At 35.4% G+C, this 64,160-nt stretch overlaps 3 protein-coding genes, 3 long non-coding RNA genes and 7 other non-coding genes across 15 annotated transcripts in view; 12 read left to right on the plus strand and 1 right to left on the minus strand.

Annotated features, from left to right (window-relative positions):
- Positions 1-14,145: 14,145 nt before the first annotated feature.
- LOC113697945 (uncharacterized) lies at positions 14,146-14,775 on the plus strand. The gene is made up of 2 exons (XR_003450056.2): positions 14,146-14,260; positions 14,355-14,775. It is a non-coding gene; the product is annotated as an uncharacterized lncRNA (long non-coding RNA).
- Positions 14,776-18,118: 3,343 nt separating this feature from the next.
- Positions 18,119-23,973, minus strand: LOC113698030 (ubiquitin carboxyl-terminal hydrolase 27-like). Of its 2 annotated transcripts, XM_027217697.2 has the most exons (10): positions 23,544-23,973; positions 22,941-23,067; positions 22,166-22,266; positions 21,847-22,080; positions 21,443-21,511; positions 21,215-21,343; positions 20,849-20,986; positions 20,516-20,578; positions 19,845-20,204; positions 18,119-18,847 (listed from the first exon to the last, which is right to left on the minus strand). In XM_027217697.2, the coding sequence occupies exons 1-10, from the start codon at positions 23,838-23,840 to the stop codon at positions 18,581-18,583; spliced, it is 1,785 nt and encodes a 594-aa protein (XP_027073498.1). In that variant the 5' UTR covers positions 23,841-23,973; the 3' UTR covers positions 18,119-18,580. The 2 variants fall into 2 exon arrangements, with proteins under 2 accessions (XP_027073498.1, XP_071914211.1); XM_072058110.1 differs by lacking the exons at positions 21,215-21,343; positions 21,443-21,511.
- Positions 23,974-25,518: 1,545 nt separating this feature from the next.
- LOC140010738 (uncharacterized) lies at positions 25,519-29,585 on the plus strand. The gene is made up of 2 exons (XR_011817854.1): positions 25,519-27,754; positions 29,123-29,585. It is a non-coding gene; the product is annotated as an uncharacterized lncRNA (long non-coding RNA).
- LOC113700285 (small nucleolar RNA snoR99) lies at positions 26,331-26,432 on the plus strand. Its single transcript, XR_003450627.1, has one exon. It is a non-coding gene; the product is annotated as a small nucleolar RNA snoR99 (small nucleolar RNA).
- Positions 26,483-26,612, plus strand: LOC113700235 (small nucleolar RNA SNORD14). Its single transcript, XR_003450579.1, has one exon. It is a non-coding gene; the product is annotated as a small nucleolar RNA SNORD14 (small nucleolar RNA).
- On the plus strand, positions 26,758-26,881 carry LOC113700269 (small nucleolar RNA SNORD14). The gene has a single exon (XR_003450612.1). It is a non-coding gene; the product is annotated as a small nucleolar RNA SNORD14 (small nucleolar RNA).
- Positions 27,256-27,356, plus strand: LOC113700229 (small nucleolar RNA snoR99). The gene has a single exon (XR_003450574.1). It is a non-coding gene; the product is annotated as a small nucleolar RNA snoR99 (small nucleolar RNA).
- LOC113700281 (small nucleolar RNA SNORD14) lies at positions 27,512-27,635 on the plus strand. The gene has a single exon (XR_003450623.1). It is a non-coding gene; the product is annotated as a small nucleolar RNA SNORD14 (small nucleolar RNA).
- Positions 28,065-28,169, plus strand: LOC113700286 (small nucleolar RNA snoR99). Its single transcript, XR_003450628.1, has one exon. It is a non-coding gene; the product is annotated as a small nucleolar RNA snoR99 (small nucleolar RNA).
- Positions 28,600-28,691, plus strand: LOC113700238 (small nucleolar RNA SNORD96 family). The gene has a single exon (XR_003450582.1). It is a non-coding gene; the product is annotated as a small nucleolar RNA SNORD96 family (small nucleolar RNA).
- Positions 29,586-31,242: 1,657 nt separating the features above from the next.
- Positions 31,243-36,750, plus strand: LOC113698163 (protein S-acyltransferase 8-like). 2 transcript variants are annotated; one of them, XM_027217871.2, is made up of 5 exons: positions 31,244-31,518; positions 33,442-33,627; positions 34,382-34,681; positions 35,054-35,284; positions 36,095-36,750. In XM_027217871.2, the coding sequence occupies exons 1-5, from the start codon at positions 31,480-31,482 to the stop codon at positions 36,518-36,520; spliced, it is 1,182 nt and encodes a 393-aa protein (XP_027073672.1). In that variant the 5' UTR covers positions 31,244-31,479; the 3' UTR covers positions 36,521-36,750. The 2 variants fall into 2 exon arrangements, with proteins under 2 accessions (XP_027073673.1, XP_027073672.1); XM_027217872.2 differs by lacking the exon at positions 33,442-33,627 and having other exon boundaries at positions 31,243-31,518.
- A 2,125-nt stretch (positions 36,751-38,875) lies between these two features.
- LOC140010179 (uncharacterized) lies at positions 38,876-42,781 on the plus strand. Its single transcript, XR_011817442.1, has 3 exons — positions 38,876-40,601; positions 41,481-41,816; positions 42,066-42,781. It is a non-coding gene; the product is annotated as an uncharacterized lncRNA (long non-coding RNA).
- Positions 42,782-62,885: 20,104 nt separating this feature from the next.
- LOC113699085 (26S proteasome non-ATPase regulatory subunit 12 homolog A) overlaps positions 62,886-64,160 on the plus strand; it is an 8,766-nt gene continuing 7,491 nt past the window's right edge. Inside the window, exons 1-2 of the mRNA XM_027219175.2 lie at positions 62,886-63,045; positions 63,166-63,375. Coding sequence (XP_027074976.2) covers positions 63,043-63,045; positions 63,166-63,375 — 213 coding nt within the window. The 5' untranslated portion in view covers positions 62,886-63,042. The remainder of the gene's footprint in view (positions 63,046-63,165; positions 63,376-64,160) is intronic.

Below are 64,160 nucleotides of genomic sequence, written 5' to 3' on the forward strand. Positions count from 1 at the left end.
TTATTTTAAATCCTCTTATGTGCTCCTATGTGCTTTTTATGTGTGATTGCGTGTTTTGAGTACTTTTTTGTTATATTTACTCATTTTTATTCATTTTAAGTTTTGATTTATTATATTTAATTTTTTATGATTATTTGGAGGACATTTAAATGTCAAATTGTAATAGATAGATGTTCAAGACATGTATCTAGTTAGGCTATGTAATAGATAGGTTTTAATTTTGTCAAAAATGTAATTAGTAGATAAGTGTAATAGTTAGGTTATTATTTTTTAAATTTCTCCCTTAAATTGTAGTTAGGACCCCAAAGATAATAGTTAGATCTTTGTAAGCATTTTTTTGCTTGTGTGCATATATGTTTATTCGCTTTCTTTAGGGCCTTTGCATTTAAATATTATACTTATGTGTTATGGGGTCTATGTGTTTTATGTGTTTAATTACTTTATCTATGTTTTAGATAATTTATTTATTTCTAATAAATGCATGACATCACCACACTAGTCCAAGACTAGTTGTGGTCTTTCTCCCCAATTTTTCACTAGTCCAATGCTAGTGAGGACTTATAGAAATGGGCTAGTCCAATATTAAACCCTTTAAATTGTTTTCGCGCTAGATTCATATTTTTTGTATGAGATTCATCGCATTTCATACATGTTTTTTTATTTTTAAAATCTTTTCTCATCTTGCATGATATTTTCTCTATATATTATCTTTTTTATCCGTATATACGCAAAACATGACATTTAGACTTGCGTTCCATTTAGGAAATTAGAAGTATGCTAGTCCATTTGCTTGAGTACGTTAGGAGAGTCACCATTCGAATATGAAAAACGAACGGGTGTGGCTTTTTAACATTAGCACGCTCCTATCCCCTCTATAAAAAGAAAAATTGAGTCATGAATTTTAGTTTTCTATACCTGCTATGTTGCATCCCTCTCTTAGGTCATGTATATTTATCTAATATTATAATTTTTCTTTCCTTCAAATGTCATCTTTTACATATTCGTGACCTCCTCAAAAAATCATTTTTGGGATTCATAATTAATGTCATTGATCCCAATTAAACTTTAAAGAGACATTTCGACCATCCCGATATCACCTAGGTATAGATTCGCATCCATATAAAAACATCCTAATGTGATAAGTTTATAGGTTAGCTTAGGAAAATTTTTGACTAAATCTTGTAACTAGTTTTGGTTAGATTGAAAGGGTACCTTAGATTTGAATTTATTAAACCTTTATCTTTTCTTTCTTCAATCGTGACTTCAGAACCTTTTTTTTTTGTTTTCAAAGACTTGGAGTCGTCTAAAAGGGATTTTATTATTGTTATTTTTATTTATTTGTTTAAAATATATTTTGGGTGACTTGGTACATCTAAACTCAAACCAAGTGGTGACTCCTATTTTTTCCTAAAAATCTTTTTTAAAATATTATTTTGGGCCAAAACCGTCACATATTTTAAATCCCATTTTAGGCATTTTTTCTTTATTTATTATCTAAAATAAAAAACTAATTTCAAATAAAAATTAGTCAAAAAATTTATTTTTTCTAACATCTAAATTTTATTTTTTAAAAAATAGGGCGTGACAGTATGTGATCATTTTTTAAGAGCAAAACTGTCATATAAAAATTTACATAATCCGATCTATAGTCCCTCACATTTTACAAAATAAATTGTTTCGTTTTTCACATTTCACAAAATAAATTTTTTTCATCCCTCACATTTTGTGACAAAATGGATTGTTTTGTCTCTCACATTTCATAAAATGAATTTTTTCATCCCTCACATTTTACAAAATGGATTTTTTCATCCTTCATTGACCATGTATACGAATAGTTCTTTTTAAACCCATATATATATATATATATATATCTATTTGATTTCATTTGAACAATACAAATAGCATGTATTATATCTCTATTTGATTTTACCTAAATAGACTAATTGTAGTTGTACACATACTATTCAATAGATATGTACATGGGTTTAAAACCAATAATTTTGTTTTAAACCCATGTACATATCTATTTGATTATTCAATATTTGTGGCATTTTCTATTTTGGTAATAATTTATTTATTGAGTTGTATAATAAGATCATCTAACTAATAGGTCCTAACTCGAATTCTATAGTCATGCTAATAAATTGCAGTTTAAATCTGAAATTTCTACTTGCCATCTTTAAGACCAATAGTTGAATTACTTGCATTGTGATTGTCTTAAATTTTGAAAGTGCCAATCACTTACTTCTTTTTATCATACTTTTTCTTTATTTATTTTTTTGTCCAAATTTAATTCGATACAAACACTCAATAATGTTTAGAATTAAATGTCTTCTTTATTTTCAATTTTCGAGTAAAAGAAAATGAACATGAGTGAAAAACTAACAATTTTTTAAAATTCATGTATATATCTATTTGATTTCACCTAAATAGTATGTTAAGGCGAAATTAAATAAAGATATATTACATACTATTCATATTGTTCTGGTGAAATAAAATAGATATATAAATGGGTTTGAAAAAGAAACTATTCGTACATATGATCAATGAGGAATGAAAATTTTCATTTTGTAAAATGTGAGGGATGAAAAAATTCATTTTATGAAATGTGAGGAATGAAAAAGTTCATTTTGTGAAATATGACACACGAAAAAATTTATTTTGTAAAATGTGAGAAATTATGGATCAGATTATATAAAATTTAATTTGACAATTTTGCCCTTAAAAAATGATCACGTGTAAGGCATGTGGTGGATTTCGACTAAAAATTAGTCGAAAATCTAGGTAGGGACTAAATTTGACCAATGTGAATTTGTAAAGGATGTAAAATAACACTTTTAAAAATGAGGGACGAAAAAAGTTATTTCGTAAAATGTGAAGGATGTTTTAAATGATTTTCCCTAGAATAAAATCTCAATTTAATTGAATTTGACTTCTTGAAAATCATATTTAGTGAAAAATTTTGATTTTAACTAAATGGGAAATCCTAAACGTCATGTTCAATAAAAACCTTAAATTTTATCTACATGTGATATTTTGAAAGCCACATTTAAGAAAAAAAATCTTTTACGTTAATTTGATTTGACTCTTTAAACAGCTATTTAGTTCATAAACTTATATTTAACTAAGTCGAATACTTGAAAGTCGTTTTGAGTACAAAAAACTTAATTTTAAGTGAATGATATTTCTTTAAAGTCACATTCAGTATAAAACTTTTCTGCTTAACTTAATTTGATTCTTTAAAGTCCTATTTAGTATAAAATCTACAATTTAATTGAATTTGATTTCTTGAATGTTACATTAGTAAAGGTCTTATTTTAATTGAGTGTAATTTCTTAAAAGTCACATTCAAAATAAACTTTTATTTTAATATAATTTATATTTGAAGTCACATTGAATAAAAAAATCTGATATTCAACTAAATTTAATTACTATAGCATCGCATTAAGAAAAAAAATCTTAATTCTAAAGGGGCATGATTGCCTAAAAATGACATTCAATACAAGCTCTTAATTTTAACTAAGTATGATATTTTGAAAGTCACACTTTGTAGAAATTTTTAACTTCATATGTATTAGGTATTTTATGGGTGTTTTTTAAAAACTTCAATATAATGATATACGTGTAAAACTTTTATTGTAAATGATTTATTTGGATTTGGTGTTTTTGAATGGAGTACTTTTAGAACTTAAATTTTTTTGAATATTTTTTTTTATAAATTTGTTAAAAATAACTCACCACCCTCTCTTCCTCCCTCCTTCATTGCTTCCACCCTCTTCCGTCGCCGCCGCCACCCTCTCTTCTCTCCTTTCTCTTCCTTCCCCTCCCTTCTTCATCTTTCTTCCCTCCTCTCCCTTTTCTTCCTCTACCCCTATTGACCCTCCTCTCCTTGTTCTTCCCAAAAGAAGGGGGTGGGAGGAGAGTAGAGGGAGGGGAAGGGAAGAGGGAGAAGAGATGAGGAGGGGGGGAGTGGGAGATGTTGGAGGCAGCGATGATGATAGAGGGAGGAGGAGAGAGATGGTTGGTGGTGGTGGCGAGAAGAAAATACTGTATGATTTGATTTTTTTTTTGGGCAAGTTGTATTTGAGTTTTTTTAAAATTGTTTTTGGAGTTTGTTATTTTAAATCCCACAAACAAAAGTAATTTGTGAAAAAACAGCAAATTGAAACAGAGCCTTTGTTTTTGGATAAACATTGCGTATGACGATAAAGATGTCAAGCTCAGAACAAATATTTCTGCCAAATATTAATTGTATAAACTCAGAACAAAAACAAAAATAAAAAGCTGATAGCTAACAAAGATTGACTAGGCAATGAGGTGCACAGAAATCTTCTCTAAACGGGACAAGATCAAGAAAGAGACAGCGAGAGGGGGAGAGAAGAAGAAGGTAGGGGTTTCCTCTTATAGGTTTGCTCAGCCGGCCATTGGCCACCCTTGTCAACAGCGAAGTGTTGCCGATGACCAACAGAATCACGTGAGATTGCACTGTTGAAGGCCATTTTCCATGTCCCGTTTCCACTTTCCACAACCACTTGGATGTGTTAACCGAGAAAGATTACCAAGAATCCAAGGGATCAAACAAAATATGTAAACACAGATTTGAACCCAAAAATTCACTCACAAAACCAACCATTATTTTGATTATGACCAACTCTTTGATGATTGATCCTTCTTGATCTGCAACAAGATCAAATAAATAGTTTGAAAACGTATCACAAAACCCATGTACATGAGCATGGCAAACCATGCAGTGCATGTGATCAGCTGTGGACTTTGATGCTACTGCTTCCTGCCATGTTAGGTTGAGACAACGTAGAAATCAGATGAGCTTTTCCAACACCTCAACTCCTCAAGTCAAGTCATTCCAAGAGGGTTGCTAGTATTATATTCTGTCGGCTTTGACATAGTACATACTTTTGTATTTTGTAGGGCCTTCAATATTGCTCAACTCTTTCTTCTTCTTTTGCGAATTACAACATTGAAAACTTTCCTAGACTTTTGTACATAGAAACGAACTGTTAATTAGCTGAATGACACTAGCAAATATATGATAGATAATTTTTTTAAAATGTACATAAATTAATTTTTAATAAAAAAATTTTAGGGGGGCCATTAGTTAGAGCTTCAGAGGACCGTGAAATCTCAGATTCCAATTTCAAACAATTCCCTTTTCCCTTAATTGTTTAGAGTCTCCCTTGAACAAAAAATATTAATTTTTTTTTTGTAAATTGCAATTATTTTACAATAGCAGAATCAGATAACGTAATCATAATAATCAATATAACTAAATAATATTACAAAATAACACACATTAGTAGAATATGAACATTACAATATTGTTAGAAGAATTGAACTTGCAAATTTGCATCAATTTGGAGAAAAATTTTGATGAATGATGCTACATCAACCAATTAAATTTAGTAGCATTTATTTTTTTTTCCCCTTGGGGGGTTCCAAATTTTACTTGTATTTGTTTATTTGCTAAAATAAATCACTATCTCTCTCTCCCTCTCTTTCTTTTTTTATTTACCTTCCCTCTCATCCCCTAATCCTTCCCACCTCCAACTATGAGACTCAGACGATGAATTTGGTAGCAAGAATCTGACCATTGGACGAACATCGGTGGTTCAATAACTCAGTATCAATTTACATAAAACAAAATGACAAAATTCCATGGAATATGCACCACTGAATTTCCTTTATGAAATTTAGGTCTGCACTCTCTTTCAAGGGGCTATATTTGGAACGCGTGTTAGGTAAGCTAGAGTGGACCTCTCACCTATGCTAGAATTGCATTAAGGGAGGCTTTCACAATAGTACAGTTTGGAGGCTAGTATATTCATTTGTCTAAGTAACAGTTCAATGATTTGTTGATGATTGAAGATGGTCTGCTCACAACTCAAAAGTGATAAGCCAGAGATAGACTCCTGTTAGATTACTTTTGTCTGCATATACACTCTTTCTTGACTCTCTATTATTTATAACAATTCAGAAGAGTAATGACAGGCAATGTTAATAATAGCATTATTAACTTTTCTCAATAAATTTCATTTTGTGACCTCAACTTTATATGTTTTCTTGATTCATAACCTGAACTTTGTTTTGAATGTCTCATCAGTTTGCAGGTTGCAATAATTCCAAAGGGTAATTCTAGAGGTGGCAATTTTAGTGTTTTGTTATAAATTTCATGCATTGGAAAATCCAGCCTAGGACTTCGCATTGTAAAGTCGAACGCCAAAGTCGAAACCTTAGCCACTTTAGTATCTAAAAAATTAGGAAGCCCAATTATTTAGTAGTAAGGGCCCTATTGAAGGAGATGGTAAGTTCAGTCGTTTCTAAATGATCTCAAATTTTTTGCTATAAATAACGTGTACAATTTGAAACAAAGATTTTATATTCAATTACTGTTTATATGAGTCCGTACATGTCAATTATGTAAAAATTACGTGACGTAATATAGGGGTGCAAACGAGTCGAGTCGAGTCGAGTTTTGGTCTAATCGAACCGAGCCTCCAGTTAATTTTGTGAAGCTCGAACTCAAGCTCGAGCTTGACGAGCTCAAAATGTCGAGCTCAAGCTCAAGCTTAAAAAATAAAAAATAAAAAAATAAATTTATTTTTAAAAAATAAAAAATAAATATTTATTTTTAAAAATAAATAAAATAATAATTTTTTAACAAATAATAAAATATTAGGGATATATATGTAATTTTACTATTAAAATAAAAAATAAAAAATAAAAAAATATATAATTGAGCTCGTGAGCCAACGAGCTTAATATTTTTGAATTCGAGCTCGAGTTCCAATTCGACTTAATTAGCTCGAGCTCGATATTGACCGAGTTTGAGTTAAACTCGTATTCGATCCGCTCGCGAGCGACTCGATTTGTGAACACCCCTAACGTAACATGAGTTTTACATTCAAATATTTTGTGAAGTCGGTCAAAGTTTGATTACCAATTTATGAACATTTGTTCACTAATAACGGTGGTCTATGCTCCAACTTCTAGATCTAATGGGAGGTTGAAATTCGTATTAAAGATTTGCAAATTTTGCAGGTAAGTTTTCTTGAATTTCATCTAACTCAACGGTGGATTTAGCATTAGGATTTCTTGATTTTCATAGTCAAATGATTTTCTTACGACACAAAAGTTAAGAATTTGAACTTGCCACCTTAATAGTTAAATGATTGGAAATTCAAGGCTTGTATATTGGTACCACCAAGTTCAAACCATGGAGCTAAACACAGCCTGGATCACTTGAATTTGGTGCCAACCAAAGTGGCCAACTAGTCATCAATACCATAAGCCTATGCAGTATGGTTCTCAACGAGTTTGAAGAGGGGAAAGGCCGAAAGGGGCAAGATCGGTTAGTACAATCATTTTTCAATACTATCTGGTGAACAAGTTGTAATCCATTAATATTACTACTTGTACAATTTTGTAGCAAAGAGAGAATTATTATGTGTAGAGTCTACGTGAATGGTAATTGAATAATATATTACTGTTATAAAGTTGTACAAGTAATCAATATTTGAAAAGAATTGACTCGGACACCTCTGTGTCGACAAAAAAAAAAAAATCAATATTTGAAAACAGTTGTATACGAACCTACCCCTTTCCCGTGGAAGAGGGCAACGTAGAACAAAAAATTAATGTGTTGGAAAATAGAAAACTAGCACAAAAAATCTTGGATGTGAACAAACTTGACTAGCTAGAAAAGCATTTTGTGTTGGTTTTTGAGGAACAATGTTTGCTATAGACTTGGTTGTGTCAATTGGCTGGTGGCTTTGGGTTTCAGGATCTGTCCAAATGAATAGGGATAAACGGATCAAAAGTGTGTGGTGCATTGCTACTAATTGCATGTTGTTGGACTAATATATATAAAGTTCTGGAATTAGGATGTAATCTGATGCTAAAATAATATAAGTACTAACCAAACAAAGGATTACAAGGGGTTACTAATTGAGTGCTGTATGGTTCAACTAATCCCAGCAATCCAAATGAGTGCCAGAGATTTTGGATTAGGGATCAAGTCTTACAACTCAAGGTTCTAAAATAAAACTATGACTCCAAGAAGATTACTTAAAAAACATTAGATATCCTATTTGTTATCCTTGGATGAGTCATGTCTGCTTGGAATGTGGTGAACCCTCCATTGTACTGCAAAAAGAAATTATGTTTTTGAAAACTTTTAAACACATTTGTTTTAATAACTTATTATCTCACAGACACATCCATGAAAAAAAAAGTGCCACAGCAAAAACTTAAAAAACACTCCCAAAACACCAAACCCTAAACACAAAAATTTCTTGCAAAAACAAATACTATTGGAAAAAAAAAATGACTAAAACGTTTTTCTTGTTGATTTTTCATGGATAGAAAAGATAGCCTTCTTTGTACGGAATTCATGGACTTAGTCATATATTTTGTTAACTTTTTGTCTTCTATATTGCTAACTGCTCATATTTTTTGGTGAATTTTTGTTTTCTATAATGCTATCTCTGGAGGCAGCAAATATGTTGCTTATTTATATCAATGATGGAAAGTGGTGGGCTGCAGCAAACCTTGTGAGCTTGTCGTCCAGGAAACACAGCACTCTATTTGCAGTAGACATAGGAGCAGTGTTGTTATAGAATTGAGTAACCAATAATTGGGTGACAATGCTTCAGTTGTTTTAAATTTAATTTATTGCCATAAGTACAATCTAAGCTTTTGTATCTAAGGAATATTGAAAGATTACACAGATTTGCTTTCATCAAGATTGCTTAAAATATTAATGATAACAAGAATAGACTTTTCATTTGGTCAGACAATACAATATTAATTGAAAACTCAGCTCTAGAAAATAAGTATATGATGTAACAATTTTTGACCAAAATATACCTCAACATAACCAACCCCATGCAGTGTGAAAGTGTTAAACAACAGCATGGTATGCAAATCACATATGAAAACTAGTGTGAGAGTTCTTTAAAAGTGATTCATGGCATGCTGAAACTCATACTTTATAACTCCACGTTTTAGTTTGATTTGGTCATGTTGGCGTCCACATACAACCGCTAGCTAATACCTTGGCTCCTGCAAAACTTTGCTCCTTTGGGAAAAGAAAGCTTATACAAATTCACCAAAGACCAGCATTATTCATACATTACATAAAGCTAAGGGTGCGTTTGATAAAACTGAATTCTGAAAACTGAAATTTGAAATTTGAATTCATTAAATTGTTGAATTATTAAATACTAAATCTGACACATTTGAGTGTACATCACATTAAGTGATAAGTGAATAGATCATCACTTGTTTTTGAGAGCAAGTTTTGTCTAAGAAATTTAGTGTCATTTAATGAATTCGAATGTTCAATTTTTTGTTATTAAATGCGTTGAACATGTTAAGATCTTAATTCATTAAGTTTAAGTGCTAAATTGAATTATCAAATAGGACCTAACTCTCACTATGTGGTGTTAATATGGTGTTAACATTTAGCGGGCTCCTTAAATATGCCTATTAAAAAAAAAGTCTATTGTATACATACTAAAAAGAGTGGAATGGTCCCATGCTATTAATAAAAATAATAATTAATCCTATTATAAAACTGATCTGCATAATTGTAAATAAATCACAAATTGACTCTATTAAAATTTTCCCCAATGGCCACATTATACGCAACTCCAAAATATTCAAACTTTTCCAAAACCTCATGCCCTTTAATATCCTTACACATTTTCATTGTTTTGTCTCTAAATCTACTAGACAAGAGAATAGTTCTTCCAAATAATTTTTTTTTTATTAATTTCAAACACATTGAATGTGCCTTAAATTCTCGTTATATATTAATTTTGAAGTATTTACTTAATTAGTTTTCATAATGATTTCCCAAAGATCTCAGTTTACTCATCCATCAGAAAAGATACAGATATCTATGGTTTCTCTCTGTCCATTAATTTGCTAGACTATATAATTTTCATGTTCTTCATGTTGGTCTTAGAGGAAAATCAAAACAGTACTCCTAGTTTGGTTAATGATGTATCCTTGGCAACTAATTAATCATTTTTTTTTTGTTAATGACACTGATTACATTTCAGTTTTCCGCCAACGACAAATGAAGATGTCTCCCTCCAATCAAAACCCGACATGGACAAACGAGTGACTGCTTATATAGTTTGAATTATTTTGCCAAACATGATAATTTTGATTATGACAATTCCAACTTCTACCAAGTTTATCTTAATTTCCAATTAGATACGTGTCAATTTGATTGCGTAAATGTTTGCACTTTTTCATACCAAAGCACAAGATTGAGATTTATAATCCCTAAGCATATCACAAAAGCAATCAAGTTTCATGTCTTTTCTTGATTTCCATTGAACCGAAATTGCTACAATAAGATTTTCATGTTCTTTTTCCTCTTTTTAAAGGCCAATATATTGAACCATTTTATAAATGCTTACACGAACAATAATCAACTCTTATATAATAATTTCCAATTAATATGGACTAATTTATATCTACTCTGAAATTGACTTGATTCTGGAACGTGACCTGTTAATGTTGATGGACCTTGGCCTTTGCCAGTGTAAGATTCTTCTTTCATGTTTACCCCCTGCTGTTGCTGCTGCTGCTGCTTTCCGTACTTGTACGGCCACAGGGGCTAACAAGACACCCTTTTGAATTAACAATTGACATCACTTAAATAATCCATCATGGCCTTGCAATATTATAAGCTCTACACTTGCATAATAAAAAGTTTTTTTTTTGACTTGTTAACTAGTCTTAATATATTTTTCACTTTTCAACAAATGGAGACAAATCTAATATCTCCATTTACAAGAAAAATAATAATAATAATAATACAGAATTAAAAGCTTTATCAACTTGTTTATGAGCTTTTGGAAAAATAGAAATGAATATTTTATAGTTCAACTCAACACCTAGTTCTCACATGTGAGTTGGAATGAACCAGCTCATTCAAAAAGTTAGTAAAAAAAAAAGAAGTCAAAGCCAATGCACAAAATCATTAAAAAGGCCAAACCTACTAAGCCAATCTCACAACAAGAATATGAACAAGTAGACACTTTGATATATAGCAACTACGGGTGTATTCGAGCTCGACTCGGCTATAATATAATTATACTCGAGCTCGAGCTCGAGTTCGATCGAGTTGGAGAATCACAGCTCGAGCTCGAGCTCGATCGAGTCCTTAAAAAGCTCGAGCTCGACTCGATAAGGGTACTCACCGGTAATTTCTCATAATTTATTTACCTATATTAGTAATTTTATATATAATTTTTTTAATTTTTTATGTGATAATCGATAGAGCTCGTCGAGCTCTCGAGTATCAAATTTCTGAGCTTGAACACGACTCGATAGCTCTAACGAGTAGCTTGAGATCGAGCTCGAGCTCGATAGAGCGAGTTCGAGCTCGAGCTTATGATCGAGTACATATCGAGCTCGAGTCGAGTAGCTTGAATCAGCTCCACCCCTAATAGCAACTGTAAACACTACACTTATAGGCATATAAAAGGTTAAAATTATCAATGTAATTTTGGTCCGGTTTGGATTGCAATTTTTTGAAGTGTTTGTAGAAAATGTACCGTAGCAATTTGATATATGTTAGATAAAAAAGTGATTAAAAAATGTATTCATAAAAAATGTAAAAAAAAAAAATTTTTTTGGTGAAAAATAGCTTTCCAAACAAGGCAGTAGTGAAGATTCGTTCACATATTGAACGAGAACATGAACAAATCAAAGCAAGGTGCTAAATATGCTAGGACAATAACCTCAGCATGTATGAAACGTTTCTAAGTCATGTGTGAATATATGAAAATCCAAGGTTGTAAAATTAATTACACCCTATGTGCTTGTAAAGAATATGTCTTCAAGATCTTCGAATGCTATCTATGTCTCTTTCTAAGGGTCTACTAGGAGGAAACAGCATGTTTGGTTAATGTGCATTTCTTGAAGACAAAGGGGCACCCACAAGGTGGTTGAAGGGTGTTACATGCCATGTGAATTTCGTAGCAAGACGCTGTCAATCGCCTTATCCCAAATACGACCTTAGGCCCGGGGAGTGCTGTCCATCGTCTTCGTCTGTCTCTGCAGCTTATTACTATCATGATCTCCTTTTTGTGATTTGACAAAAATCGATCTAATCAAAGATAAATCATACGTTTTTTTCATTTAAATCAATATTTTTTTTATATTTTAATTGTCAAACTAGGAAATTGATGGAATTGCACATGATCTGTACAATAAATTGATTAAATTGTGGATCGTGTCTAATAGTGTTTTTTTTATTTAGCGGTGGATGGATGAGATTTAAGAAGCAGGGCGATGGAACGAGGATTAGAGTGACTAATAGTGATTTTACTAAGTAGCGGAAGTAGTATTGAATCATTTGCATGCTTTTTTTCTCTTTTTTTTTGGGTTAAATGGTTGCTTATTGCCATAGACTTGAGTTGATAATGTTTACGGCAAACATCTGTTTATATGTGCTGGCTATATTGTACCTAAACTTGTAGCAATTTATTGTATAAGGAGGCTCTTATTTCTGCTTCAAAATCCATCTGTCTTTTGTATTCTTTTTCTTTCGGGCAAAACCATCGTGGCCCTTTTTCTCAACTGAGTTCATTGAATTAAAACATCAAAACACAAATGACCTGATGATGTTGCATACTGATTCTTTGCACTCAGCAACATTTCCAAAACAAGGGGAAATGAAAATGTAAGAATCTAACAATTTGATATGCTGCTCCCTGAAAAGCACAAAACATGCACGTGAGGAGGTACATATACACAAGAACAAAGCTCCTACTTAGTACCTGGCAGCTTAAACTTTTAAATTTGATGTTTGGGTAAAAAACAAAAAAGCCCCCTGTGATAAATCTAATATACAGCCCTCCATAGTTTCAAAATATACAACACGAGCCCTCATACTTTGAACTAAATTATAAAGATGACGGAATCCGTTAAACTTAACAGAAATAGACGAAATGACCAAAATGCCCTGATATAATTAAGCAAAAGACAGCTCAAAAAAATCATTTATTTTATTTTCTAAATAGGGAGAATTGAGGGTTGAGGGGTAGAATAGGTATAATTGATAAAAATTAGGTATAAATTTTTTTTTTAGATGCCAATAAGTCATTTCCGTTAAGTTTAACGGATTCTGTCACCTTTATAATTTAGTTCAAAACATGAGGTGTCGTATTGTATATTTTGAAACTATAGGAGACTTTTCTGTGTATTAGACTTATCACAGGAGTTTTTTTTGTTTTTTTACCCTTGATGTTTTAATATGATAAACAAGGAACCTTTAAGAAAAGAGACAAATTATATGTATGTATGTGTGTGTATGTGTCTATATATATATATATATATATATATATATATATATATCAAGGAAGAGGTTTTTTTTTTTTTTACTTACAATATGATCCCTTCCATTTTGCAATTCTGGACACGTACTAATCATTTTCTTCATTAGTCTAAAGTAATTAAAAAGAAAGAGAAATACAGAAGCTTATAGTTCTAAATTAGCACTAGTACCCTTGAAAGGAAACAAGTCAACTTCATCACAAAGTAATCAGCCAAGTATTGTGATTTATAGCCATCACTGACTAGACTAGATCCAGACAAAAAGCTTTCCTTCACCCAGGCTTCCGAAAATTTTACTACCTAAAGTTTTTATGTACATTTGGAATCATATTATTACAGGCTTTCTTCTTCTAATCCGAACATGGTGATTCCTAACATGTTTCTCAAACCCTCTTTGAATCAAATATACATCTTTAATTCTAGGCAAGTCTTGTTCTCCCCGCCCCACCGCCCCAAAAAAAAAAAAAAAAAAATTTAAAGAACAATCATTTTTGAGATGCTCATGTAGTCCCTTTTTGGAAAATAAGTCATTTACATATATCATGCAAGGAAATTTCTTGCAAATTAAAGCTACCCCTAATATTGATGGTGACTTCTGTGACCCATGAGGGTCCTCATGTTGTAGAATGTGTACAAAGAATAAGAACCTACTAATTAATACTGCAACAGGCCTTAATGTAACTCTGCACATCAGTTCAAGTTGAAGTTGTCTGTCTACATTCTTCTATATATAGTCTATGCAGTTGCAGAACAGGATACATAAATTAAAGGGATCTATTCAACTTTAAAGTGCTTGAAGAATATCAAACTATGGCTGTTGCCCCAAAGAAGCATACTCTTCTCATGGCTTCTTTCTTGCTTTGCTTCCTCCTAGTCACTGCTCAAGGTATAAATCCCATGTGCCCTTGTTATCTTCCTCTATTTGAAGGCAAAAATAGTGTATTTGTAATAAAACAAAGAACTTGATTTTGCTCTTGCAGCAAGAAGCACGCCAAGGGAAAGTAGAGGAGTTGAGAAGGCAGATGACAAAATGCTATCAACAACAAAAGAGGTGCCAACCAGTGAAGAACTGGAAATGATGGATTACAGTCCAGCTAGAAAGAAAACTCCAATTCATAACTAGCAAGAGTTGTGTGATGGAATCCATCAGATGAGTGCAGGCATATTATATGCTACTTAGTATGCAAGCTTATGCTTATAGATTCTGGCAGGTTAGAGGAAAGTCACAAAATTAGTTAGAAGAAAAGTAGAAGAGAAGAGATATATTTTGCATTAGGGTTTACAGATATGGTAACCTATGAAACTTTTCTTTGTGAAGAAGCTGACTGTATATGGCCTTACATCATTGTACATGAATTATGAGTGCTGTAAAAGGGAGATTTCTGAAGTTTTTGGACACAACATGTTTTTTATTTTAGATTTGTCATATTATCGAGTTCTTTTTTTTTTCCTTATTTCTGGTCCACTTGAGTGGTGGTTCTTGATCTCCTTCTTCTTGAACCTCAAAGAAAGTAGTGAATTTTATAATCAAGCAGTATATATCAGACGGATGTATTAGGTGATTATATATGTTAATTTTGTCATATCACTATATCCCTTAACACAAGAATTCTTGTGTCCCTTGCTTCATCAAATTAAATTGAGGACAATGAATTGCCAGCTTCCTGGAAAGAATTCAGTTAGTTTATCTTTCATTCATATTTTGCAGATTTAATCAAGGTTCCAGATGGGGAAAGAGACTTTTTTTCTGATTAGGCATTGTAAAACAACTTGATTTTTTGGAAGATTATACATATGGTCGTCTAGGAAATATGCCAATTTATGGAAGATTTGAAATTGGTGACAAGATAGCCAGAATTAAAATAAAGCTTTTTCTTTCATTTTTATCCTTAACTAGTACTGTGATTAAAGAATTCATCATTCGGGGATAAATTTGGATTGCTTAATTTTCTTTTACGACATTTATAGTGAAGGTACTTTTACCAACTCTTCTACAAGTTCTAGAGATGGCATTAATGCTGAAATTAATCAACTCTTATATTTGTAGAGAAAACCTATGTAGACAAATTTTTTAACTTGCTCCTAACTTTCTGCAGTTCATCAGGATGAATGTCATTAAGTATTTCTCTATGTCAAGCAATTCTAAGAGGTGGCATATTAATTAAACAGTGTAATTATGGTTACACAAGCAAGTTGAATTAGCACCTCAAAGAAAGTTTGGAACTCATTATACACCTTAATTATAATTGGCACAATCTTTCCTGCACTAGAATACAATAGACTTTCCGTCAAATTGTAATTAAGATATATTTCAAGTGTTAGAATTTTGAAAAGATAAGATTAATTAGGAAAAGTGTATAAATATAAGAGAAAATAATAATTGTTACTATGTGTATATACATGGCAGGTTAAATGAAATTTATGTGTGTTAACGAGGCATAGGCACCCGTCAGAAAAACTCTATTATAAATTGCAACACCTTTATTTATTTATTTTTTGGTACCCTAAATCTAGAAAGTGGCACAATTATATTATATAGCCAAAAATACTTTGTTTCCATAATTGCAGCAAATGGTTGATAGTTGGCACTTTAATATATAAACTGCTCTAGTTTTATATGTTTTAGGTATTAATTACCAAATAAAGGATATGATATTCAAACCAACATTTTACTGCCTATATATATATATATATATAGACACACACACACATGTATATATAGAAACACACACACACACATCCCTCCACTAGTTTCAGTGATAATTGGAATTTGGACATACCAAAGAACTAGCTACCATCTTAGCTTCTGTCACAGTTTGGTGGCTCCCAAACTTATATTAATTTTTATAGCCAATTTGACCCAATTTGAACTGGCTAGACAACTAAAAAGTTGTTGTGGCTGCTTATGAATCTAACTAATTATTGATTTGCACCAAATTTTTGAGGTCAAATTGGTAAGACAGAAAATTGAACTATAGACTGTATTAAATTAAAGAATAACCAAGTGCATATAATTATTAATCAGTTGCAGCATCTTTGTCTTAATTGTGAAGGACTATATGAGTAACCCGACCAAAGTCGACAGATAATGACCTTGATACTCAAATTGTCACAAATTGATGGTTGGAGTTTGATCCAAACAAGCACCATAATTGAATTGAGTAAACAATGAAAGAAGATTTGAAATGTTGAATTTTCTTGACTTAGACAAAAGGCTCAATTCTCACATCCAAATTTCAACCTTAAGAAGTGATATTTTCCTTGTCCTTCTCACCCAACATATAAACGTAAAAACATGTGGTAGTTTGGACTTTGGAGGTTTTTAATGATTGATCTTGTTAATGTTTCTCAACCTTTCTTGACAATAATTACATGTCAACAAATGTTTCTTGGCAATGCAATATCGTTGACATCATTGACTTCTTCTTTTTTTCCCTTGATTGGAAGAGTGGGAATGAATCGAAACAGTATGCTCCATATCTTAGATGTGTTACTACTGTTTAACACAAATTGATTCCAACAATGACAGGTGAGAGCACAGGACAACTTTCATCATCATGGCATAGTCCTTTAGATGATTTTATCTTAATTTTGAATGACCATTTTTTTTTTTTAAATAAGAGGTTTTGGATCCAAAATATTCTTATTTTATGCAACTCGAAAAGTAGAATTTCAAAATTTAATAAAGTCAAGAGTTATGAATATAGGCAAATTCTCAAGTAGCAAAAAGTTTAGATTGTTAGCATTGAAAAATCAATTAGAGTTAGAGAATAAGTGGTCGAATTAATGATAAATTGCTTATATAGTGAGTGTTTTTTTTTTTTTTTTTTATAAAATAAAAGTCAATATTATTAATAAACTAGTTGGAAATCGTCCAGCATGATTTATTTGATAAAGCAATCTGCACTAATGTCAGATAATACATAAAGTATGTCACAGACATATTTAATCTGAAAAATCATTAGATTTAATAGAATTACAAAATATAAAAGACTACACTGTGAATTATCAGATTTGACCCATTGCAGGAGCTACTCCATAGATATTTATGCATGTCTATTCCCTTAGATCTATATATAAGATTTGAAAAAACTTCTTAGATCTGAGAAAAAAATAACAATAATTAAACAAAGCTCCCATTGAAATAGCTTAGAAGAGAAGAGAACACTAGAGGCAAAACTCTCACTAGTATAACTTAGAAAAGCTTTATGTAGAATTCTAGACATAACTCTAAGGATTCTTGATTAGGTGAAAAAATCTACTATCTCTTTTGGCTTAAAACTTTGCTTGAACCTCAGATGAACCTCCATCTTTTTCTTCTTTATTAATTTGAACATCAATCAGTCACTTCACAAACTGAATGAGGAGTATAATTCTTAAAGAAAGCAATTAAATCATAGCTAAGAAAGCAATTAAATCATAGCTCATTCCTCCTGTTCGTGGGAAAGTTAGCGTTTCACGCCCTAATAGGATAATTTAAGGCCACCCATTTAGCATCTAATATTTAAGGGCCAACTTAATATAATATTACTAGTTTATTAAGCCTAATTCTCAATCACCATATTCAAAATAATGAATTGAAATTAACAAGAAGACAGTAACAGTGCGTACACCATCACAGTTGAATATATGATACATATACAAAATTTAGTTTAAATTATGTATCATACATTTAATAGTGAAAGTGTATCCACCATCATCATTATATAGATAGATGATTACTTCAAAATATACAACGGAAAAGTGAGAGAATCGTGTATAAGCCACCCAGGCTCTTTTCTCATATGCCAAACATAGCTTTTTGTTTTTCTTTTCTGGACAAAGACAGCTTTTATTGCTGCCATGTTTATAGTACAAATTGAAACAATAACCCTATGATGAAACAAAACAAAATATACCCTCTATATTTGTATCTAGGTGGTAAAGATAAATTTCAAGGAAAAATGGTGTCGAAGAATCAACTCAAGAGTCCTCTCCTGTACAAAGTACTATGCTAAGTGAGATTAACATAAGAAATGCCATATCTTGCTTCTGTAAGAGCTGTCAAATGATCCCTTGTCAGCAATCATCTGTGTACTTGTTCAGGTCTTTAAAAGATTTTATGACAGAATGGCTTTATTGAAGGAGTTGATGATCGAGGTAACTCTGATCATAATAAATGGTAGCCAGAAACAACAGCAGCACCATTTCTTGAAGTAGTCAGTTTTCAGTGGATTTTCTCATAGAACAACAAACTAGCCTCTGCTTCCAGAACATCCTTCTCTGAGACACCATGCACTTCAGAATCCGAGATGCAAAACCATCGTGCATGAGTCGGTTCTAAGAGCGCAATTGGATCTTCATCACAAGTCTCAGCTTTGACTCTTCTGTAAACAGTGTAATGACCGCTTCCAACTTTTCCGAAGTGCTGGACGACTGAAACTAGCCTGTAGGTATGATCTTTGGAAGATGTAGAAGTGGAAGGTCCATCTACCTGCACCAAGAAGAAAATAAAAAAACTGCATGATGCACCTAGCTGCTTAGAAATGAAGATGTATATTTGATTCAGAAAGAAATGCCCATGTAAATGACTTTAAACACCAAAGATGGGAAAAACGATGCAGCGCTGAATTCAGAGGTAAGGTTAAACTCACAACAGCTGTGACCACCATAAAATAAATCATGGGTTGAGGAGATGTGATCAGTAATTGTGGGGGAGAATGAAAGCCAGATGACTATGACCTACTTAGCATAATCCAGAAAAATTTGACTACTTGAATCTCAGTTCAAACAACAACTGGATACATAAAGGCTGTTCTCCAATTTCAAAGTAGCATTTAGATAGAAGTGCAATCAGCCTGTGCCAAGGAAAAATATCAGCTTCTCTAAACTTCACTGTTTTGTCTCATGAAAGCTATGGACATTATGCTTTTCATATCTTTAACGCATGTACCACCAGGCAGTTGTCTTTCCTGTGTCTTCCACAAAAAAATTTGCTTGGTTATTGGCACAAGTGCTATTTGTAACACAACAAACATTCCATGCGGAAGAATTCCAAAGTTTAAACATAATAAACATCACAGGGGAAGAATTCCAGAGTTTAAACATAATAAACTTCGCATGGGGAAGAATTCCAGAGTTTATAACAAGGAGAACCATAACAATACCAAGTAACTAAAGAATTCCATATGAATGCAGTATATATTCTTGTGGACTCATTCAGATAAGTCAGCACATTAAACAGAATACAAGATAAAAAAAAATTATAGACCTTGAGCAGAAAATAAAATTTCTCAATCGTTAAATGAATGAAACAACTTGCAATTACAAAGTATGACTGAAAACAAGGACAAATATTTTGCGTTTTCTGTAGTTGCTTTTCAAATGTAATGGATCTTCAGGCAGAACTCGGTGCAAGTAACTGAAAATATTTTGATGTGGCAAATCACCGGTTAGATATAACAAGGTGTGCAAAGTACTAGACTTGTTACCTCTAAGCTAATCTTGTCATTAGAATGAATAGGCCTAAAGTGCATCATGAAGTCCACAGAGCTTCCATTCCCAGGCATTTTTGGCCAAGTTTTGAGAGCATGAACATTTTTTGGCGGGTCATAGACAGTTTGTTCATGATCTGGATTCTCTGCTTCCAAAGGAAATTTATTTGCTGTCTCCCCATTGCAATTTATCAGACCTGTAGTATGTTCCATACTTGGTTGCATTGGACAAGGGAAGGGTGGCTGACATTTGGACAGTACTTGCCCTCTTTGCAAATTTTCTTCCAAGCTCTTTATTACTAATCCCCTCTTCATAAGAGGTGAGAGGTCCAAAATCAATGGAAAAGAGATGTGACCCTAGAATTACCATAACGCAGATACAATAGCCATTAGTAGACTACCCAGAGATATGCATTAGTTGTTTCTGCAAAACCAATAAAACCTAGTCTACAACAAAATTTCACAAAAAAAAAGAGATCATGATTAAGATCTGGTGCAAGGAAATAGCTCTAAAAAATCATGGTACACATAAGCAGGGGAAAATCATGAAATCTATTTTTCTATGTGCAAAATATGATGGATGGAGTTAGACACTTCAAAACCAAGACAATAAATTTCCTTGGCAAAGAATTCCAGAGAACTTGTGTAAAATTAACCAAAAAGAATACCTGAATTTTTACTAGTTCTCCAAAAAGATTCACTGAAGCACGTTGCAGGTGAACACACAGAATCTGCACATGAAAGACCATACTGGTAAGGATGCAGAGAAGTGAAACTTTTTTAGTAGATTTAGTTAAAGAGAAACTGACAATTACAAGAGAATCAAAAGCCAATGTCATGGATATATTGTGCTTAAATTTGAAAATACCAATGTACATAATGCACAATGTATTATTCCTGACTATTACCTAATTTAGCAGCTTTGATATTCATATGCCTTCCATACTTTTGTTTAGCACATAGTGTAGTTTGAAAGACCATGAAGACGGTAGTGGCGATACCTGTGGGCTACGTGCCATACTCAGCTGCTTGAAACTTCTTGAGTAGCTGTTCGACCAGGGTAATGGTCTAAGAGAACAGAGACTTTTACAGTCACAGGAATCATCCTCACTACAGAGCTTCAGCTTTTCAATATCTGTCTGAGAAGAAAGCTTGCCTAAGTTACATAGTTAAAAATCTCCATAAAATGCATGATTTAAGAGTGAAAGGGTTAACAAGAAAATCAGTATCTGTTCATGTGAAAAAGCTAAGTACTGAAAATACTTTTACGTAGACATGACTTCCATAGTGACAGTGTTACAAGCAGCATCTACATTAGCACTTGCAGACTTGATTCACTTTCTTTAATAACTTACAATGCAAAATACCTTATTTTCACGTGTCAAGGATAGGTACTTAATAGCAGCATTATGCCAGCAGTGACTGCAGAAGTAATTATCAAGTCGTTCAGAAACAAAGAACTGGCTCAGGCAACTCCCCAAGGAGCATCCGGTCATCTGGAAGTTTGTGGGGAAAAAAAAATGGCCAGCATGATGACACCAAATAGAGAATCCAGAAGAATTTGCAGCAAAACACTTTGTATTTTACAAACTTACAATTGTACCACCACTACTGAGCACCGGCGAGAGGTGTAAGCTATGAAATAATTGGAAATCCAGAGAGATCTACAGAGCACGCAAAATGTTTATGCTATAAGCAAAATCAGGTTTATTGCAGAGCATGTAGGAAAGGAAGCTGATAAGAAATTAAAGGAACTACAAGTTTGGTTCAAATAAGTGAAAAGAAGAAACTCATATTCATCTTTAAACAATGAATAGACAGGAGAAAATAAATATGATGCAGTTCTTGCTTTTCAGCTCCTCATATGTTCCAAATAAATCCAATTCCAATTGTAAGACAAACACATGCACTTAAGCTTGGACAGCTGCTTGAAAGCAGTGACCATTAAAGATTAGTAGCAGTATCAAAATGAGAAATAGTGTCACAAGTACCATTCAACCTGAAACGAACAACTCTGACAGGTCAAGATGCTGCCAAGGATCCCATCAAAAGGTCCAAGGAAACTACGCCGCCATCTTTGCTGTTCAGATTCCCTTAGCCTCTTTCTTGGAGCAAGAATTCTGGAATTATTGAGTACAGTTGCGTCAGCCAAGGAGCTGGTCCAGTGAACATAAGATTCTGACAATTCTTCCCTCAAAGAAGCGAGAAGATGAAAGAATGCTTCCTCTGCATCCTACACATAGAACAGCTTGACCATTTAGCAGATAAAAAGTAACCCTAGCACAACCTATTCCAGTACTGATTATTCAATAGCCCACCTGCTGGCTAGTTAAGCTGAAACTTGGCATGTAAGTCTCCATCGCAACCATCACCTTTCGCGGGCTTCGTACAGATCTCACATATTGAACCATACATAGTTCTGCAGGATACAATTAAACACATAAACTTGCCATGAAAAACTGAAAAAAACAACCACTATTAATGAGACCCACAAGGTAAGCTGAAAGCTGCTTATAATTTAACACATCCAAGTTGGAGAAATACTCTCTCTACTAATTTATTCACTTCTTGGTGCTGATGTTGCTATATCGTAAACCAGTGCAGATTTGAGGATTACAGAATAAAGTTACATCAGATTACCTCAGGTACAAAACAATGAAGGACTTAAACATCAAGTTGCCACAAAATGCAAATTCCCTAACGGATAGACATGACTCTTCCCAATGTGACAAAACAGCCATTTGAATGCAATTTCTGGCATGAATAAAGAGGCATATCCTTAGCTAGTTAGACTAGAAAATTGCCACAATTTTCTAGCCTGCCCAATAACAAATCGTATTCATATTTGCAGCAACACGGATCATAAAGCGCTCGTTAACAACCATTTATTATTATTAAAATAACTTTCAGAGCATTCCTTCAATGAAAACTATACAAAGCAATTAAGCAAGACCAACTGAGTTCATATCCAATTATTAATTGCCATAATTAGTCATTGTCCAAAGGCATAAATGGGCAGGCATGCTCATTCATTTAGCATGGAATTACCCAAATTCAAAGCAATTTCCATTTATACACAAGTTCTACACAAACCTTCCAGCAGGGATGCCACAGCAGCAGTAAGAGGCAATGCTTTAGCACTCTCTTCTACTGATGGAAACTTATATTTCTCAAAGACGATGTCGAGGAATCTTTGAAAACTCGAACAACTAGCCAAAGCCTACGAATAAAGGTAGGCATAAGACGAAATACTCAAAAAGAAACAAAAAAAATGTGTACTAAAGCCCCCAATATATATTCCAACTTAATACCAACAACATGCAATCTTTAATAACTTAGCAGATGAAAAACCAACGTTAAATTTGAAACAAGAAGGAACCAACTCAAAATTCCAAAAGCATTCAATAAGCTCAAAAACAAACAACCCAATGAAGTGTGTATTAATTATAAAAAGACAATTATAAATTTGATCTATGTGAAGAATAGATTAAAGAAATCTTAATCAAAGACTTTGAAATCCGAATATAACCCAATTTATGTAAGAACTAGATGACCATGCTAGGCCAAAGCTAAAAAAGTTCCCAACTTTACTATAAGTCGGCATAAAATTAGCTCAGAAACAAACATCCATTGAGGTAAAGCCACAAAAAATAAAATAGAATAAAAACAAGAGCCAAGTCATGAATATGAATATACCTGCAAAACAACATTCAAGAAACAATTGTTTCCAAGGTTTTGCAATCCGGGCACAACCCAATGTTTGTCAGAACTAACAAGTCCATCAGATGATGACCATGGTAGACCAAAGTTGATAAAGCTTCCAACTTTACCATCTTTGATAGCCAAGATCAAGCCAGTAGCACCCAAAAGGCTTGCAGCCACTGATATGTGAAGCCCGGTTGGTGAACTCCAGTTCACTTGGGGCAAAAATTTGGCTCCAAATTTCAATTTTTCTACAAGGGACTGAATATCTATTCTTCCTTGAATTTTCATGGCTCATAGACAAAAATTACCTATCCCAATTGTCAAGTACTTCTGTATCTCTTCGTCGGTACTATGGGGAATCTATCGCGCCTTCGTTGGCACTCGTTCTTTCCATTATTTACCGATTGCCCCAAAAATATGGGAATTGGCAATTTGACTGCTTTTTTCACCTTTTGCAATTTGACTGCTATGGTGCTGTATTATATGGTTCATGCTAATTTGAAGCTCTAAATTATACACTTGTTTTTTCCAGTTCTAATAAAGTTCTTTATAATTTTGCTTTTTGTATGAGAGTGTGTAATTTCAAATTTTTTATGCTAATTTTTTCAATATGTCCACTAATAATTGCCACCTTCACACTTGATCTTATGTTACTCTACTAAATTATCAGTTACGAACTTAACATCAAGTTAATAGGAACAATAATCTTACAATAAATTTTTAGGTTTGTAGCAATTGTTCCTTGCAATAATAACTTATAATTGTCAAAAAGAAAGGAAAAAAAAAACTATATCATTCATTAGAAATGTATATGTTTTTTTTTTAACGTTGTAAATAGGGTTTGGCAATTGTATCCTGGTTGAATTGTATAAATTGATGCTTAATTAAAATGCTTGGTTTGTGATATATAATGTGTGATGTTATTTTTATATTTCATAAAGAATTCTCACTTATGAGGATATGTGCATATAGTTTTGTGATTCAAATGGTATGCATTATAAAAGAGATGCAAATTAATATATGTTCATGTTGTTTTCTTACAATTGAGATTATCTATTCATATTAGAGAAACATAACTGTTTGTTTGTGGTGTAATCTGGATTTTACATTTATAACCTAATGAAACTGCATAATTGACTATTTTTGTTAGTTAGGTTAATTATTTATATATATTTTACATTTTGTAACCCCAATGAAAATGCATGACAAATTTTGTATGGGTTAGGTTCAATTTTTTTTTTTAACAACCTTAAGGTCATCAACATAGTTTCAAGTATTAAATTTTCAAAAATATAAACACTGCAATTTTTTCTTTAAAAAATATTAGATATATATATTGTTAGTAATATGAGAAAATTTAAATTAAGTATAAGTAAAATGTTCAATTACATGGAGTAATATATTACAAAGATCAGGGTTAGTTATGACAATTAATAACGTTAAATAAATTAAAGGGCGTATTCACAAGGAGAAGGTATAATTTTACAAAACTCTATTTTTTGGAAAATTGGCATGAATTAGTTAGATTTGCAAATTGTCTTATAGTTTTCCTATTCTAATAACAAAAGACACCCATAAAATTCAGTTAAATGAATTTTCTTCCCTCAATGTCCTAAAATACCTATTTGTTATTTGAAAAACTATATCATCTACTCTCTTTCTCTCTCTTTTTCTACCCCCTGTAAGTCTTCTCCTTTAGCAATGCCTCAATAAGCCAATGGCCTAAATCTAAAATTTTTTGTAATTAATAATATTAACAATCACCATATAATAATATTGATTCAAATTTCTTTTTTTTGTGTTCTTGATTTATTTTGCAGTACCAGTGGAGGTAAGTGTAATTATCGAAATATATAGGTACCTGTACTGACAATAATTATCAAAGTACCCTAGGAAATATTTTGGTCCTCATGAAATAATTTGGGCCCTTGGGAGGAGGGCTACAACAAGAAGTTTAAAACCCAACCACATCAACAGAATTCACTTTGGGCCCAATCAGAGACCCTGAAGAGTCTAGATTGTTCGGGAACTGTAATCCATATCTCAGCCGTCCATTTTCCGTAAAACCCTAAACCCATCCCGGAACCAATATAAACCCTAGACTCCTTTTCTTCTATATAACTCTCCCAAAACCCTGTTGTTGCCTTCATTGGTAGTTCTCCCCAAGTCCGCCGCAGAATTACTTCCGATTCATTTCTGAGCTCGTTCTTTTCTGATGATTTCTGGTTCTGGATTGAATTCTACTCCGGTAGCTTGATCATTTTGTTCGTTGGTTTTTTAGTTTTTCCGTTGAAAGGTTGAAAATTTTGATGGTGTTTTTGCTAATTTTACTCCGCGGAATCAGCATCTCCAATTCACTTGCGAGATTTTTTTTTTTGGTCTCATTAGTGGTTGGATCTGGGTCTAATTCTACTCTGGTAGCTTGAGTTTTTTAGTTTCTGATGCTTTGTGATTGAAAAGTTGAAAACTTTGATTGTATTCTGCTATTCCGATTTCATTGTTTTTTATTAGATTTTTTGCACGAATTTCTCGTTATTTATAAAATTTCTAGGTGTCTAAGATGACACAAAAAGGCTCGAGAGCTTTCGCCTACGCCAGGCTTGAAAGCTTATGCTGCCTTTTTATTCTAATTTCTATCTGAGGCACCCCCTCCATACCTCCATTATTACTACTTTTTTTCAAAAAACTTTAACGTGTAAGGATAAATGCTACAGGCATGTATGTTTATAAATTTAGGAGGGACTATTAACGTTGGCCCTTTAGCATTGGATTGAATTATTGCTTCAGGGATTTAGAAGTTCCTGATATGCAATTTCATCCATCCAATCACTTTGTCAGCAATACCATATGTTTTGCTGGTCATTCAAGGATGGAATACCAAAACTATTGGTTCTGTTTTTGTTTTGGATATGTTTTGCTAAATTGGAAATTAGCAGTGATGACAAAATCTAAGGCTTGTTTCTCAAAACATTCGCAGTGGCCGCCTAAGAGCTTTCGCCTTCGCCTTCGCCGGGCTTGAGAGCTTGTGCTGCTTCTATCCTTCCTTGGATGTCTGAGCGTTTACTCTTTCTTCGTTCTTTCTTTTCTAATTCTTGGCTTTTTTTTTTCTTTTCTGTTCCTTGGTTTAAGTTTTGAAGTCTGTTCTTGTTTCTGGTTTAGGATAGGATCAATGATTTGAGTTTCAGTTGTATGAGTTATAACATTTGGTTTATGATGACAAATCCAAAGGCTTGTTTCTCAAAACATTCGCAGTGGCCGCCTAAGAGCTTTCGTCTTCGCCAGGCTTGAGAGCTTATGCTGCTTTTATCCTTCCTTGGATGTCTGAAACATTTATTTATTATCATTCAGTGTGTTTTTTGTGCTGTGGTATGTTCAAGATGTACACCTTCTGTTGGAGAAGGTTAGAAGATTACTTTGGGCTTGTCAGTTGCCAATTAGGCTTTAAGGTCTTTATTTGGACCATGTTGCAGTTTTAAATTTGTAGTGATGCTTGTTTCAACCATTGTTGAGCTAACACCGAGAATTGTGTTGTAGAATTATGTCCCTCTGTTAGCAACGACAGTGAATTTTAATTGATTATGAAGTTGCATTTAGGACATGGGTGTGAGTTTGCAGTAGCTATCAACTACTAAATTGGTTACATTCTTGTAGGGGCTTTGGATTTTGGGACTTTTGATGTCTGCCCCTTTTGCATCAATTTGGGTTGCTTTTGGGATGAACAAGTCCATTATATACAATTATTCATCCTATACTTAATCTGCACTTCTTTTGATGTTTCACTGATTATGCAGTGATGGAACAATTTTTTTAGCTCTTGGAATGTGACTGTGTTTCTCGCATGATATGTTTGGTCACCATCTTTGTGTTATGTTTCATTAGTTGTTTCTTGATGCCTCGTCCCAATTTTTATTTTTTCATCTAGTTAGCATACTTTTGTATTGTTGCAGTTATTAATTTTTGGTTCATGATGACAAATGCAAAGGCTTGTTTCTCAAAACATTCGCAGTGGCCGCCTAAGAGCTTTCGCCTTTGCCGGGCTTGAGAGCTTATGCTGCTTCTATCCTTCCTTGGATGTCTGAAGCCATCTCCTACTATTGCTTTGAATTGATCTTGTTTAATTTTGTGTGTTCTTTTATTTGATTTATTCTTTTTGCCCTGCAGTTACTTGATAGATGGAACATTGCATGGTTTTATCTGATTAGGTAATTTATCTGTTGTGTTTTTGCTTGCCTGTCTTCTCTTCCTTAAATATTGATGTACAAGTCCTTGAGAGATTTTTTTGCTTCACGCGAGCAAGTTGGTTGAAGAGAGGCCCACTTACAGTGTGTCAGTGGATAGGATAGATAATTTTTACTTTGTACTTTCATTAATTTTGGTCCTCTGAATTAGTGTTTCAAGATAGGATGAATTAGTTGCCTATGAAATTGCAACCTTTGCGTGTTTAGGACTATGAAACATGGAAGAACTGTTATCTGGGACTTCCAACGTCTGCCCCTTTGGCATGTATCTGGGTTGCTTTTGGGATGAACAAGTCCCTTACATCCAATCATCATTCATCCTATACTTAATCTGCATTGCTGGTATATGTTTTGCTGATTATACGGGGATGAAACAAAATTTTCCTTCTTGGTGTTGTACTTTTTTGTTGCTTGGTACTATTCTTTTTTCTAATTGTTGTTAGGGATTTAATGCTGTTGAGAACTTTGAAAACTTATAAACGAGAAATGGGAAAAGCGAGTTCTGTTTGCTTCCTGATGTTTATTTGATAGTGGCTCTTTAATGACGATTCTTTGTATTGGGGCGAGCTGCTGTTGTGCTTGTAAAACCCACGAGTTTTTCAATAATCGTCAGACATAAAGCACTTGTTTTTGTGGTTGAGGCTTCTAATGAAGAATCCCACTGTGATGAGTTGCGATCTCATATCCTATCGCCTTGTGCAGCAGAGTCTCTGCTATGACCTCTTGGGATTGGCCATGAGAAATACATTCAACACACACACACACACCGACACATTTATTACAGGTTTATCAAAGTTCAAACAGAAAATATGCCTATGATGAGATCTATACCAAAAATACCATCTTTCGGGACTGAATGGCTTGTTCATAGCCTTGCTGTCATTCTGCAATTCTGAGGCATTCTATCTTATTGATAGCCCACTTAAGTATTTTAATTCACGTATTTGATTAGATTATCCCATTATCTCAACGGCCTGACCATTTTTGCTTTGAAAACTTTGTTGCAAAAGTTTGTTGGTTAGTAAAGAATTTAAGATCAAATATTTTTCTATACCTATAGTGATTCCACTACAGCTAATTCAGTGCTTATGGACGGTCCGGTGCTGTTTAGTTTTTGCACAACAGCACTTAACATAATCATAAGCTAAATTTAGTTTGGCCACCTTTTCTTTCAGGCCTCTTTCTCAATTTAACCTAGAAGAGGCTATCCTGTAGTGGCTGATATCTCATATGTAAATTATGAAAATGTACATGGATTAATACTGTTCATTCAATGTGCTGAATATGGGTTCTGCTTTCAGTTTGTGATAATTCTATGATTTCGAATTGCAGGTCTTTGATTTTGCTGTGAAGGATATTTTAGTTTATTGTTTTGCCCCCATTCACCTGATGATTTGACAGGTTCAAGTAAATCATCTGGAGAACCGACCCACACAAAAGCTACAAGCGTGTATTACATCAATTTAGATATAGTACTATTGGTGTCATTATAGCAAGCGATCAAGGCCCAATAGATCTTAGAAAATATTTCTGCCAAATATATATTCTATCATCCAAGAAATTGAATGATTCCTTATTTCTTCTGACTTTGAAATGAAAGTATCGATAGATACTGTCAAGGGGCGAGTGGATGTCCTTCAGGCTGTTCCTACCAGTTAGAAGGTTTAAGGTTTAATGGATGCATAATGTGTCAGGATTGTATCTGTAAATCGCAGTATCGAATCAACTTTGATGTACTGTGTTGATTTAATTTTGAGTTTGACAGAGTAATAGTGGTACCAAATTTGCCCGGATCTTTCTATGCATTGTGCTGTATTTTGTTTTCTTCTCCTGGTCGTATTGATCACATTAAGAGCATTTCCATTATAGATCAATTATTTTTTTCGTAGTCAATTAGAGGATTCGACAAAGATGTAGTACACATAATGGAAGGGACCCTGAGTACTGGTTATACTGTTTCATTTTCCGATGGTTATATATTCGTCCAGAGATTTGTTCTATTGAAGCTCAATATGCTCGCAAGAAGCTTGAGGTGGCTAATTGAGCTGTTTCAGGGACTTGTGAATGTCTTGCCCTTGAGCGTGAAATCAAATTGCTCGAGGGAATAAAAGGAGTCCCTTACATGAAGATCCAACCCTTTGCTTGGTCAGCAATCCTTCTTGACATTATGCTTTGTTGACCACTCAGGGATGGAACAATTCCTGGTTCTTCTGTCCTTTTTCCCTCTCCTGTATTGGATATGTATGCTTTAAAACTTTTATGTTCACTTGTGATGGGTTAGTTTTCATAATCGTCAACAATGGAAGCCCATTAATATATAATTTGTTTTTGGAGAAATCTCGCTTTGGCCAATTAATAATAGCTTTCAATTTTTGCTGGATAATTTGAGCAATTACATCATGGCAACTTATTTCTTTTTTCATCCAAATTTGCATGTCATAACAGAAATTGGATACCATATGCAAAAAAAATAATGATTCAAAAAAGTCCAAAAAGTGTACCATAGAGAATTTATGCGAAGGGAAGAAGTGGCTACTTGCAAGAAACAAGAGAGTTTTTTGGAAATCATATGGATAATTATGACAGAATTAGCTATGAAAGCATATGAAAGAATTAGCTAGATATGGATAATTTTGGAAACGTCAAGTGAATGCTACGTAATTGATTAATGGTACTGTATAAATTTTTTTTTGAGAACCTGTAGCAATATCAAAAAAGTCTTTATTGTCAATTTCAACAAAATGAAGAGGAAGCTGTAATTTATTTAATACCGAGTACAAAAAGAAAATGGTTTAAAAAAACACTTTTCAATGTCAGTAATGTGTTGAATTTTTCATCTCAACTCATTTTTGGCTATTTAATTTACCACTTGGAAAAAAAATGTGGTAATAACCAATTTTAGATCAATTAGGCATCTGAATTCTCATTTCATGTGTAGAATTTGTGTTAAATCCCAATAAACTATAGAAAGAGCAATTCTTTCTGAATAAATCATGTCTTCTTTGGATCATAAAATTTCCCCACATTAGAGAGAGAGAGAGAGTAAGATCTTTTAGCCCTATCATTTTTTTTACATCAAATGTGAGATTCACAAAATTTTATTCTATCATTACACGTTTTGAGTGAATTACATCGTATGCAGTTGAGTTACATCTTGTACAATATACATAAAATTGATTCGAACGATTTCTCCTTCCTGTCTCAAATCCTAATTCTATCAATATGAACTCATTCAATCCTATATATGAGAATTCAATAGAAAAAAAAAACAGTTTAGATGATTAGTAAGAAAAATGAATAAAGTTTTAAAGGTTAAAAAAAAATCCTTACTTTTGAATTTTCAGAGCGTATCATTGCTACGGCGAACAACCTTCAAATTGAAGAAATGATGTTCTTCTTTTGACCCCATAAATGTGAAAGAAAAAAAATAATAAATAAAGCAAAAGCAAAAGTGAGCAAAGAAAAGAAAAGCCACTCGATGACACAAATACGGAGCATGCAAGAGCAAGACCAATAGCCATCATGAAATCCACAGCACTTGAACCCACATTCCGCCATCCTGACGCGAATTTTCATGCAAGAATAAGGTCAGCAAAACCAAAAAGCCAAAACAACCGAATTCCCATATCCTAAATAAAGCTAAGCATTCTCCTTCTGGAGTAAACAGTTGTCAAACAAATTCATTCCTCATGGCCCAGCCAGTGTACAAGGTTTGGAAAGGAAGAAACGTAAGTAATATAAAATTTTTGTTTTTTTTTTAATTTTGATGTTTTTAATATAATGTGATTGTCATTTGCTTATATGCGTTGTGATTAAATCACCAAAATATGATCTGGGGTTGTGCTATTTTTGAGGTTTTGATTTTTTGGTCGATTTTTTGGTCGATTTATTGGTGAATTTTTGTTTGTTTCTAAGTAGCTTTTAGTTTTTGTAATTTGGAGTTAAGAGTGAACGTCTGTTTTTGTTTTTTGCGTGAAGTCCATTCTTTTATGCTAGTACAGTTTGCTGCTCAAAGAGATGAATGATCTAGCTAATGTTATCTGAATTTTGCTTTAAATTAGGATTAGGCTTCATATGGTTAAATGAAAGATAAGATTTATTTGCAGCAGGTTGAAAAGCTGGGAGAGGCTTTTCTTCAGTTGAGTTACTACGTGAATGAAATTAAGTTAGGGATTAGTTCTCATTGTAGTGTACCTTTAAGGATCAAAAGGTGATATGTCACTCAAATAGGGATCAAAATCAGAGATCTCGAAGATAGGGAGTACATAATCAATTTATGGTATCGGAAATTTTCATCGTTTGTCTGTTCATTGGGTTTCAATAGGAGAGGGGTAACTTATGGATGAAGGGGTCTATTCTAGAATTTGATTGAGAAGATCATTTGTTTATGAAGCAGAAAGGTTAAGGTTTTTGTTATACAAAGTAGGTGCTTTTTCCTCAACCACTTAACAAGAGGGCAAGGGCATACTAGCTAAGAAGCTAGAGGAAAAGACTGATTCACAGAAAGGGCTCTCTGATGCAAAGGATGGAATGCTTCTTGTTTCGGGAACTGGAAAATCTGAATTGCATATCTTGATTCTTTCTGAATAAATAAGGAGATATCACAAGCCTCAATGTGTTGTTTTATCTCAAAATCTTTGAAAAAACATTATGTAGGTTCAATTTCAACTGTACTGCCAACTGCTTATTAAGAATTTAGTTGCAGTGACTCAGCAAAGTTTTAGCTGAGTAATTGATTTTTCTTCCTAAAAACCTCTTGTTGCTGGATTGTCTCTCTCTTTCTAGATTGTTCCTTTGTTTTTTAATTTGTTTTAACCCTTTTTGTCCATCTATTTGCTTCTTAAGTTAAATCAAGGTGGATAAGTTGGCTAAGGTCTCTTTCACTCTTTGCCTTATAGTGTGCATGCAGCTGGGGTGGAAAACTACTGTCTTTTTCTTTTTCTTCCCCAGTTGTGGCTACTATTTTCCATTTCTGTTTTCCATTGACAGTGAATCTATGTTTTTCTACCCTCTCTGATTTCCATTCCTTTAAGACATGCTTTGGAACATCATAGACATATGTATTTGCATTATGTGTCTCTTTAAGGGTATTATTGAGATCTGGATCACCTTATTTATTGATGAACTGTTGTCTTGAAATATAGTTTAATTATATGCGTTTAAGGCTACTAGTTGGAATGCTGTCAAGCCAAATTGACAAAGCCCAGAATGACATAGTTGAGCTTATAGAATTGTTCCTTGGTTTACTTACCAAGGAATGGTTGGATTCTTTTGGGTAATGCCTCTTTATAAGCTGTCAAAAAGAAAACGAAAATGAAACAGAACGTATTCAGGTGTACCAAATTCACCAACCAAGAAAAGGAAGAATCAATTCAACCAAGCTTTGTCCAAGCTACTCATTGGCGACTCTTTTTTCTCCAATTTTGCTTGGTTAGAGAAAAGAGAAAGGAATACAAAAAACAACAAAGGACAATGAGGTTGTTACCTTTTTATTTCTAGTAACTGACAGATAGAATTGTTGAATAAACAAAGATTCTAACATTATTCTTTCTTTCTTTGCTATCATATATATCCAAATTAAATTTACAGCAGATTGATCAATTTTACGTCTTAAATTCAAGATTTCTTTTTTTTTTTTGTTTGTGGTGCAGAAATTCTTACTCAATGGGAGGCTGGTATTTGGGCCAGATGCTAGCTCATTGATTGTCACCTTATTGCTTATTCTTGTCCCTGTTGTGATTTTCTGTGCATTTGTAGCAAGGAATCTCATTCATGAATTTCCAACAGAGAATGCAGGATATGCAGTGTTTGTGGCGGCAGTTGTATTCACTGTCTATGTCAGTTCTATTTATCTCATTTTGCATTGCATTTCATTATTTTCACTACAGTTAGATGTGCTGTTCCATTCTTTTTCTCTCACTGGATGTTTGAACTCTTCAAGAGTTCAGCTTTTACTCCTATCCGTTCCTTTCTGTAAGATACCTTAGAAAGAGGTAATCAGTGGAAACCTGATATGGTAAATGGAGATTGTACAGACTATCAGTTCCAAATTTAAACAAGTATGCACTGTTAGAAGTTTCAGTTGAGCTGTCCTAGTTTTTTAATTTCCAGCTGTAGATTTTAAGTGGCTTCAGCTCCCTTTCTATACATGATGGTTTTTAGCTTACTTTTCCTGCTCAAGCACTCAGTAGCTGAGACAGACAGAGACACACACACAGACACACAGAAGAAAAAAGGACATAGATGGAGATTACAGCATTGTTAACTTAACATGTCTTTATTGAGTGACATTCCATGATATTTCCAAGGTCTTTAAATGCATAACGCATTCTGATCTTGTGTGTGCTTGCATATTGGATGCTTGCTATGTACACACAAGCACATGCGCATAGAATGGGACCTGGGGGTAAAATAGTGAAAAGTAAAGTGGTGGAAAGAAGAATTGGACATTCTAAATGAAGGAAAAGATGAGATAATTATTTGTAATGGTTTTTTCTTGCAAAGCTTGAAGTTTTTTCTTGCTTAGCTTGAAGTTTTGGTGTTGTTTGATTCTTTGTCCTTTTGTGTTAATGCTGTTAGTGGTTGTAACAGGTGTTGCTGCTTCTACTTTTAACCTCAGCATGTGATCCTGGCATTGTGCCTCGTAGCCCTCATCCTCTAGAGGATTTGTCTGGCTATGATTCTTCTGCTTCTGTTGAAGTTGGTGGGAGACAAAGCTTGCAGTTACCTCGCACCAAAGAGGTCTTTGTTAATGGTCTGCCTGTGAGAGTCAAATATTGTGAAACATGCATGATTTATCGTCCTCCAAGGTGCTCTCATTGCTCGGTGTGTGATAATTGCGTGGAGAAATTTGATCATCATTGCCCTTGGGTGGGACAGTGTATTGGAAAGGTTTGTTGTTCTTGCATAGTTTTCTGCCCTATGCCTTTTTCTGATTGTTCCTCTCGCATTTGCTCCTTAGCTATTGTTGCATGGTCTTCTTAATCTTGCCTTGAAATTAAAACTCCACTAGCACTGTGGTTGTTATTAGTTTAGTTGCATTCTTTTTCTGAGGAATGTATCAGGACGCAAGGTGAAGCACCACAGAATATTGGGGTGTAAGGAAGTGGATAAAGTCTTAGTCCGGGAAAATCTGTTGCTTATGTTGGAGATTAAATAAAGCTTGTAGTAGATGTGAAACGTGAAATTAATGATGGAATTTTTTCCCCAGATTATGCAATTGAAAAGTTTTCTGATAGTGAACTTCTATTTTTTCTGGTACAGCGCAACTATCGTTGCTTCTTTCTCTTCGTATCTTCCTCGGCACTTTTGTGCATCTTTGTCTTCTCAATGTCAGCTTTGTACATGAAATTTCTCATGGATGGCAATGGCACTGCTTGGGAGGCTGTGAAACAATCACCGGCATCAGTTGTGTTGATGGCCTATTGCTTTGTCTTGTTTTGGTTTGTTGGGGGCCTCACAAGCTTCCATTTATATCTCATAGCCACAAATCAGGTGAATTGGGTATTCCTTCTCTTTGTATGACTACATATTTGTTTGTTGCACGGTCCATGGTAATTAACTAATTATTGTTATATATAAAACCTGAGAAAAAGTTTTATCCATCTTGGATCAGTTTGATATTATCAAAATCAAGTTTGGTCAATTTGATTACAAGAAATCAATAAAGATTCTGAAGTCTCGACCTGGGAAATATAACCTATTTTCTACTGTTAGTTTAATGCATCAAGCTGGACTATTTCATCTTTAGTCTACACCTGCTTGATGCAAAAGCTGCTTCTTCAGATTGCCTCTCTTTTGCACCTTAATGTTGTTTATTGTCTTCATGTATGATAGCATTCCCAAGTTCTTTATTTGGTTTCACTCCGTGTTCTTTCTTTTATTTGGTTTCAAACAGAATTTATTTGGTTTCACTCTGAGTTCTTTCTTTTACTGGGGTACAATCATGGGATGTCTTTGCCTTGCCAAATTAGATGTTACAGAGTCGCTTTTCTGTGGGAAAGTTTGCATCTTAACTCGACATCTAATATTCTCTCTCATTTTATGTTTTCCTCGAGTAACTGGATGCTTTGATAAGGTTCAAAAGTTGTGGAAAATCTTATTCAATTATTTAACGTCATGCTATTGTTGAAGATAGAAATGCCTCAAACATGAATGTCACTACAAGTTAGCAGACCAAGTGAAAAGAGAGTAGAAGCTAATTTCAATGTCTGTATGACCATTAAGCTTAACTTGGCTATTTTGTCATTATTTTCTGTCCACATAACCTTCTCAGTTTTGTCTGATAATCTATGATATCTGCAGACCACGTACGAGTTGTTTCGGTATAAAGCAGAGAATAGGATCAATGTTTATGACCGCGGCTGTGCAAACAATTATGGCCAAGTATTCTGCGCGAAAAATGAATCTTCAAGAATTAATTTTCGTGCATATGAAACTGAGGAGGCATCGAAGCCTCCCAGTGCTTTAATCCAGGGATTGCTAGTCGGCGATACTGATGAGGGCAGACGAGAGAAGGTAGAAGATAATCTTGAGATGGGTAATGATCTTTTGAAGATATCCCAATGTCCTGATACTGAAGAAGTCACTGATGTTCGAAGTAGAGCGACTGACAGCCAACCTCAGCAACTTTCTGAAGTTGACTATGCATTGGGGTTAGAATCACATGTTTCCTCATCTAAATTTGATAGACATCACTCTAACATGCGTAGGAAGAATGAGAGAAGATGAAAAACAGGGGATGAGAAAGGATTACGAATCCAAGTCCTTGTCTTCTGATGGACTTTTGAGCCTTGAAAGCATGATTTTCAGCATATGTTGGATGAAGCTGGATGGGGGATTTTTGGATATTGATGCGGTCACATGTACAAAGGATGGTTATAGTCTCTTGAAATGTTCATTCGAAACAGCATTCATCGTCTTATCATTCATCATATTCATCCCTTTTTGCACCTTGGCCATCCAATTTTCTGAGGCTTCTAAACCTGATGGTTCATAGATTAAAATTTAAATGATACTGGACAGGTTTTGCCTGTAGAAGTTTTTGCCCCTTGAACAAGACATACACTTCCAATGCTCGAGTTATAACAACACCGTCGCCATTCTTTAATCGGGATTTTACCAGTTGAAAAGATAGATTAATCTCTCAATCATCAATTTAAAGTACCTTGTTATAAAGTATATCAACCAAAAAAAAAAAGAAAAAAGAATATGATTCTAAACACGCCGCAGCCCATGTTGGTTTAGTATAGGAAAACAAAATGCAAAACCTAACATCGTAAAGAAGAAGGGAGTTTTGGCAGAAATATTTATTCTCTATATTTCACTCACCAATGTTACAATGGTACGAGACCTATATATAGACTAACAATAGTGTAAAATACAATGAATTTAGATTATCTTTAAAATAGTAACTATCATTAATTTGATATACATCAAAAACAAAAACAATTTCAACAGCCAACATCAATCAACACCCAATATCCAACAAGTAATAACTCACCGCAACACTCCCCCTCAATATCCAATAACTAACAACTCATTACAATATTCTCCTTCAATTTGGCGCATAGATATCATACATGCCCAACTTATCAAGTGAGTTATAGAAACTTTTAGCTAGCATAGCTTTTATGAGTAAATTGGCTAATCGATTTTCAGATTTCACGAATGGGACCGCATTACATTATATTCAAGATTTTGTTTGATAATGTTCCGATCCACTTCAATGTGTTTGGTGCGATTATATTCAATGAAATTATAATTGATATTGATAGCTACTCTATTATCATAAAATAGACTCATTTCTGACTTTAGAGAAAGACCGATACCAGTTATCAATCTCTTATGTCACAGAAGTTCACACATATCCTTAGTCATTCCTCTGAACTTGACCTTCACACTAGAAAATGCCTCCTCGTTTTGTCTCTTATTCATTTAAATAACTAAAATGTTCTCGATAAAGGTGAAGTATCCTCAAGTCGATTTTCAATCGACAATATGTCCCGCACAATCGGCATCAATGTAACCATCAATACTGAGATGATTGTTCTTGAAAATAAAAAAATCTTTCTCAGATGAACCCTTTAAATATCGAAAGATCTGCATCACAACTTTCATATGCCAATTGCTAGAAGAATGCATGAATCGACTGATAACATTAATAACATATGCTATATCAGGATGAGTATGGGAAAGATAAATAAGTTCATTGATTAATCTTTGATATCTTTCTCTATCAGTTGGCTTTTAATTTCGATATTTTTCAAATCTATGGTTCTGGATAATCAGGGTGTCAACACGTTTACAATCTAGCAATCCAACTTTTGCCAATAGATCAAATACACACTTTCATTGCCGTATTTGGATCTTGCCACTTCTTTGCATAAAAAGTTTTTAAACTGCCAAATTTTTCATGTTGAATTCAAATGATAGTTTGACCTGTAACTTAGAAATTTTCTCAACATCATCACGCGTGATAATCACATCATTGACATGAATAATCAGTACTATCACCTTTCCAAACAAATGTTTTAAGAATAAAATGTGGTTGGCATTACGCTTTTTAAAATGTCATATTTTTTTTAGGATTTTGAATTAATAAATTATTGATTACTTGTTTGTGTGTTTATTCTCGTACTCTTTCCATATATTGTTTTTATATGTGTTAGAATTGCTTCCGCTGTGTGTGTATTTTTTTATGCCAAGAATTAGGCCAATATCGACATGGAACATTTGCTCCAATTAGCAACGTGTGAGCTATTTTCATTATGTGCCAATTTTTTTGACCTATTCTATTTTATTATGGTACAAGAAGTTCCATGTATGACTATTACTATCAAAGAAATTTTGAAATGGTCGATTGTCATACTCGTCATCATTATTAGACCGTAAAACCTTGATTGTATCTAAGAATTGTATAATGAATCATTGGGTACGTTTGGACTGCATAATTTATTTTGCTTAATTTAGCGTGCAAAATTTAATTTTAAATCTTTGTTTGGACACGTCATTTTTTGCATTTGGTCGGACAAGTAGATATTTTCAAATACCCACCAAATTAACAGACAAAACTTGTGTTGGAGTAAGGGTTCACGTGGTAGAAGGACCTATCTTGTTTGTTTAATTCTCACTCAACAGCTTTATTGCCTCTGTACTGACACATGAAACCTTTTGCCTAAAATCTATCCATTGTTGTCTAGAGCGTTGAGGAAAAAAAGAACAGTCCATCAAGCGTTGAGGATTCTCTAAGCTACTTTCCTTGCTTCTTCCGCGTACTCCAGCCACCACTGCAATTCGTATACCCTTTCGAGCAAGAAAAAGTTTCATCTAAAGCGACGGTGCCCAGCCATTCTATTCCGGCTGACGTTAATTAGTGTGCCGCAAAAGCCACCAGTAAAGGCACAAATAGACAACCAGATCTGGGATTTGTATACGTGTGAGTGCCAAGTGATTTACCAGAGTTATGTTCGGGTAATGTTCGAAAAAAAGCAAGTCATCGTAACTGGAGCTTATAAAGAGCAAATTCAAAGGTGTCATCTGAAACAATTTTGCAACCAATTTGAGAACCAGGTTAGTTGCGGGTCTTTTTTTAATCCCGCTTCACGCACGTATTTGCCCACTCTATGCATCAGCCCTAATTCTGTATCCTGTAGTTAAATTTGACGCAGTCTGGAATTTTGGGTTGTTGCCTGTGTAATTGCCTTTAGAGTTGGGTGTAATTGCCGCATATAAGCACCTATACACACGGAATTTGTGAGTTATGATGAAATTTCATATTTATTTGTAAATCGAGTTAAGCCAGCATTAGCGTTAGCCACAAAGTGAATGCCTGATGAACTGAATTATCTCGTTAGATGATTCATTCTTGATTGTCGCAAATCTTCTATTTTTTGACAGTATACATTTCAAAGAAATACCATAAACGGAATTTGAGGCTTGCTGAAGTATAGCTGCTATTTGAAAAAGATATTAGAATTTCTGTTGTTTAGAAATATGATGAAGTATGCTGAAGTTGTTTATATGCTGAAGTTTTGAAATAGCTAAGTATGCTGAAATTTTAATTAACTTGTTATCTCCTATAGCTAAAGTATAAACAGAATGCCTGCTGTTGCTTCAAAAAGATATACAAGAATAAGTCCATTAACTGTTCCCTTTCCGGTGATGTTATATTTCCTGTATGTTGAAGGAAAAATACAAACTTGTTATGTAGATGTGAGATTCAAAATCAGTTTCCTAAAGCTACGTTTGATACCTTATGCTTGGGTTGTCAGTTATTGTGCAGCTTTGCAGTTGTGGATTTGCCTTAACAGTCTGACTAGATAATTACGAATTGAGAGAGAGAGAGAGACAGGGGTTTATTTTATAAGGGAAACCAGCTGAAAAGTATCCTGTTTTTTTAGGAAATTAGGGGTGAGCTCTCAATAATTAGAAGTCACAATAGTAATGCTCTTTTAGAGATAATTTTTGAAGAATTGGGTAAAAAGCAAAAACGAATAAATGCTTTGTGTTTTCACAGAGAAATACCATAGGTAAGATCCCCAGGCGGTCATCCATTTCCCTCCCCTATCCGGTAACGAAGATTGAGAATAGGAGATAACTTGGAACCTTCCTATTTTAAACTACTTCATTCGAGTGTGTGATACTCATGAGCTGCATCCTCTTAACACACCCTGGCGTAGAGTAAATGTCCAACAAGCGCAGGCTATCATTGTCAGGTCCACCAACTCCCGCCCGTGCATCCGAGACTTCTTCCGTCCACTCATTCACAAGCTCAAATGACTACATTGAATCCCTAATTAACTACTTCAAGGTAAGTCCATAGCTGTTATGTCATCTAATGTGCAAAAACAAGTATTTGCTTTGCATTTTCATGATGTTGTCTTCAACTTTGGCCCTGTATAGGCATCTTCATACATCCATTTACGATCATTATTCGGTCTACTTGTTGAACATAGCTAATCATTCTCCAACTAAACCTGTTTACTTCACTGGATTTTTGTGCTTTGTCTGCCATTCACATGATAGTTTGAGGTATGCGAGAGTTCAAATTAGCACCAATTTGGCTGATTCGTTCCCCTCTGCCGACGTATTGTCCAGCAATTATAGATGTTATTATTTGATAGCTGCTACAACCACTTGGAACTTTTAATTTTCTGCAACCAATACTTTGGCATTTTGTTGCCTTCGGTTAGATCACTTGAAGTAGTGCATATGTCCAAGTTTGAGTTTGGCCTGATTACTTGAAGTATTGCTGTTATGATGAGTTATGCATTTTGTTTACTTCGACCAGATTACTCGAATTTAGCTGTCATCTAAGCCTCAGCTTTTTGTTAGTTTCAGCCAGATTAGTAGAAATACCAATCTATAATTAGATATAAGCCTGAGGAAGTTATGGGGCCATCCACATGGATTTTGCGTTTGGTGTGTTTTCCAGTTGCTGCATTTGTTTGGATTAGAACTGTATGCCACTGTTGTTAATTAAAGGGGGAGATTTGAACAGAAATTATGACAATACTTATATAAGTGCATGAAATATAAAAACTACTTCACTTGGAACTGCTACATTTATAGTGTAGCATGTAATGAGTCACAATATATATTAGTGTTGTGCTGCAATTGTTGGAGAGTTTAATTTTTGTTATGCACTACTAAGAACTGATATGCACTTCCTTTGGTCTTTAATCTGTAGATGCCTTGTGACCACACCATCGCAAAAGCTCATTCGGATGAAAATATGGAGATGCAATTCTGTATGACATATGTTGAGTGGAAAAAAAGTGGGAAGTGGAATCCAAACATCGCCACCGAGACAAATTGGATGAAATTGGCTGCCCACCTTAATTCCGCCTGGGGAAAGTAGTATGGTTGAACTGTCTACCATTCGAAGTATACGTGTTTGAAGAGGATTTGACGTGCATTTGCCAAATTAAAAGATTTGCGACTCTCGAGCGAAACTGAAATTGGGTGGGACGAGAATAGGAGATACTTCTTGACCGATGAATCTCAGTGGGCTAATCTGCAAATGGTAATGACTCATCCAACTTATAATTGTTATTGACAACAATATTTTTTTCATTTTCTTCCCATGATACTTAATTCATAACTGTTGGGTTGATTTGTGACTTGTTACTTGACTTTGTAATATTTTAAATGCAAATATGTAGGCTGCTATGGTAGAATAGGATGGATAGGTACTCGTTTACTCACTTTTTAGTCTTGACTTTAACATATGAGATGTATGAGATTTGAAGGATTATGTTTTCAAATTGGACAGAAGAATGAAGATTATCGGAACTTCAGATACCACCAATGCGTCGACAAATATTCGATACTATCTGAGGTCTTAGAAGGAAAAACTGCCACTGGAAGCTAGACAACTTCTTCTGCATCTCCATCTTCGCGTGGGGCTCGACATATTCCAACTATTCATTTCGGAGGGCAATCAAGTTCGTATTTTAGCGAGGAATTGCTCACTGGTAACCCAGATATCGAAAGCTACGATTATGCTCATAAAGTTGGAAGAAAGAGAGAATCGACCAGCGTAGGGCCTACGACATGAGCACACAGACCTCACCAGAGCAAGTCAAGCAGAAGTTCCGACAATCCATTCGTTAAGTGTGCCAACTCGCTCAACAACCTAGCCTTAGTGAAACTGCAGATTAAGCATCGTCGCTCCAACGACTCTGAGAAATATAATGTTACAATGGCAAATTAGGTTGTAGAGTCGTTCGAAGGCGTGTCCAAAGGGAGGAAAGTCACGGCACTTTTACAACTTTAGGATGACAAATGGTGTAAGACTTTCCTGATTATGGCACGCGATCTTCAGGAGTACTGGATTAACTCTCTGGAGGTTGCCCCACAGAAGGAGTCAGATCAAGAGTAGTTCCTATTTTAATAGATTTCTGTGAAATGAGCATGTGGATTTTATCTATTAACTTTCCGGAATTTTAGTAGTTCCTATTAACTATCTGGATTTCTTCTTTTCCAGTACTGGATTAATTGCTACTTTAATTTCCAGCCACGAATGAATTACAAGAATTGTGATGCACAATACTAGCTTGGGTGAATTTTAGTACTTTCTTCGACATTTGCTCCATCTTTGTTTGGTCCAACAGTGATCCATAAAATAGGAATGATCTTCGGCACTTGGTTGTGGTTCATTTCTTATGTTATATTATTGTAGTAAATTTTTCGATCCATTAACTAGGGATGTCATGGTGCCTTATATGTGTGAATCAATGAAATACCAAATGTTTTCATCCTATTTTGAACTGGAGTTTTCTAATGAAACGTTGGGACATAGACAGGAAACTAGATGAATCCGAGAAGAAATGTGACATGCATTTCTCTTGTAGAAGTAAAGCGGATGTGCCCTCATGTGTAGGCCTCCTAAAAAATTGATTTGCTGGTAACTGACTTGGCATAAGAATCTACAGTACTCAAGATTTCTACTTAAAATGGCAAATTCCAACAGAAGGCAGCAAATAACTAATTATTCAAAGTCTTTTTTTACCAATTTTATTTCTTCCCGGAATTACTGAATTATCGGTATCAACTTTTTAACCCCCAATACAAATACACACCTTATAACTTCTTGTTTACGTCGTCACTTAATTTTTAACATCAAACTTAACACCAATTATCAATTTGCCTAAATGTAAATTCAAATTACTAATTTAAGGATTTAAGACACACACATATTTTGTTAGTGTTGCGCCTTCTATGAAAAAAATTGGAAAAAAACAGCTCTCATGTGTATATGACAAAATACTACGAAGAACCACCTGTATGAATATATTTTAAAATTTTTCAATATGACCTTTTTAATTAAAGAACTCCTTATGTACAATTTAAATATGCTTTTTATAACTACAAGTAGTTTTTATTTTTTGGTCTTTCAATGAATGTTGCATCTGGTGTTTCATTAGGAACCACTGCAATGGACGGTTTAACATAAGGATACGGGGCAATATAAACCTTTAACTTTTACCCTTTTAGGACTGCAAATAGGAAATTGAGAATGTTCATGAATGAACACACACACGGGATGCCAAATAGGAATGATCCCAAAGTGCCAAAAGCATTTGTCTTATTTTATTGCAAATGGAACATGGGGTGAGCTACACATGTCCTTGGTATAAGTTAGAATCTATCCTTATATTATATTAAGAAATTGGACTGACACTTTGTCCATTGCACAAAGCAGTACTACTATGTGATCTTATAGAAGATTCTTCTTACGACAACTAGCGTGTGTGGGGACTGCTTTGCGATATGAAGGGACTCCAGCTAATTTTTCTACTCGTTTGATGTCTACATCCATCTTACTCATTCACATACATTTTTGCAGACTACACATATTCGCGGATGATAGAGGATTTGTACAGGCGAACTGATAAGCATTCAATAATTTTTGCTACAGTTAGAGGTACCAGCGAATGCTTTTATAATCATTAACCGGCAATATAAACCAAGCACTCCTATTCTTACCCTCAGAATTTCTAAAAAAATCGCTCTCTTTAGCCTATATTTTTGGGTTGTTACTTTTTCACGCATTTTATATAGTACCTCCTATTCCGTGCTTAACTTCAAACTTAATTTCAAGATGTATGGAGATGCTACCAGTTCATCCTCAGACGAAGACGATTTTCTATTTGCAGCCGGTGCGGCCCTGTTGTTCAGTCCAAATGCAGAACCATTTGGAGGTCCTATCCAGAAGGTTCCATATAGGACATCAGCTTTAACTGGCAAACAATGGGTTGAAGTACTGATGTCAGGGCACCACATCCGAATTATGGATGCAACAGGTTAAATGTAGATTCATTTATGAGATTGTCCAACATATTGGCCGATTGTAGATTTGTTCCCAGTATCATCAAAAAAGGGTAACGATAGAGGAGGCACTTGCAATGACTTTAGTTATGATGAGTCACAATATGCGGATGCGCATGATTGCGAATCGATTCAACCACTCGCTGGAGACAGTGCATAGGAATATTCACGAAGTTATCAAATGTCTATGTACATTTGCGCAATTCATCATCACTCTAAGGCGACAGGATAAAGTCCATCCAAAAATTCTGAATGATACTAGATTTTATCCATGGTTTGAGATATGCTTGGCTAAACCTTGATGAGGATGCATGGTGCATAGAATTTATGCCACAACTTGTTCATCGAATCCCTATATATATATTCGCTATATAAGAATATCCAATAGCTTTTTTGTACTCAAATAATTAGATATATTTTGCGTAGTCAGATGTTAAAAAGCTTAAAGAAAATGGCCCTCATGTGCTGCTAAATATTAGTGTACTAGCTACAGGACCTCTAAGACAACTATTAGTGGTTCAACTCTCTTACTGAACTATATTTCAAAAGGACATGTTTAACACGGAGAGTGCATCATCTTGTTTGTTCATAAGGCAATAGTACATGGTTGAAATAGTTTAGGTTAGAAATTAATTATTAGTAGTTAAATGAATTTTTTTATGGCTTTTGGTTGGTGGCAACTATTAATAGAAATTTTGTGGGTAATTCCCTTAATTCATTAAATCCATCATTAATGAAGTAAATTTGTTTTTTGTAAAAGACGCAGTTAGGGCCATTGATGGGACACATATACCCGCTTCTGTCCCGAGTGAATAGCAAGTAGCATATATAAATAGATACAAAATGCAGTCACAAAATGTGTTGGCTGTATGTGATCATGATAAGAGGTTTGTATATGTGTATGCAGGTTAGGAGGGAAGTGCCCATGATGCTCGTGTTTTGGATGGGGCTCTAACGGGCCCAAATCATTTTCCAATGCCCCCCCAGGTATGCGAGACAGACCATTGTTCTATATATTTAGCATTAATTTCACACTGCTGATTGCGCATTTCTGAAAATACGTTTGTTATAGGAAAATACTATTTGGTTGATTCCGCATATTGAAACTTACCCGGTTTCTTATCACTCTATAGAGGACGCCAAGCGGATGTTAGTGGTCGTAGGAGAGGGAGATTTGCCACGGCCAAGGAACTTTTTAATTACAGACATTCTGCTCTATGCAATGTCATAGAGCGAACATTTGGTGTCCTTAAGAGGAGATTTGTTATCTTGCAGGGCGCCATACCCCACTACATGATAACTACTCAGATAAACATTGTTATTGCATGTTGTGCTGTACACAAGTTCATTAGAGATTAATAGCCGAATGACGATTACTTTGCAAATCCCGATATAGGAGATCCAAACAGAAATGGTGCAATTCCTCCCTATCCGGAGATACAACCACTACATTCCTCTCCCGAAGTGATTAACCAATGGATTGGCATGAGAGATGCAATGGCCAATCATATGTTCAATACCTATAGAAATACACGCCATCGTTAATTCAGATATGGCCAAATTTATATTAAGCTTTTTTTTAGATGCTAAGTTTAAAAAAAACCCTTTTCTCCTAGTGCCGGTTTATGTTAATTTTTCAAAAAAGGTTATGCTGTGCTTTAATATTATGCATATTTAATCTCGTTTAAGTCCCTTCTATGCTTCCGTTTAAGTTGTTTTACACCTGCTTATATAGCTGTAACCTCTTGTAAGCAGTCGGTAGGTGTGGCTGTTTGCTCAATTTTCTTCACGCAAACCGAGGTTGTGACGACCCCACCTCCCCCTAAGGCGTACCAGAGGGTTCGGCGGACCACCTGCCCAACTCTCGCCAGGACTCACTCACTCGAATCACGTGCACACACCAAGAACCATTAATAATATCTGCAATTCAAGCTTATAATTTACATTGATAGAAATCAAGGTACAAAGTCTCGATATACTTAAACTAGTTCAAAATATATACAATCCAAGTACAAAATGTTCCATTCGAGGAATAGCGCGAGTACAAACCCAAAATTCAAAACAAAGTCTAAAGTAACTAGACTACACTAGCCTTTACACTTCTCACGCTTCACTCATACCCCTGTAAGGAAAATAAAACTAAAAGGGTGAGCCGAATCCCAGTGAAGTTCCAAATATCAAATTGGTCAACAAGCAAGGAATAATATAGTAATAGTGAAATAGCGAGCAAACAAGTCATAATCAGGGAAATAGTACTTCAACTAATCAAATAATATCAAGATTGCAATCACAAATAAGGATACGGTAATCATATCTCGGCTCCATTCCAGCTTGATCAATGGGTAGTTGACACTCCGTCAACTTTCAAGTAATAACAAATCCAAAATAAAACTTCACTACACGCCAATCCCCGTCCACCGAATAACCCCCTTTCTCGGGCCCGCACGCCATATGAAACACGGGTGGTAATACTCGAGTATACCGGATTGCCGAGGAGATAACACTCCACTCGACTTAACTAGTAATCCAGGGTTCGTTATCTAATCGACCAGCCCCTTGCCGGCTCGACTCGATTAACTAGCCACAGGGTTTCTGGAATTCCAGGCAAGACATATTTCAAGTACATGTAAAGCAAGTCAAGTATATTCAATAGCAAGAACAAGACATATTAGAGCAAGTGCGGTAAAGTACACCCTTCCCCTATCATTCATTTTCATGTATTCACACAAATCAAGTAAGGAACACAGGTATCAAGTACAATCGGATATTTGAAAGTACTCACCACAATAGTGCTTCTAGTTCTCGCGTCGAGGTGGTACTCCGGGTTTGGAGTCCAAATCTGCGAGAAAATTTCAGTTTGAGAACTTTGAAATACGAGTAGGATTCGAAACTTAAACGTTCCGTTCATTAAGAATCGACCAATTGAAATTCATTTGAAAGACACTCGTGAAAACTTGCTCGCTTTTCAAATCATAAGGTTTTGTAACATAGATGCTTGGAAATAATACTTGAGTTGAAAGTATAAGGAAATTCAAGTTTACATTGGCCATTAGATTTTTCCTCAAGGGTACAAGTTCGGCCAAATTCTAACATATAACACTCGAGAAACATAGTAGCAAAGGTCCTTGCTAGTTCAAGTAATAAGTACTTAACCTTCACTCAAGTCGCTAATATAGTTTTCTAGTCCTCGAGTAAAAATTCGGGCAGCACGCCCTTTGTGTTTACCTAATTTTCCAGCCATTTAGGTTTCATTATTTTTCTCAACCACAACCCAACATCACATATGTCAACAATTCATGTCAAGAGCCGTTCCATAGACTCACAATATCATAATAACAAGATTCACAACAATCACAAGTGCAGAAATTCAACTTAGCACAAGACAGATTTGACGTACAAATGCGAAAATAACATATCCGAGGCTACGCTTATCGGGTTGAGACGCAACCTATGCCGTTTCGGAGCTAAGACACAGAGCTACAATTTTCATGAAGGTCACTTAGCCCAGTTTCTAATGTAACTTGGTCAAATTCTCAAATTACTAAACCAGAAAAAAATTCGTCGGCTGTTTAATCGCATTACACTGTAATGGACATAACTCAGTGTACAAAAGTCCAATTCAGGTGTTCTTAGAGGCATTTGAAAGCTAAGACAAAATGGTACAACTTTCATGTTTCGGCAAAGAGCTAAATCAGTACGGTTCTTAGTCAAAAAATGTGATAAATTGGACTTAACTGATGAAACGGACTGCTGGGGAAATATTTAAAACAGTAAGGGTATTTTGGACTTTTCACGACCTACGTTGCTCCGAGTGAGCTGAAATTTTGTAGACACCTATAAAATACCATTCTCTACAACTTTCCTTCTTTGATCTAAGGCCAATTCGGCCTCTAACATATAGTTACAAATTCGGATAGAATATTGGAAAAAATTTCCAGATTCTGGAATTTTTAGTTTTTAGTGGAACTTTCCTTAATTTCTTGGTCTAATCACTACCAAAGCCTCTCTTATAACCTTAATTTCAACATATAAGCACCATACAACAAATTGGGCAGAATTTTCCCAAACCCTAGTTCATCAAATAAAAAGGGAAAAATTTCTAAAACATGATAATATCCATGATTCCACTACAAAATCAAGTTGTTAAACTTAATTTAACAAAATTGAAAGTAAAACTTAGAGAGATAAGCTTTCTTACCTTGACTAGAGTTCACTAAGGGTAGCCCAAGCTTTCTCCTTCCAAAGTCTCACCACAAATCACTAACTAATCACTCAAGAATAAGTTTAATCGGCTTCTTTTGTTTGATTCCTCACTTAGTTGTTGGATTCAAGATGAAATGAAGAAGTTTTCTCTCTTGTTCTTTCCCCTCTCTCTCTCTCTCGGCTCTTCAGCAGAAAAATGAAGAGAAAAGGTGCAATTTTGGTAATAAATAAAGAGTTCTTGTCTTTGGTCAAGAAGCTCTAAGGTGGCGACACTTGTCGCCACCACCACCTTTCTTTTTTTCTCTTTCTTTCTTGTTATTTTCTAGCCTCAAATTCGGTCAATCTTGCTGTCAAGAGAGAAGATATTTTGCTCAAGTTCAATAAATTTGTTTGGTAAGGAAAAATGGTGGTCAAGTGGTGCGTTCAATTGGTAGTGCGCGGGACCCGCCGGTTCGCGCCGTTTTTCTTAAAAACTCACGTACTAGGGTTTTTACTTCCCATTCACTAACCTTATATCATTGCTACTACTCACATATTATTTCTCACTTAAAAGTCACTTTTAATCATCAAATTGATCCTTGGCCAGTACTAAAAATTCATCCGGCGGAAAAATCGCGAAACCCTAATTTTGCTCAAATCTTGAAACCGAAGTGTAAAACCCTATTTTCTAGGTTCATCTGCACTTATTGTGGAATAATTGGGTAGTGGGTTTTGATAAATAATAAATTTCAAATAAAAGGGTATTTTTGAGAAAAATACAAGAAATTTGCGAGTCCTCACATTCTCTCCCCCTTAAAAGAATTTCGACCTCGAAATTCATACCTTTCGTCGTGAACAGGTCGGGATATTTCTCTTGTATGTCCTTTTCTAATTCCCAAATTGCTTCTTCCACTTCATGATACTTCCATAGAACCTTTACTAAAGGAATCTACTTGGTTCTCAGGTTCTTTACCTTTCGATCCAATATTTGAATAGGTCGTTCTTCATAGGTTAGGGACTCGTCAGGTTCAACAACTTCAGGTGGCAAAATGTGAGTTGGATTCGGATGATATTTCTTAAGCAAAGAAACATGGAAAACATCATGGATCCTAGACAAACTAGCTGGTAGCTCAAGTCGATAAGCCACTTTTCCTATTCGCTGAAGTACATTGAAAGGTCCTATATATCGTGGTTGCAACTTTTTCCTTTTTCCTGCTCTGATCTTTCCTTTTAATGGTGAATCCGAAGAAACACCTTATCCCCTATTTCAAACTCCAAGTCTTTCCTCCTATGATCGGCAAGCTTTTCTGACGGCTTTGGACGGTTTGAAGTCTCTGGCGGATCACTTTTACCTTTTCATAGGCTTCCTCCACCCATGGTATAGTGGCCGGATCTATAATTTTTCTCTCCCCTATTTCATCCCAATGGATTGGGGATCGACATCGTCGTCCATACAAGGCTTCATAGGGAGCCATTTGAATAGAGGAATGATAACTATTGTTATACGCGAATTCAATCAAAGTTAAATATTGACTCCAACTTCCTCCAAAGTCCATAATACAGGCTCTCAGCATATCCTCAAGAGTTTGAATAGTTCTCTCAGATTGTCCATCAGTTTGTGGGTGATACGCTGTACTATAACTCAACTTAGTTCCTAGAGCCTCTTGTAATTTCTGCCAAAATCGGGATACAAACCTGGGGTCTCTATCCGATACAATACTCACTGGTACCCCATGTAATCTCACTACCTCATCCATATAAAGTTTAGCAAGTTTCTCCAAATGATATTTCATGTTCACCGGCAGAAAATGTGCAGTCTTAGTTAATCTGTCCACTATCACCCAAATTGTATCATGTCCCTTTTGTGTTCGTGGCAATCCTGACACAAAATTCATCGTTATATGCTCCCATTTCCATTCAGGGATCTCTAACGGCTGTAACAAACCTGATGGCTTTTGATGCTCAGCTTTTACCTGTTGACACGTAAGACATTTTTGTACAAACTGGGCAATCTCCGCCTTCATATTTTCCCACCAATACAGACTTCTAAGATCTCGATACATCTTATTATTCCCTGGGTGCACCGTATACCTAGAGCAATGTGATTCCTCCAAAATCTCCCTTTTCAATTCCTCATCCCTAGGTACCACGACACGATTTCGAAACTTTAAAATTCCATCAGGGCTTAGATTAAAATTAGGTAACTCCCCTTTCTTCACTCTCTCTACCCATTTCTGCACTATTGGATCCTTCCCTTGGCTCTCTTTGATCCGCTCCATTAATGCCGACTTTACCTCAATATTTTCAAAAATCACCCTCTTCGATTCCAAACGAGGTTTCCACTCACAAACATCTTCCAACAGGTTCCACTCTCTCACTATGGAACTTGCTAGTTGAGTTTTCCGGCTTAAAGCATCTGCTACAACGTTGGCCTTTCCAGAATGGTAGTTAATTGTACAGTTATAATCCTCTAAGAACTCTACCCACCGACGTTGTCTTAGATTTAACTCCTTCTGAGAAAACAGATACTTAAAGCTCATATGATCCGTGTAAACCTCGAAAGTTACACCATAAAGATAATGCCACCATTTCTTCAAAACGAATACTACAGCTGCAAGCTCCAAATCATGGGTTGGATAATTCTGCTCATGAGGTTTTAATTTCCGAGATGCATAAGCAATCACATTCCTATTTTGTATCAACACACACCCTAGTCCTTCTTTTGAAGCATCGGTATAAACCGTATGGCTATCGTTTCCATTGGGTAAAGCTAAAACTGGAGCCACAATTAATTGTTTCTTAAGCTCTTGGAAACTACTTTCACACTTAACATCTCAAATATACTTCCCTTGTTTCTTGGTCAAGTTAGTCAAGGGTCCTGCAATTCTCGAGAAATTCTTTATAAATCTGCGGTAGTACCCTGCTAAGCCTAGAAAACTTCGCACCTCTGTGGAATTTTCTGGCCGTTTCCATTTGGCCACAGCTTCCACTTTCGCTGGGTCTACAGCAAGGCCATCTTTTGAGATTACATGACCTAGGAACGCCACTTTTTCCAATCAAAATTCACACTTACTGAACTTAGCGAACAGTTGGTGCTGTCTTAGGGTTTACAATACTATCCGCAAATGTTGTTCATGCTCCTCCCTTGACCTCGAATACACTAAGATATCATCAATGAACACCACTACAAACCTATCCAAGTAAGGTTTGAACACTCGATGCATCAGATCCATGAATGCTGCTGGAGCATTCGTTAAACCAAAAGACATCACTGCGAACTCAAAATGCCCATATCGAGTGTTAAATGCCGTTTTTGGCACATCCCCCTTTCTAATTCTCAATTGATAATACCCTTGTCGCAGATCCAACTTAGAAAACACTATAGCCCCTTGTAACTGATCAAACAACTCATCGATGTGGGGCAAAGGATATTTATTCTTAATGGTTACTGCATTCAATCCTCGATAGTCAATGCACAACCTTAAACTCCCGTCCTTTTTCTTAACAAATAGCACTGGAGCTCCCCATGGAAACTCGCTCTCATGAATAAACCCTCGTTCTAGCGAGTCTTGCAGTTGCACCTTCAACTCTTTAAACTCAGCAGGTGCCATACGATAAGGAGTTTTAGAGATGGGAGTGGTTCCGGGTACTAAATCAACCTTAAATTCAATCTCCCTTTCGGGCGGCAGAGACTCCAACTCTTTCGGAAATACGTCCGGGTATTCATTGATTACTGGCATGTCTTCCAACTTAGTCTTTTCTCCTAGAGTGTTAATTAGGAAAGTTAGGTAACTACGAGCCCCACGACTAAGCAATTTCCTAGCCCTTATACCCGAAATAAGTGCAGAAGAGGCTATCATACCCCTCACATCAAGCTTTAGAGTTGCCTCTCCTGGTATACAAAATTCGACCACTTTCATCTTACAATCTACCCGAGTATGATAGTGAGCTAGTCAATCCATACCTAGAATAACATCGTACCCCTTAATGGCTAGACTAATGAGATCCACTACCAATTTCCGTTCACCAACTCAAATATCACAATTCTTATACACCTCATTTGCCAGCAAGATTTGATTACCCGTAGGTGTTCTTACCTCTAAGTCATAAGGTAACTTTTCAACTTTCAAATCAATTCCAAGCATAAATGCAGGATTAACAAAAGAGCGAGTAGCACCGGGATCTATCAAAATTCTGGCTAACCGGTGAAAAACAGGAATCGTACCTTCTACCACCTCCGTTGGTTCAGGCACGGATTGTTGATCCAGTGAATATACTCTAGTTGGAACCCTCGACCTAGCCCCTCCAGCATTGGTCGGCTTTGGGTTTGACCTGGCAGTCGACTGGGTATCACTAATCAACGGGCAGTTAACTATCTGGTGTTCCGTACTTCCACACCTTAGGCACTTCCGAGCCTTTCTCCAACATTCATCCTCAGTATGGTTCGATTTTCCACAATATCCGCATGTTATTCGGGGAGTAGAGGTCTGGCCTCCCTGCGGAATTCCTCTACCTTGTCCTCTACCACATTGGCCTCCCCTCTGGGCACCTCCCCTCTGAGTACCTTCTCGCGGAGCACCTTTCCTAGACATGCTCGAAAACCGTCCACCTCCAGCCCCACGACCGGACTTGGCAGGTGGTACGTTTTGATCACTCCGCACAGACCCTTGGGCTCCACTAGATCCCCCTTTTCGTTTGGCGTGGAAATTCCTCACGTGGGTCCTAGCAGTTTCTATCCTTTGGGCATTTTCCAAGACTTCCGTAAACGTATTAATCTGAGCTGCCGCTAAGGCTTCTTGTAATTCCACATTAGCCCTTGTATAAACTTTCGTACTTTCCTTGGTTCCGTAGCAATCAATTCGGGAGCGAATTTAGACAATTTGGTAAACTGGATCTCATACTCAGTTACACTCATCATTCCCTGACGAAGTTTAATGAAATCGTCCTCTCGCTTCTCCTGAACGATAGGAGGAAGATATTTCTCGTTAAAATCCCGCACAAAGTTTAGCCAAATCCATGCAGTTCCTTCTCTCTCCCATTTGGCCCTTACTACGTTCCACCAGGCCCTAGCTGACCCCTCGAACTGGAATACAGCAAATTGAATCTGCCTCTCCTCTGTATAGTTCAGGGCAGTAAAAATATTTATCATGGCCTCCAGCCATTTCTCAGCCCCATCCGGGTCTGGTCCTCCTAAGAATTTGGGTGGAGAGAACTTCTAAAATCTCTCCAAGGCTCTATCCTGCCCTAAATCAGGGTTTCTAGGTTGATTTACAGGACCTTTGACCCTGTTGCTCCACCAACCGGGCCAAAATATTAGTCATCTGTTGGATGGCAGTGGCCACCTGATCTCCCTCGGCAGTCTGGGGTTCAGGTTGCTGCTCAACCGCTGCCACCCTCTCCTCTCTCGGTTCAGGCACCGGTTCCTGTACTTGCTCACCCTCACGGCCTCGCCTAGAACCGCGTTCTCGACTAGCTTTCTTAGTCCGACTTCTCATATCTTCCATGTTGAGAGTTAACCAACTAGAAACATATAAATAGGGTAAGGTACGACTCATATATCGCGTTGCAACAATATAACTAGAGGCAAATAAACACGTAAGAAACAACCACTTTATTTACATAACAAACAAGTCGTATATACAAGCCAACAAGTCACATAGTCAGAGGCTATAACAGCCAAGGAACATAGAACAAAAATATTTACATTCGCCATGACACGTCTAAAACAAAAACAAAAGAAGACGTGTCGTCCCACTATGTTCCTAACTATCCCACAAAAACTCCTAAAACCCTGATCCTAACAAGTGGTCTGGCTAGACGCCGACCCAACTGACTCCGAGGATGCACTCAGCTCCTCCTCTGGGTCCTCCTCAGGATCCTCCTCTGGAGCACCGGGAGCGGCAGGAGCTACAGGCGCTTGGCCCTCACCGGCCAAGTCCTGGAGCACATCGTCCACTAACGCCTCGCACTCAGTCAGAATATGGCCAGTCCGATCTCGTATATGTCCAACTACTCGCATCAGACGTCCAGTAGCCGCCTGAGCCTGCTCGCGGAAAGCTTCGGTCCGCTGCTGCTCCTCCAGAACCGAGGCCTCCAACTCTCGGATCCGGACTCCCTGATCTCGGAGTGTAGCTCGAAGACGCTCTATCTCCGCATAGCACCTATGATTGGTGCTACCCAATCGTCTCCGCTCGTCATCCACTGCGAGCACCACTCGGTAAGGATAAGAGTAGGTCTTCCAGCAATCGCAGCGTCGGATCTTGCGCGCTGGGGACCACCGTTGCACTGGGCCACCGGGGATCTCCTGATATGTGATCACGCGGCATACAGGCCCCTCTAGATGTGCCTCGACCACGGGAGCGTCAGTAGGTACGTCAGTAGGCACATCAGTGGGTGCATCAGTAGGTACGGGCTGAGACGGCCCCGCACCCCCAGAAGCATCAGCGTCTGCCATCACCTAAGTTTGCAAATAACATTGCAAAAAGGTAAGTACACGTCACGTAGAAAACAAGGCTAAGGCTAAGCTCAAGGATAAAACCCTAGCCTATCATGTCAAGCGCTCAATCTATCTCAATCAATTCACAACCTAGACTCTGATACCAGCTGTGACGACCCCACCTCCCCCTAAGGCGTACCAGAGGGTTCGGCGGACCGCTTGCCCAACTCTCACCAGGACTCACTCACTCGAATCACGTGCACACACCAAGAACCATTAATAATATCTGCAATTCAAGCTTATAATTTACATTGATAGAAATTAAGGTACAAAGTCTCGATATACTTAAACTAGTTCAAAATATATACAATCCAAGTACAAAATGTTCCATTCGAGGAATAGCGCGAGTACAAATCCAAAATTCAAAACAAAGTCTAAAGTAACTAGACTACACTAGCCTTTACACTTCTCACGCTTCACTCATACCCCTGTAAGGAAAACAAAACTAAAAGGGTGAGCCGAATCCCAGTGAAGTTCCAAATATCACATTGGTCAACAAGCAAGGAATAATATAGTAATAGTGAAATAGCGAGCAAACAAGTCATAATCAGGGAAATAGTACTTCAACTAATCAAATAATATCAAGTTTGCAATCACAAATAAGGATACGGTAATCATATCTCGGCTCCATTCCAGCTTGATCAATGGGTAGTTGACACTCCGTCAACTTTCAAGTAATAACAAATCCAAAATAAAACTTCACTACACGCCAATCCCCGTCCACCGAATAACCCCCTTTCTCGGGCCCGCACGCCACACGAAACACGGGTGGTAATACTCGAGTATACCGGATTGCCGAGGAGATAACACTCCACTCGACTTAACTAGTAACCCAGGGTTCGTTATCTAATCGACCAGGCCCTTGCCGGCTCGACTCGATTAACTAGCCACAGGGTTTCTGGAATTCCAGGCAAGACATATTTCAAGTACATGTAAAGCAAGTCAAGTATATTCAATAGCAAGAACAAGTCATATTAGAGCAAGTGCGGTAAAGTACACCCTTGCCCTATCATTCATTTTCATGTATTCACACAAATCAAGTAAGGAACACAGGTATCAAGTACAATCGGATATTTGAAAGCACTCACCACAATAGTGTTTCTAGTTCTCGCGTCGAGGTGGTACTCTGGGTTTGGAGTCCAAATCTGCGAGAAAATTTCAGTTTGAGAACTTTGAAATACGAGTAGGATTCGAAACTTAAACGTTCCGTTCATTAAGAATCGACCAATTGAAATTTATTTGAAAGACACTCGTGAAAACTTGCTCGCTTTTCAAATCATAAGGTTTTGTAACATAGATGCTTGGAAATAATACTTGAGTTGAAAGTACAAGGAAATTCAAGTTTACATTGGCCATTAGGCTTTTCCTCAAGGGTACAAGTTCGGCCAAGTTCTAACGTATAACACTCGAGAAACATAGTAGCAAAGGTCCTTGCTAGTTCAAGTATTAATTCCTTAACATTCACTCAAGTCGCTAATATAGTTTTCTAGTCCTCGAGTAAAAATTCGGGCAGCACGCCCTTTGTGTTTACCTAATTTTCCAGCCATTTAGGTTTCATTATTTTTTTTAACCACAACCCAACATCACATATGTCAACAATTCATGTCAAGAGCCGTTCCATAGGCTCACAATATCATAATAACAAGATTCACAACAATCACAAGTGCAGAAATTCAACTTAGCACAAGACAGATTTGACGTACAAATGCGGAAATAACATATCCGAGGCTACGCTTATCGGGTTGAGACGCAACCTATGCCTTTTCGGAGCTAAGACACAGAGCTACAATGTTCATGAAGGTCACTTAGCCCAGTTTCTAATGTAACTTGGTCAAATTCTCAAATTACTAAACCGGAAAAAAATTCGTCGGCTGTTTAATCGCATTACACTGTAATGGACATAACTCAGTGTACAAAAGTCCAATTCAGGTGTTCTTAGAGGCATTTGAAAGCTAAGACAAAATGGTACAACTTTCATGTTTCGGCAAAGAGCTAAATCAGTACGGATCCTAGTCAAAAAACGTGATAAACTGGACTTAACTGATGAAACGGACTGCTGGGAAAATATTTAAAACAGTAAGGGTACTTTAGACTTTTCATGACCTACGTTGCTCCGATTGAGCTGAAATTTTGTAGGCACTTATAAAATACCATTCTCTACAACTTTCCTTTTTTGACCTAAGACCAATTCGGCCTCTAACATATAGTTACAAATTCGGACAGAATGTTGGGAAAAATTTCCAGATTCTGGAATTTTTAGTTTTTAGTGGAACTTTCCTTAATTTCTTAGTCTAATCACTACCAAAGCCTCTATTATAACCTTAATTTCAACATATAAGCACCATACAACAAATTGGGCAGAATTTCCCCAAACTCTAGTTCATCAAATAAAAAGGGAAAAACTTCTAAAACATGATAATATCCATGATTCCACTACAAAATCAAGTTGCTAAGCTTAATTTAACAAAATTGAAAGTAAAACTTAGAGAGATAAGCTTTCTTACCTTGACTAGAGTTCACTAAGGGTAGCCCAAGCTTTCTCCTTCCAAAGTCTCACCACAAATCACTAACTAATCACTCAAGAATAAGTTTAATCGGTTTCTTTTGTTTGATTCCTCACTTAGTTGTTGGATTCAAGATGAAATGAAGAAGTTTTCTCTCTTGTTCTTTCCCCTCTCTCTCTCTCGGCTCTTCAGCAGAAAATTGAAGAGAAAAGGTGCAATTTTGATAATAAATAAAGAGTCCTTGTCTTTGGTCAAGAAGCTCTAAGGTGTCGCCACCACCACCTTTCTTTTTTTCTCTTTGTTTCTTGTTATTTTCTAGCCTCAAATTCGGTCAAGCTTGCTGCCAAGAGAGAAGATATTTTGCTCAAGTTCAATAAATTTGTTTGGTAAGGAAAAATGGTGGTCAAGCGGTGCGTTCAATCGGTAGTGCGCGAGACCCGCCGGTTCGCGCCGTTTTTCTTAAAAACTCACGTACTAGGGTTTTTACTTCCCATTCACTAACCTTATATCATTGCTACTACTCACATATTATTTCTCACTTAAAAGTCACTTTTAATCATCAAATTGATCCTTGGCCAGTACCCAAAATTCATCCGGCGGAAAAATCGCGAAACCCTAATTTTGCTCAAATCTTGAAACCGAAGTGTAAACCCTATTTTCTAGGTTCATCTGCACTTATTGTGGAATAATTGGGTAGTGGGCTTTGATAAATAATAAATTTCAAATAAAAGGGTATTTTTGAGAAAAATACAAGAAATTTGCGAGTTCTCACAGAAGTACTAACCAAACAACATGCGCATGCGTTTTTAATTAACCACCACGCTGCCATATAATGTAGAATGTTTAGTCAGAAAGTCTGCAAATTCACTTCGGACGCCTTGCATTTTCAAACGGAAGAGACCACTCATTTGACCAAAAAAGCAAATTGAGGCATGGAGTACTTCAAGGAAAATGGGTCCCGCAAGTCCCTGTGGAATTTACGATCCGGCATGGTTTCCTTTTTGCCAACTTCTTCTATGATAAAAGCAAGTCATTTTGCAACAATAAATGAGCGGCTTATGTTCCAATAAACCAAATCATAGAAGTAAAAAATCTTAGGTAAATTATGCAAATTTGGCCAATTCAAACACATCCATTGTTTGAAATGATTTAGAAACATCAAACACTGTACTTTTATACTTCAATAAATACAACTAAGTCGTGAGAGTGCAATCATCTACAAAGGTTATAAAGCAACGAATACCAGCAAATGAAAGAATCGGTAAAGTTCCCCAGACATCCAAATGCATTAAAGCAGATGGAATGTTATATTTACTCAGATTGATTGTATAGGTAACTCTCTAACTCTTAGCAAAAATGCAAATTTCACATTTTATATCAATAGCATTAACACTAAAAAATAAGTCAGAAGACGTGTTTCTTGTACTCAAAAAAATGGATGTCTTAGCTACTAATGCTATAATTGGAATTTTCTGAGATCAATATTCTTAGTGCCTCTCATCTGATTTGTTCTATATGGACTGAAATTACTTATACAGTATAAATCCTCTCTACTAGCATGACGACCAATTATTTGACAATGAATTAACAAAGCATTAAGTAATAAGAGAGATGGTAATAAAACAATAGTTGCAGCCCCGATAACTAGATATTTAATATCATTGGCATTAGAGATCATTGATCGTCTTAATTGAGTAATAGATAAAAAATAATTTGAATCATAGGTTATGTGATCTGTGGCTCCTAAATTGATTATCTAGTCGCTATCACATCGATGAGAACCATAATTACCTTAATGCTAATACGTTGTTAAGGTATTGATCCAAGAGACAGAAGACACTTGTGCAATATTAAAAGTTGTGGCTAACACTGCTAGATCAGTAACTGTTGTGGTCACTTTTCCATTAGCAACATTCAATTGATCAGCTTGCCAATTTTGTCCTTTGCACTCCTTTTGCCATGTTGGATATCCATATAGCTTGAAACAAGTATCACGTGTATTTTTTTATTCTCACAATGAGTGCAACTATCTCCCTTAGTCGACAACTTGATTTGAGGTAACATGATCGGCCCACTTTTTCGCTTCATTACAAGTCATGATAAAGCTAATTTGTTGTCTCTTCCTATTAATATTAATGATTGTCTGACATCTTCATGTCGAGCATAGGCTCACGCCTTTTCCATTATTGGGAATAGTTTCATTTGTAGCACATTATTGCGAATCTTATCCAATCAATTATATAACATATTGAGAAAAATGTACATCCTTTCTTCTTATATAGGAGAGTTATACCTGTCAATATCGACAGTACAATCTATTGAGTTTGGTCTACGAAAATCGATCTCTCTTCACAAGTCTTACAGGTTGTTGTAACACTTCTCAATCGGCCTTGTAGATTGTCTCATCCTGATCATCTTCCTTCACAGATTTATGCAATTGGGATGTATCAGCTCCATCGAAATATATTATAGAAACTGCATCCCATATCACTTTTGTGTTAGGGAAACAAATGAAGTTGCCGATTAAGGATGAATCCATATTGTTTATTAGCTATCCTTTCACGATAGAATTTTCAGTTCACCACTGTCTATATGTAGGATCTGTCGATAATGGTTGAGAAAGATTACCATTAGTGTATTTCAATTTATTTTTACCAAAAATATACATTTCGACAACTTGGAATCAAAGGACATAGTTGGTATCATTTAACTTGATGCCAATTTGAACCACAGAAGTAAGGATGGCAATGGGGACGGGGGCCCGCGGGCCTATTGGGGCGGGGGCGGAGGGAATTTTTCCCCCGTTTAGAAACGGACCCCGCCACGCACCCGTTTTAAAAAAATAAAGATATATATATGTACATAATTATATATATAATTTTAATTTAATTAGTTATAAATTTATAATAATGATATTATTAGTTATATGTATCATTTAATGTATATTAGTGCATGTAACATAATTAATATTATCAATTATACTACTAATTATACATGTCTATTAATAAAAATTATTAATTATTTATACTAAATTTATTAATACATTTATATTAATTTCCTAACTATACTTAATACAATAACACTTTTTTCTAAAAAAAATAAAATAATAATTTAGTGATTGTATTTGTATCAAAAGTGAAAATTTGATTATTTTAGTTATATTTCTTTTATCATATTAGATTGTATTCAAATAACTTTTATTTAATTATTTTTATGAGTTTTAATTGTAAAATTACAATGAATAATAATTTGGTGATGTATTGATATTTTAGTACTTGATTATTTGTTAAAATTTAATTATAATGAAAGTATATAATAAAATTTTTTTAACCCCACGAGTGCCTCCCGCGGGGGAAGCGGGGTGGGGCGGGACGTGGGAAGCGGGGGGCAGGGGACGGGGCGAGGGGTGGAGGAGGGGTCCCCCGCCCCATTGCCACCCTTACACAGAAGAATTATTGCTCAGTATAGGGTTCTGATATTTGTTCAAAACTTCCTTCATCCTTGCAACCAAGTTTTTAAGATTGGAGTCGGTCTATCTTTTCCTACCTTACAGAATCTTAGGTCATTCTGCTATGGTTTACATTCAAACTTCTCTCAAGGTTGTATTTCGAGTAGAAACCCTAAAATCCCTACTCTGATACCATGTAAAGAAATTAGGAGGTTTGGAGGAAATATTATCTCTATATTTATCTAACTAATATTACATTGGTATGAGCCCTATATATAGGCTTACAATAGAGTAAGATACAATGAATCTAAAAAATTTTCTAGATAGTAACTATTATTAATTTACATACATCAAAAACAAAAAAAAAATATCAATAACCAGCACTCAACACCAATCAATACCCAGCACCCAACAACTAATAACTCACTCCTATAAATTTGTGTTTTTGATACTACTTGTGGTATGAATATTCAGATACAAAATTAGCTTTTCCCTTTTAAATAGATAGGAAACAAACGTAATTACCATATTGTTGTATTTTGCTTCCAACTTGAAATTTGATCCGTATAACCCATATTCAAAAAGATTCAACCAAAAATTACTTGCAAATGAAAGTTAAATTACTTTCTCTTCATAGAAATTTGTTTGAGCCACCTCATAGTGAGTTTAACAATCATTGCTCTCTTAATTGAGTTCAACAATATTGAATATTGCCTGTTAGGTACTTGTGCATTATCATACCCAATCACACTAATTATAAATGGCCTCCTTTCTTTAGTAGTAATAGTTACTTGACATGTAAGATCTAACTTACATAATTGATAGATAAAAAATTAGTTGATCTGAGATCTCTACAGTGTAGTTGTAGGTGCAACCGCAAAAAGTTGCTCATGGCTCAGAATGGTTGAATCTACAATTGCATTGATCCCTCTTTCACGATTGGCGATCAACCTAATTATGTTTTTTCATGGTACTTCCATGTGCTACCCTATGAGTACTCAATACTTCTCTTTCTGTAATAGTCATTTTTGGCCATTTGACATATATGACCTAACTTACTTAATTGGTAAAACGTGATTGGTGATGGACACCCGTTGAGTATTCACAATACTTTTCCTTTTTCTTTTATCGTCATCACATTCACTTGACATTTAACATATAAGACATGCGTATTTGGTAGGTGGTGATTTGAGTCGAATAAAAGGACCAACAGAACAAAATTACATGTCGCCTCATGAATATTGGATACTTTTTTCCTTGGATAAAGTAGAATGACGGACAACAACCCTTATTTCATCTAAGAAATACGTAGAGGTGGAGCACCATTTTGCCCTCTGCGAGAGAAAAATCTTCGCTAGCATCGAAAAGGTTACTTAAGATGAGTATCCAATCTATAATTGGTCGTTAATGTCTACATTACTCCCAAGCTGGCCTGTACTATAAAAGACTAAAAGAGTTCAATTGCTAAAAAAAAAATGTTGTTCAAGTGATAAAGTGTGACTACGTTAAAGTTAAGGGGCAAAAATGTTATTAACTCTATTTAAAAACCAAAAGACAGCAAAAAGTAGGCGCGTGCCCAACCACCAAATATCTCCTTCTTGAAGAAGGGGCAATCTGAAAAAGCAGGCTACCAAAATACTTTCACTATTTATATGTTTTCTTTTTCATAAATTACACCAAAAATACATTACTGCGACTACTAGCTTTCTTCTTCACACATTCTCTCTCTAGGGTTCTACGTCGAGGACGAAGCAATCCATAAATACTCAGTCAATTGAAGTCAACAAAAATGGTAAATTAAATTTCGTCGAAGTTTTACAGTTTTGGTTCCACTGACTCAGATCTATTCGTATTGTATTTTGATTTTTGGAAATTTTCTGTATTTAATTTGGGGTTTTTCCCGGTGGTTTAGGAAGGGGTTGCGAATAGCAGCAATAGCAAATTGGACGAAAGAATTGAAGCTTTGTTGAATGAGGAGAAGCAGATGAGGCAGAATGGCGACGTCGCCGGCACCAGAAAGGCCGTTACTGAGATTCTTCAGCTTTGCTTTGAAGCTCGCGCTTGGAAAACCCTAAATGATCAGATTGTTCTCTTGTCCAAACGCCGAGGACAATTAAAACAGGTTTGGTTTCTTTCGTCTCCCTGTGTGTGGTTTAGAAATTTTAATTATACACGTGTCTAGAAATATAGATTTGGTTTCACATGAATAATAAGCATTTGTTGTTTATTTGTTCAGGTATAGGTTTTGTTTTTGAGTTAATTGGTTTCTTTTTAATTTCGATGTTCTGTGTAAACTGAAATTGATTTGTCGGAAAAATGGTTGTTTGGTGATTTAAATTACCGTACATGTAGATGTGAAAGGAAGGTTTTATTGGATTATTGACTTAAAATCAGCTTTTTTTAGTGGGTGTGTACTTTGATTAGTTGACAGGTTTCTCTGGGGAAAATGTTAATGTGATTGGACAGTTTTGATCTTCAGTGCCCTCTGCGTTTCCTAGCTTTGATTGGTTTACTATGATTTTTGGTCCAAGTGATGGGAGATATGAATTAATTGTAGATATATTCACACGTTTATTTGATTTTTTTTTTTGTGTATTCAGAACATGTTTATGAAAATATTCCAGGAGATATAATGTATGTAGATTGCAGAACTTTGAGCAAGCTAATGCTTTCTGTTTTAGTTGGTGTTTATTTACAATTGCAAAGCTAGTGGTGTTTGTAGTAGATCAGGTGAATTAGTTGTAAGTTGGAGAATTTTGACTGCTTTAGGATTGCCGATTGGATTTTTTAATATACTGAATTAGTTGGCCTGTTATAGCTTTCTTTGAATATGTATAGTTCAGGCAAAGATATTTGTAGCTGGGTGGAGGATCTATATTGAACATGATGACAGAAGTTCCACAAAAG

Source organism: Coffea arabica, chromosome 7c (assembly GCF_036785885.1).
Source record: "Coffea arabica cultivar ET-39 chromosome 7c, Coffea Arabica ET-39 HiFi, whole genome shotgun sequence".
Taxonomy (NCBI): Eukaryota; Viridiplantae; Streptophyta; class Magnoliopsida; order Gentianales; family Rubiaceae; genus Coffea; species Coffea arabica.

Bases quoted from the DNA above. Each gene is read 5' to 3' on its own strand.
- LOC113698030 (XM_027217697.2), bottom strand. From the start codon at position 23,840: ATGAAAATTCAAGGAAGAATAGATATTCAGTCCCTTGTAGAAAAATTG. The intron at 23,068-23,543 runs GTATATTCATAT...CTTTATTCGTAG, and splicing joins TCTTGAATGTTGTTTTGCAG to GCTTTGGCTAGTTGTTCGAG. The intron at 20,987-21,214 runs GTATTTTGCATT...CTTTCTTCTCAG, and splicing joins CCTTGACACGTGAAAATAAG to ACAGATATTGAAAAGCTGAA.
- LOC113698163 (XM_027217871.2), top strand. From the start codon at position 31,480: ATGGCCCAGCCAGTGTACAAGGTTTGGAAAGGAAGAAAC. The intron at 31,519-33,441 runs GTAAGTAATATA...TTTGTGGTGCAG, and splicing joins AGGTTTGGAAAGGAAGAAAC to AAATTCTTACTCAATGGGAG. The intron at 34,682-35,053 runs GTTTGTTGTTCT...TTTCTGGTACAG, and splicing joins TGGGACAGTGTATTGGAAAG to CGCAACTATCGTTGCTTCTT.